Below are 72,089 nucleotides of genomic sequence, written 5' to 3' on the forward strand. Positions count from 1 at the left end.
TGGAGGTTGCAGGTAGTGGAAGCAGGTAGGGAGACTGACAAAAACCTCCGGGAATCGCACAGAAACCTTGGGTGGGGCGCAAAGTCTCCAGAGGTTTCCGTTCAGGTTTCCTAAGTGGGACAGGGGCATAAGGCTCTGATTTGGAAAATCGTAGGTTGAATTCCCTTTCAAGAGAATTAAGTCATTGATGTTATCTGACGTTTCGAATGCATCCCCGAAGGAATGTTGCACAACCGGAAATGTCAGCCTTTGTTTAAGTTGCATAGTTCTACCTGGCACCTTGTCTGATGTTCACCAGGCAGTCAACCCTGAAAACCTGCTGGACATGTACCTGGAATCAGTTCTCCAGCTGGGAACCAGTGCTTTTCAGAGATGGAGGAAATACTGGCAGGGATAGAAGCAATATTACTTCACTTCGAAGAGGTATAGAAAAGAACAAGTTTAATTTAAGTCACAACTACATATGAATCACAAGAGAAATTAAACATAAATAAAAGTATAAACCACATGTAAACTTAGGTCTGTAAAAAAAGTCTCTTTGTACAAAAAAAAACACCTCTGCTGATACACAAAATATACAAAGTTGTCCAGAAAAACAAAAGCAAGTATTCAGTAACTTTGGTGCACATATGTAGATCAGTCTCAACGTAGCATTTCTCAATTGCTGGTTAAGTAAAAAAAAAAAAATAGGACATGCGTAACTGAAAAAAAGACACAGCTGAGTTTCGCCTGATTTCAACCAACGAGATCGGTAGAAATCAACCCCAGAAACTTATCCAACAACATTTGGTTTTCATCGAGGGGAAGGGACAGAGGTGCTGTGACTGCCTAATTTTCGTGCAAACTGCCTCATTTTCAATAGACACAGGTTATTATTTGAGTGCATTGGTCGGTAAATGTTATTTTATGTCACCACGGTGTCAACTAATTCTTTCAATGGGGAAATAACCTTTGATCTTCTGTGCTGGTAGAGTGAAAATGCTACTCATGTTTCTGATTGTGACTCGCCTCTTGTTTCCTGACAAGTGCAAAAATGTTTTTCGGGGCGGGAACTTCAAAAGCGCAAGTTTCAAAGGGCACCAGCAGCTTGCAAATTGTCAGCTTGCCGTTCTAGATTTTAACCGTTTACCCAGCATCGCTGAAATTTAATTCCTAGTCTTTTCCAATTTGTATGAGAGACATTGGTTTGGCCACCCTTCCAATTACGTGGCCTTCAGGGGTTAAGATTTGATATAATTGTGGTGTACACCGTTGATTGCTACCCTGATCCTCTGCTTCCCCTTCCCCTAGTTAACAATGATCTATCTAGTCTATGATCTAGTCTGTGATCCCCCCTTCCCTCCAAGTCTACGACCACATCCTTACCCAGACTGATCGATTTTCCAGCATCTGCAGTTCCTTCTTAAACATCCAGTCTACATTTTTCCATGATCCTCGGTCTCTTTGATCTCTTGTTTTCAGACAACACCGTTCCATATCTCCCTCTCCCCTGACTCTCGGTCTCAACCCGAACGGTCTCGACCCGAAACATCACCCATTCCATCTATCCAGAGGTGCTGCCTGTCCCACTGAGTAACTCCAGCATTTTACACCTGCTTTCTGCAGATATACAACCCACACAGACGTAAGCTTTGCCGTCTACACATGGTCCTGCCACTTGCTGCTCTGGCTACCATGACTTTTTTTTTGGTCGCTTGTTCTCATCCATTGAGTCCCATCGTGCATTTAAAGGATAAGGAATTCAAACTTTTTGAACTGTGGCTAAATTTAGCAATGAAAACTTTCATGATAAATACTGCTTTCAGTGCAAGAGTAAGCTGGACCATGCATGTATTTCTGTGATTGAGATGTGAATGTGAGGGTAAACCTTCTTGTGCATGTATGTATTTGGATGTGTTAAAACACACAGCCAATGAACCTCATTCCACGTGTGGACATTTTTCAGCTTCTCCCCTTGGTACGAATGACTCCATCCTATGAACATGTACATTGTCTTCCAAAGCCCGAAGACTGAGATCATTCAAGATTTGACCCTGATTTTGGTGCTGATATGTACGTGTTCAGTTCAGCATAAACTTGTGATGTGTTACATTTTTCAGGCTGATGGAATGCAGGTCAAATGTTGAATATTTAAATGAAGTCACTGCACCTCGAATGAAGAAATACAACGGAAGAGTTACTCAAGGGAGCCAAGTTGAAAGAAACTACCAACATTTTGCATTGCATGGAGGCAGGGCTTTCATTTTAACATAGAAACAGAAACCATGGGTTTTTCATTAAAGCCATGGAATTCAATAAAGCTTTGGGAAACACCCATGGATACCTCTGAAAATAGGGAAATTGGAGTGAAAAATATAATAGCCATCACAACCACACAAGCAACAGACACCTTAGAATGTTTTCAAAGAAAGTCGGAGTGCATATTTCTCTTTGCCTGTTGATACCAAAGGCAAATTTAGCCGTAAATGGCTATTCCGTTTGATTAGACCAACCTTGGTGCACAGTGGCAATGCTGGTGGTTTCCACTGGCTTAATTAACTGGGCTCTTTAAACAACATACAAAATATTCAAATCCAAATCCAGTGTAGACGACAAAAGATAAGTTATGTTTGCAAAGCGACAGATTAAAGTGGGAAATCGAATTTCTTCAGCATTTCTATCTCAGTGTGTGACTATCTCATGTTGTGAGAACATTTCTACACTTCAGTGCATTTTTCATTCACTAATACCAAGCCTTTTTGTTTTCTTTTTGTTTTTTTTTAATTTTCAGAAATAAATTTGCCCTGGGCAGCCTTTTACTAGTTATCTACTCACAACTGACAACTCACATGTATACATACTTCCTAAGAAAACATTCTAAAACTTGCTTAAATCACATCCTTGCCAAGTCTAACCCTCAAGGGTTTTTTTTTTTGGTATTCTTATGACTCGTCTAAATGATCCTCCTGCACAGATGCAGCCACCCACCTCCAGTTTGGCAAGCATCAAGAGATACAACTGCACGCACACTCGATAGATTTCTTGTTTCTCTTTCCTATCAACTTCAATGTGATATGTCAACATCATTCAATCAGCTACAAGGTCCTTCAGATTTGTGGAGGTCCTTACTCAGCTCCTCGATGGCGACAGCATTAGAAGCGGGATACCTCCTCTGCCCTGCCCTCAGTTAGATAGTAACTGGCATTAGAAACTGACAACTCCAGTACCAATGCTTTTTCAAGTACAACCACTGTAAGAATGCATGGTTGCAATCCTTCACTAACCAATGTTAACATTGGTATTAGGTATCAAAGAGGCAAGATTGGTTTTATTTAGTTGCTATGAATGAGGAAATTTCCCAACCAGGGGTGATGGAGGAGGATACAATAGTGGTGTTGAAAAGGCTTTTAGAAAGCCACATGGACATGTAGGAAATACACAGGAGGGTTATGGATCATGTACAGGCAGATGAGATAGGTTTATCTTGGCATCATGTTGAGCTTGGTCATTGTGGGCCAAAAGACATGTTCTGATGCAGTACTGTTCTATGCTCTATGTTCTAACTACAGCCAACTGAAGGAGTATCAATATTATGGAGGAGCAGGATTGTGGACCATCACTACGATTACCATCATAAAGCTTTAAAGATGAGGGAGGATTGTGAAAATCCCTGAACTGCTAATCACATGCAGTCAAAATAGTGGAAGATTGATGAGGAGTATTTTGAGGAAAATACCAAAAGGAAAATAGAACCATTTCACAAGGACAGGCTGCTGAAGGCTTGTTGCCTTACCTCTCCCTTAAAAAACAACTCCTCAATTCCATTCCATTCCATTGCACCACATTCTGATCAAATATCATCAACATTAAGCTCCCAGTTAAAGAGATTCGTGGAGGAAGTGCCATCCTTCACATTCCCAAATTTTCGGCAGAGGTCACCTTTCCAGCCACACTTCAGGAGTTTGACTTTTGTGATTATATGAGTGCGATTAGCTGGTTGGATTCATTTGCCTGTCTTTATACAAGATTTGATCTTCTCAGCCCCTGCAGGTCTAGCTCTCTAATACCAAAGATCCTATAGCGGAGCAAGGTAGACCACTCCTGCTAAATGCAATGGGCTGACGTGTAGTACGCAACGGAGTGGAACGTGGGCCTTTGTTCATCCATTTCAGTAACCCGACCCGACTCGCAGTGCAATCAACGTTGCGGGGGAACAGTTTGTGTTAATGTGTTAAATTATATTTATATTTAAATTATATTTCTGAAAATGAGGAGAAGATTTTTACCAAGGAACTTTTATTTTTACGAGGATGTTTCCGTAACCGGCTTCCGTCTCCACACTAGTATCTTTGCTCCGTTACGGGATCTTTGGTGCGGAGACGGAAGCCGGTTACGGAAATGGGGCCGAAAATTACCCGTGAATCTGCCCATGACCGTACTACGTCTTTTTCGTCGAGTGATCTATCTTGCTCGCTGTAGGTTCTTTGTCTAATACCGTATCACACCTGATTGCCTTCTTGAGCCAGCAACAATGCCATGAGCAGCACGCAATAGATTCAAAGACACCAACACGGATGCCAAGGCTTACGAATGACATATCATCATCATGTCCATTTGCAAGAAGACTTTTCAATAGTTACATTATTTTCTCATTGAACGTACTATAGACATCAGTGAATCCCCATATTTCTTTGCAATTGTGAACTTTATTTTAAAAAAAAGAAAATGTTCTGTTTCTTAATAAATAAGATATAGGCATAGAAGAATAAACTTGTATCTGATTGTCTCTTAACTGATAAAAAATATATACCATTTTCTGTTGCATAAATACATCTGACACACCCTGAGAAAGCACTGAAAGCACAACTGGTTATCACAGCAAAGATTGGGTCTAACACCTGACCCAACAATGGCCATGTGTTAGGAAGCTTCCTTTTTGGTCTGACTGAACGCATAAAAACTCATAAGAAATGCAAGCATCAATTAACAATTTGTCAGATCGCATAAAACAGACTACTCCTTCAAGAAGTTTAAACAAAGCACTCAAGAAAGAGTCTTGAAACACTTTTCTTTCTAGGATCAACATGACAATGTTATGAATCTCCCTTCCAGTTTATCCAACATCTTTCTGTCAATATGTACCAATTTTGGAGAAGAGTTCATTGAATTAGTCCCAACACATGGCTGTTACACAATTATAGGCTGGCTTCTTGTTTGAACCTGACGGGATGCAGAGTTGCTGGACCCTGGTGAAATTGCAGTAGATTGGTCTTGGTCCTTTCATGGAGGTTAGAGGGTGGATGGCTGTCTCCATTGTTCTTGTGACCTGCTGCTCTGAATTGGTCCTCTTTGCGCCCTGCATCCAGACCATGGACTATAAGCTGCTCAGTTATCACCTCCATCTCTGTTACCGTGGCAACATTGTCCAATCTCTCGGCATTTTCACTCATGTCGAACCTATTGATTTCATCATCGATCTTGAGGAGCTCCTCCTTGGACCATTTGGTCTCTGACGCCATGCAGCTGCTGCTTTTGAGGTGGATCTTCAGGCTGCACTGGTGGATGTAGCTCCTGGAACAGAGGTGACACTTGTGCGGCCGCTCCTTACTGTGCAAGCGCCTGTGCAGCTTGAGGTGGACAAACTGGGTGAATTTAGCCGAGCAGTGCTTGCAGTGATAGGGCCTCTCTCCAGAGTGCAGGCGGAGGTGAGTCTTCAGGTTGCTGGTGCTGCTGAAACGTTTGTGGCAAACCTGTCAGAGGAAAGATGGAAAAATAAGTCTGGTCACTCATAAGGAGCAAAACACAGCCAAGTGAAACTGACTTTCAATCTACTCCCACCAGGTATACGAGTTGAAATCGGGGCTGATTTCTATGTTAGGTACTTCCTAGTTTGGATGTTATCTGTGAAGGCCTGATTGTCACCTACGTGTTTTTCTTTCTTTTCCTTTCCCCACAACCACCCACCGATGACATGGAACCAGGGGACTGCCAGACTCGGCCATGATATGAGGCCACATTCAAGTAAACCAACTTCTGGGAGGTAGGGTGGCTCCACAGTGTGGGATAGCAACCAATATAGATTTGCACACAAGAAGCATGTTATGTTAATCATTTGGCAGTACGCCAGGGAACTCTCTGATGCAGAGTTGTCAGTAACTTATCAATGTTTCTGGGTCTCTGGGACATTAGTGTGAACTCAGGTAAACTCCAGCTTGTTGTGCTTGAGTCTGTCCCCCCTGCATCCAACTTCAAGCTTCAGGTTCCAATTGGGGATGAACCATGACATTGGCCTTTGCCAGTTACAACCTGTGCTATAAAGTCTCAAGTTCAGTCCCAATACTATGAACAGTGCAGCCAACCTTGGCTCAACATGTGTTTCCATTCAGGCTGCTACCAAGAAGGAACCCAACCCAAAACATCGCCTATCCATGTCCTCCAGAGATGCTGCCTAACCCGTTGAGTTATTGCACTGCTTTGTGCTCTACACAAGATTTCAGCATCTTGTCTTCCGTGGATTTACATTAGGCAGCTACTAATTCTGTCCGATTCATTTTCAGGACTTCAAGCTAGTCTATTAAAACAAATGGATCAAGTTCCACTCCCTACCATCCCATACCAGATAGTATCCGACCAGTGTATGTCACAACTGTACGAAACTTTACATCGAGAGCTTGCAGTCTCGGGAGAGGCCGAGTCGGGAGCTCCAATGATGCAAAGGTTCGACAAGCCCCGATCTGGGGTCCGATCGCCAGCGTGGGGGAGCTGACATCCCCCCGATGCGGGAGCTGATCTCCCCGACGGGGAGGACCCAAATACCACCGGCTACGGGGGTCAAGATCATCCCGTCAACAGAGGGCTCGAGGCCCCCTGACCACGGGAGAACAAAGAAAGGAAGAGATTGAACTTTTTTTCGCCTTCCATCGCAGTGAGGAATGTGGAGGAGTCACTGTACTGTGGTGGATGTTTATGTTAAAATGTATTTTGTGCGTTCCGTTGCTTTTTATTTGCATGACTGACATGGCAAATGAAATTCCTCATATGTTGCAAACAATAAGTTGCTAATAGAGTATTATGTTGTAAAAGTGTTTAGCAATCTGTGTTTAGGCCAGGGCTTCTTTTAATTAGTAGGAAGGAACTGCATATACTGGTTTAAACTGAAGATAGACACAAAATGCTGGATTAACTGCAACAGTTTAAGAAGACAGCTCTCAGTCTGAAGAAGGGTCTCGACCCCAAACACCACCTATTCCTTCTCTCCAGAGATGCTGCCTGTCCCGCTGAGTTATTTGAGCTTTTTGTGACTATCTTTCGTTTAATCACCTCTGCCCGATTCCCAATCTGTCTTGCAAAAGCTCTCTTACCTGACACTGGTGAGGCTTTTCTCCGGTATGTACAAGGTAATGCTTTTGGAGGTGGGCCAACTGTGTGAAGGTTTTACTGCAAGTGTTGCAGGAGAACGGTCTTTCTCCACTGTGGACCCGCAAATGCACCTGGAAGAAAAGGAGCGGAGTTACATCACAGGCTGCTGGAGACTGGAGTCTCAAGTTCCATCAAAATAGTTTCAGTAATAGTTACACCAGATATTAATTTCTTTACGAGGGTGACTCATTCTTCTAAGATTTCCTTTACGTCAGAGGGTGAAGAGACTGCATGCTAACAACTCATTACCAAAGGGTACATGGCATATGCCACATAAAGGAAAGAGAAAGATGGATGATAACAACACTGTTCACCATTCAGGATGTCCTAAAATAGTCTACACCTAATTAATCATTCTTCAAATGTAGTCTCTGTTGCAAAGTAGGAATGCATCAGCCAACTCATGCACAGCAAGTTTGCAACGTGAAACTAACTCCAAAGACGTACAGGTTTGTAGGTTAACTGGCCTGGTAAAAATTGTGCGTTGTCCCTAGTGTGTGTAGGCTAGTGATAGCTAGAGATACAACGCAGAGGCAGTTCATTCGGCCCACCAAGTCCGTGCCCGACCAGCGATCCCCGTGCGGGGATCGCTGGTCGGGCACGGACTTGGTGGGCCGAATGAACTGCTTCCTCGTTGTATCTCTAAACTAACCTAAACTAAACCAGCTTATCTTAATTTAGTGATTCTGGTTGAGGGATATTGGCCTGGACAACCATGGACAACACTTTGCTCTTCCTTGAAATAGCTGTGTGACAACCTTTACATCCACCAGAGATGGCAGGTGGAACATCTCTCATGTGAAAGACATCGTAGACAGTGCAGCACTTAGGCCCAAAACCTTTTGCCTCTAAGGTGAGGATACCATTGCCAAGACCAGTTTCTAATGCCCATCTCCAGCTGAAAACATGGCGATGGGTTGGCCTCTTGTACCATTGGTCTTTGTAATGCTTAGCCTGTTCAAGGGATAGTTCGGAATCAACCACAATAATGGGACACTGGAATCAATTGAAGCATTTCCTCATTTATTTTTTTTCTGGTAAGGATTCCACTGTAGCTATTATTTCCTTTTTATACTATGAGATGCACCAGCATCCTGGTCACAACAATTTATGGAGGCCATAAGAAAAATAGCAGAAGTAGGCCATTCAGCCCCTCACGCCTGGTGCCCCCTTCATAAATGTATGGCTAATCTTTCATCTCAGCCCTGCTTTCTGCACTAATCCCACTTCACTTGACTCCCTAATATCTAAAAACAAATTAATAAATTGCTTTCTTGAATATACTCTGTGATTGAGACCCCATGTGACTGGAGTTCCCAAAAAAAAAAATTGGGAACTCCATTGCTAATGAGGGTAAATAAATGTATCCCCATATCCACCTGAATAGCCAACCTCTTGTGTTGTAAGTGACTAGTTTCAATTAACCCAGACAGGGGAATCATCAACTCCCCATCTATGCTCTCAAGACCCATAAAAAACATTGTGTATCTCCACAAGGAAGCAGTTTATCTTTCTTAAATATCATTTGGAAATCCCCAGAGTTTTTGTGGGCACCTGTACTTTTTCCACAAATAATTCCTTTCTTGGAAGAGGGGGATTAGAAAACAACATCCTTTGCAGGAGGAGTTATGGGCTTTTGTATATCATGTCCGTGTTAGCAGTGGGGAAGCACGCAGGAGCTTTAACGCTCAGAGTAGTCTGAGCTCTGGTGCAAGCCTGAGCAAGTTACTGCAAGCCTTGCATGTGGAAAGATTGTAAACAAATACGTACTTTTAGGTTGGAGAGTTGACCAAATGTTTTGGAGCACACGTTGCACTCGTACTTGATCTTCCCATTCTGTTTCTTTAGTGGATAGGGAAGTGACTTGTAACCCGGGAAATCTGCAGGAGAAGTCTTTGGTTTGCTCAAATTCATTGCTTCTTCACTCGCTGGAACCCATGAGGTAGCTTTCAGTTCAGAGTTCATTGAGGTACCTGAAGGGGTTGGTCGGGTGAGAGGCATTTCCTTCAAGCCCACTCCTGGAGCCAAGGGCGAGAAGGCGCTTGTGGGAGCGGGGATAAGAACCCCTCGTGGCTGCTCAGAGAGGTGACACTTTCGGCCTTCTTCGGTAGGCACCATGACAGGCAACGCAGTCCGATTCATCATGGGATGGAAGAGGCAGTCCCCTGCCGCAAACCCCCCGCACACTGGGGGCATCCTGCCAAACAGGCCGAGATTGCTCATGTTGTTCAAAGTGGCTGGACTGTTCAGTGGGTGAAGGCCGTTGAATCCAGGTGAATAGTTGGGCAATATAAATCTTGCATAGTGCGGAGGCAGAGCACTGTATGGATACATGGGCTGATACGGGAGGTGGCTGGGAGGCGAGTACATTGGGTAGGAGACCAAGCCCTCAGCATGGTTATGATATCCATTCACGGGTACGGGGAATTTATTGGGAGGCGAGGTAGTCGAGTGAGGAGACGGAATACGAGGTGTTTGCTGAATAACAGAACATTCAGATCTTTGGTTTCTACTGTTTCTGTCCACTCGTCTCTCATCGTCTTTAACGTCATTGAACGTCGAACTGTGTTTGTCTGGCACAGGGCTTCGCACAACATCAGGGCAAAGCTTTTTACTGAAGTCCATTATTTGGTCGTCTGGCGTGGTGGGTGGGGTATCTCTTTCGATCATCTCTACATCCACGTTTTCTTCCTCGTTCTTTGTGTTGTTAGCATTGTGTTTTTGGCCTTCGTGAATGTCGTCTTGGCTCTGAGGTAGCTGGCCAGTGTATTCAGGCACCAGATCCTTGTATCCCTTAAGGTTTTGTTCTGGGAAAGACAAATCAGATAGTTAATAAAAGGGAAGGATGAACAGAAGCATGGCTCACCAAGGGAGGCTGATGTAAGATTAAGCCATGGCACATGGTGAAAGATATCAAGACTGAAACAGTGTTTTACAGAGAAGAACTAACAAACATGTCACAATTTCGTGAAGAAGGGTCTCGAGCTGCAACATCACCCATTCCTTCTCTCCAGAGATGCAAGCAATTCACCCCCAAATTCAGACAAAACTAATCTCTGAATCAAAAACGCCAGGAACAGATTGATATTAACTCATTGCATTTGTGGGGACCCACTTTGCACAAAAAATGCTTATTGTGTTTCCAATAAGAAAATAGTGACCTTCCTTGACAACGAGATAACGCCCCATGAATTGTGTTGCTACACCATGGATAGAAGAAAGTGCAATGGCAAAAGAAAGAGGTCCATACATTTTTGCGTTGAGAGTTAAAGCAAATAGGAAGCATTTGAGGTTGAGTTGACTCTTGCTGGCTTCCTGCACTTTTGGTCAACTCTCACTTGTGTTTCCAAATGACTGATGGGATTGACACAAGACCGAGAACGCAGTAACAGCAATAGCACAAGAACAAAGACAAAATGGAAGATAAAAATCATACATGCTGAATCATTAAAGTGTTTCCCTACTTTTAGATGATCAAGGGGTAACGTTGCTGTTGACTTTAACATATTTAGGCAACCCTGGTTCACTCGGAATGTTAATTCCACCCTATGTTGCTCACCAGACCAACTGAGCAGTGCAAGGATGGTGGTAGATTATTGAGCCAAGCTTGATGCATGACTGAGAGATGAGGTGGGAAGACTGGAATGTGCACAGAGCTGTTAGTCCAGATGGGATTGTGGAAGGGTGGGATGTCGGTGGCTTTGGTGATGATTAGGCACACGTAGAATAACTGTCATTGAACACGGAGTTCACCAGATCTACCGGAGTAAAAGTGTTTGTGCTAAAAGATTAACCGGGCTTTGATCTGTGAGCAAAACTGAGACTCCTGAAAGGAGATGAGATGCAACGAGCATGAGCTTCCTCTTTCACAATTTCTGAAGAAACTCGGGTGGGCGGGGTCTGTGCAAGGGGCTGACTAACTGTGGGGTGATCACAGTCATTCTGAATTGTGTTGAATCATAGAATGACACTGCCTGGAAATAAGTATCTGAAGCGAGCAAAAACCGTGTGCCTAAGAAAGCACCAACATCGTTTTAATATAGAAATAAGGAAGGCAAGAAAGAAACCATTAACAGTCTGAAGACCCAAAATGTCGCCCAGTCCTTCTCTCCAGAGATGCTGCCTTTCCCTCTGAGTTACTCCAGCATTTTGTGTCTACCTTCGGTGTAAATCAGCATCTGCAGTTCCTTCCTACACAACTGAATTATTGACTTTTATTCCCCTAATAACCCCACTGACAGGAGCACAATGGGTACAGTTTTTATTTCATGGATTTTGCATACATGGGAAAGGGACATGATTTTAGTAACATGGCCAAATTTACAGCAGGGGCTATACTCCAAAGGGCTATTATTTGGCTGTAGAATGTTGTGATGCATTCCCATCGCATCTTTCACATTCATTGCATGCAGGTCTTCCTTTTTGTTTGCCACTTTAACATGCATACAAGCTGCTTTTACCATCATCAGCATTAGTGGGAAGTCATCCAAAGTCTGTATCTGCCCTTCAAGTCTAACACATGGATTTAAACAGTGATTTTTTTAATACCGCCACTTTCATAGAATATTTTGGACTGGGGGGCCCGTTCCTGTGCTGTACTATTCTACATTCTACGAAAGAGGCTGAACTTGATGCCAAGTTAAACTAATCGCCTGTCCACACATGATCTATAATCCCTCCATCCTTGCATATCCATGGGCCTATTCAAAAGCCCTTTAGATGGCATATTCAAAGCCATCTTCCAAAACCCTTGCCTGCACTTTGATTGAACTATCCCTTGAATGTTGCAGATGAGAGCCAAAGTCCGTATCAGCTTTTAACTCCTCTTTCCCCGCCACCCAAATTTCCCACGGATTGCATGGTGGCTCAATCACTACCTGCCATGTAGCACCATCGAGTCAAGTGCGGGATTCATTGCCAACTTGCTATCGGCGTTTAGCACCCTTCCTAATAGCTGCGTTGTATCTCCAATATTGCAAAGCTCAATATCTTACATGATACTGGGCCAACTTTATACCACATTCTGAAGGGCACAGATTCCCCTGTGGAGTGATTTTCAGGTAATGTACTGCATTGCGATCATAAGAACGATGCCTCTGATTTTATTTACCCTTACTTTTAAATCTGTTGTAATACTCCTGCCAGCCCAAACCATTTCACTTTTTCAGGAAACCAGCACGCTTGCCTGACTAACACTCCGATACTGTGTTACACCCACAGATTCTCAAAGCAGCCTAATACCAAGGATACTAAACAATAACAAATAATAGATGGTTTTGACATCAGCTCCATTCATTACACATGAGCCCCGCCACAAGGTTCAATAGTTTATAAATTTGTCAGACTTGAATTAACGTGAGCTAATCACACATTGTAAGGTAAACAATCTATGGAGCGAAGGAAATAGGCGACGTTTCGGGCCGAAACCCTTCTTCAGACTTCAGGTAAACAATACCCAGCTAAATAGCAAGGGTTTCAAGATCGGAATACTGCAGGGCCAATGTTGCAGTTGCAAGTGCTGCCTGCAGCATCAGCAAGACTGAAGTGAGCGTGATGTGTAATGCCTGTACCAGGTTACACCTTAATGCCAGTGTGTTTACTAATTTGTATTGAGTAACTCTTATCCATCAGGCGTGTGCGTGTTGATCTAACCCGAAGCCCATGTTAGTGTCAGAGAGACTCATACAGTGATGCTGCATAGAAGCAGTCCTACCAAGTCTCTGCAGCCAATTAAGCACTAATTCTACACTAATTACAAAGTCATACTGCATGGAAAATGGCCCTTCAGCCCAACTTATCCCCGCCGACCAAGATGCCCCATCTACCCTACTCCCACCTACCCGCATTTCACCCATATCCCTCTAAACCTTTCCTATTCTGATCAAATGCCATTTTATATTTACCACATTCCTATCAATGCCCCCCAGATTCTACCACTCACCTATGCACCGTAGGCAACTTACGTAGGTTGATAAATTAATTGTGAGCCAATTAACCTGCATGACGTTGGGATACGGGAGGAAACCGGAGCCACTGGCAGGATGCCATGCAGTCAAGGGAGACCTGTAAACCTCTCTGTGTCACAGTGTTAACACCCTGATCCCAGTATTAATCCTTCCCTTCAACCAATGCCTGTAAACTTCCCCAGGTATTCAGACCTCCTGATTCCAGAGTGCTTCCCATTTTTACTACTTGGAGATCGCCACTTAACTTCACCATTCTTGACTCGGTGAATAGATTTTAAGATCCAGAATTCTCCACCTCAACCATCTCAACTCTCCTTCCACCTTGAACACGAGCGTAACACCGGTCGGTTTCACCAAACCGTGGGCCACCTTTCAAATATGGTCTTAATACACACTTGACATTATGCGTTCAAATAATTATAGAAATGCAAATGATGCGGTATCGAATATGTGAGATTACTTTTGACAAGTCATGTTCACTTCTGAGTATGAGTCACTGTTCTTTCACAATGTCCCTCACTCTTGGACTCTGCTGGCTGTGAACTTTCGATAGTTTGCCATTTATCAACAGGCTCATTAGTATTTTGTTACACAACCTTAGCCATCATAGAAACATAGAAAATAGGTGCAGGAGTAGGTCATTCGGCCCTTCGAGCCTGCACCGCCATTCAATATGATCATGGCTGATCATCCAACTCAGTATCATGTACCTGCCTTCTCTCCATACCCCCTGGTCCCTTTAGCCACATGGGCCACATCTAACTCCCTCTTAAATATAGCCTATGAACTGGCCTCAACTACCTTCTGTGGCAGAGAATTCCAGAGATTCACCACTCTCTGTGTGAAAAATGTTTTCCTCATCTCGGTCCTAAAAGATTTCCCCCTTATCCTTAAACTGTGACCCCTTGTTCTGGACTTCCCCAACATCGGGAACAATCTTCCTGCATCTAGCCTGTCCAACCCCTTAGGAATTTTGTAAGTTTCTATAAGATCCCCCCTCAATCTTCTAAATTCTAGCGAGTACAAGCCGAGTCTATCCAGTCTTTAATCTGGATCATCTGAAAACTAAGTGCAGAAGGTAAACTGGATAATGTTATCTTTAATTCTAGCACTTTGTCGCAGATAGCTAGCTGAGTGGATTCTGATGAGCTATAAAACTGAGGCCCTCTCTGCCTAATTTAAAAGGTGCCGACCAGCATTAAAAAAGCAGAAAAATATTCTCCACTACTTATCGTTATCTATATCTCAACTAACATCATAAAAGTCAGAATATCTCATTGCTGTTGACAGCAGTTTGTTGTATTCAAATTAACTTGTGTATTTTCTGTATCAGAGGTTATGAGGAGAAGGCAGGAGAATGGGGTTAGGAGGGATAGATCAGCCATGATTGAATGGCGGAGTAGACTTGATGGGCCGAATGGCCTAATTCAACCTATCACATGAACTTATGATTATAACAGCGATCCCACCAAAAACCATCCACTGGTTGTGATGTATTTTGAGATATTTTGAGGTGGTGAAAGACACCCTAGAACTCCAAACCATTTATAATATTAAGGTTATGTCGGGGTAGTGTTTAGCGGAAGACAATAGCAAGCTATAGTCAAATAAGAATCGTTCAACAACACATGATAAACCATTAAATTACAGGATCTTAGGTAGACAAAAATGCTGGAGAAACTCAGCGGGTGCAGTAGCATCTATGGAGCGAAGGAAATAGGCAACGTTTCGGGCCGAAACCCTTGGGTTTCGGCCCGAAACTTTGCCTATTTCCTTCGCTCCATAGATGCTACTGCACCCGCTGAGTTTCTCCAGCATTTTTGTCTACCTTCGATTTTCCAGCATCTGCAGTTCTTTCTTAAACAAATGAAAGGATCTTGATAGCTAGCGTGAAAATGGTATGTACGGGGACAGTTTTGCTGAGCTGTATGCAAAATATTATTTAACCGTACCTGGTAGACATTACAATAGAGAAACCATCGAACCACTGAACCATTGAAAGGGGGAGAAATTTGCTTGGTGTGGTTGGAGCATGGTCTGATGGTGCAGGGCAAGGTGGAAGAATAGCGAGAATCGATTCTTATATAAAAAAAACACGTTTACATTCTCACACCCTCGCATTAATATCTGTAGAGCTATAATCAACTGTCACTAACTACAAGAAACGTGTATGAACAGAGGTCGCCCAGGTCAAGCTAACCTCTGCATTGATTTTCCCCTCTGCATTACGCTGCCATAGAATAAACATTTGAGTCAATCAAAACCTCAAGTTGTTTTTGGATTCTGTAATGAAGTGGATCCAACTGACTGATATTTAACCCGTCTTTCTGTTTCAGTTTGAATGGAGTGAAACTGGGCAGAACGGCAGGAGAGAGAGTGGAAATGGCTAAATGTGCAAATATTGTGCTCTATTTTCAAAGGGCACCACATTGCCACCTATTTGTCTGCAGTTCAACATTTCCAACTGTGAAATGAGCACCCTTTTCTCTTGAACTCAAGTTGGCTGTTTATCTACTTTCGCACACCCACTAACTCAACCCTCAAAGGAAATGAATTCTATTGAAGTGCCAACATTTGTGTGTGGAGGGACTAAATAGTTGATAAAAAAAATGGCAATCAATTGCCTTCTTTCTGATTGATATTGGACGATAACATCTTTTCCACATAGAGACCTTTTGCTGCTAAAACAATCACAACATATTTGAAGAAGGCTCCCGACCCCAAACAACACCAATCCATGTCCTCCAAATACCCTGCCTGTCCCACTGAGTTACTCCAGCACTTTGATTCTTTTCTTTGTAAACCAGCATTTGCGGTTCATTGTGTCTACAACGTTTCTATGCTTGTAACAGCATAAGGTAGATGTCAAAATATTAAAACCTCCCAAATCATTTCATTATTATTATCAAGAATAATTTTATATTACCATATCTCTCAGAAGATCGACTAAAGGAGCCAAAATGTTGGTTTTGATGAGTGTATCAAATGGAGAGAGATGCATAGTCAAACAGGTTTAGAAGTAACTAGTCAGTAATGGGTACAACTGCAATAAAGGAGTAAAGGAGTTAGCAATTTGCAAGAGGCCAAATTCGGAAGAATGTTGAGTTATCAGATATCTGCCGTGTGCAAGATATTGTGGAAAGATAAAGGAGGCAAGGGTCATGGGCAGCTTTGAAAAAAGTCTGCGTTTTTAAAATTGTTTTGTTCGTGGGACGAGGGTAAGGAGAGGGAAGTACCAGGACAAATTATATGTTTCAATCTGTGGCTGCTACACTTAATACAAACCTGTTTAGCAGGGCTAACACTTGTCAAACCACAGCATAAGACATCAGAGAATTACTGCTCATTACTCAACCAGCATCAACAATGCACCAGCTACAAACCGATGTTATACAAGAGGACACTGAGCCATGATGAAGTCACTGATCTTTGATTAAGTTTTACTAAAGAAATCCAAGCAGTATGTAATAGAGGGAAGGTTTCAGAAGTGCTCGAGTAGATTGCGCTAACAAGCAGATGTGCCTACACCAATGTATACATCATGTACAAATGTAGGTACGCAAGTATGCATTACAACACGTACATACTAAAGCACATTGTAGTCATATATTGATGTGCATACAAACACAGGCAAGCATGAACACACTATCACACTCTTAGCACACCACATCACGTTTACTTGTTTCCCAACTTTTCCCTGTCTGGCTTTGAATGTTCAGTATAAAAATCTCTATTCACAAGTTTCTGATTGTGTTATTTCTACCAATAAATTCCCCAAACCTTTAAAAAGACATTAGGTACACAAAAATGCTGGAGAAACTCAGCGGGTGAGGCAGCATCTATGGAGCGAAGAAAATAGGCAACGTTTCGGGTCGAGACCCTTCTTCAGACAAAGATGTTGGTCAGTGTGAGGCAAGATCAACCTGTATTTAACGGGTTCCATTTAAAAGTTACCTAAGTGTTTGTGGATCATTTCTGCTTCAATCCCACTTTTCAGCAAACCAGATAGGGAATGATATGGGACCACAATTGCAAATTCATCAATCCTATTTAAAATACCACAGTCTCATCAACTAAAGATGGGGGGGGGGTCAAGAAATTTTCAAATTGTGTAGCAAGAGGGTGCAATTAAATGAAATGGGTGTGAGAAAGCAACATAGTTCCATAAAGATCATAAATCTCCTCTTTTCCCAAATACACCTTCTAATCTCGTCTCTTTAAAAAAAAAACAACCAACCCCCTCACTCCACAAGTCTTTGAAGTGGTTAAAAGGCGCAGCCCTGCATCCAGCTGCAGAACAAAATACAAGAGGAGAACTATTTGAAACTGTGCATTATTTTTTGTTAAAGATTTATCTCACTAACCACATCTCAAGTTGAAATAAAAGGAATTACCGCGCATTCAGACCTCCCTTTTGCGTCAAAGTTTCACCGAATACTCGCTTTGAAATCTGAAACATCTTGCAATCTCCCCGTGTGATCTACATGTTCGGTTTCAGTTCCAACACTTTTGAAGAAGGATCTCAACCCGAAACGTTACCCATCCATGTTCTCCACAGATGCTGCCTGACCCGCTGAATTACTCCAGCACTTGGTGTCCTTCAGAGTTCAATGAAGAGTGCGGATCAAGAGTGCTGCTTTCTGATATCACCTTGTCGCCATTCTCCTGGTACCACCTCACTGAGATATGGGATGATGTGTTTAAGAAATAACTGCAGATGTTGGAAAAATCGAAGGTAGACAAAAATGCTGGAGAAACTCAGCGGGCGAGGCAGCATCCCCCGCTTTACACAAACGCTCCCGATTCACTGACCTCATCCCATATCTCAGGTAGACAAAAATGCTGGAGAAACTCAGCGGGCGAGGCAGATGCCTGCCTACACATATGCGTTGATCTGTCGCTTTCACACCTTGCGCTTCTATATCTCTATACTTCCTCTCCCCTGACTCTCAGTCTGAAGAAGGGGTCTCGACCCGAGATGCCACCCATTCATTCCTTCTCTCCAGAGAGGGTGCCCGTCCCGCTGAGTGACTCCAGTCTGGTGTGTGGCCAACACATGCCGGACTTATAGCGGAGCAACAACGGCCAGCTAGGTGCGGCGTTGGTCATTTGGCGTGATACATCCAGTGGCCCCACGTCTGCGCTCCATAACTGACCAGTTACCGCCACTCGCGTCCTCTCACCACCTCCCGCTGTCAACAAGTTTTTAAAAAAAAATCTGACTTGGGTTATATTTTGTACGTGGCAGCGAAAACGGCTGATATGAAGACGAGCGTGGAATTGGGCAGATCGGGGCTGCGCAGATCGCGGCTGAAAAACTTGGGACAAAGTGACAGATAAGTCACGGCGAGGATCTCTCGGAGAGTTGGTGAAACTGCAGGACAGACAGACAGACAGAGAGAGAATCTTGCCACTCGCTTCTGGGGGGAGAGGGCAGCGTCAGCCTGAGGAGAGGAGTGGGGATCAGGTTGAAGACATACAAACCAGCATCTGCTTTGGAGCTGCCGTTTTCACACCTTGCCCTTCCATATCTCTAGACTCCCTCTCCCCCGACTCTCAGTCTGAAGAAGGGGTCTCGACCCGAAACGCCACCCATTCCTTCCTTCTCTCCAGAGATGGTGCCCGTCCCGCTGACACACAAACTTTTCTAATTCACTTGAATAATCTTGGTCCCTCTAACCCTCGACGGCAATCAATGCCAAACTGCGCGTTGAAACCATTCAGCAGTAACAACAAGAAACCGCAGATGCGGGTTTGCTAAAAAAAAAAAAGACCCAAAGTGCTGGAGTAACTAGTTGACACAAAAGGACACAAAGTTCTGGGGTAACTCAGCAGGTCAGGCAGCGTCTCTGGAGAACATGAACCTTCTTCATACTGTTTAAGAAGGAACTGCAGATGCTGGAAAATCAAAGGTAGACAAAAGTGCTGGAGAAACTCAGCGGGTGCAGCAGCATCTATGGAGCGAAGGAAATAGGCAACGTTTCGTCCCGAAACGTTGCCTATTTCCTTCGCTCCATAGATGCTGCTGCACCCGCTGAGTTTCTCCAGCACTTTTGTCAACCTTCTTCAGACTGATTGGAGGGCAGAGAGCTCTAACTTTATAGGGGGAAGAAAGTCATAAATCATCTATGGTCCGCTGTTTTGAAAGACCAAGAGTAAAAGGAGGGTATTCATCAGATAAGCGCAGCACCAAACCTCCCACCACACCCGACGGGAATATAACACAGAAAGGAGCACTCACTGAGTTTAAGCATCACCATGTCGCCGGTCGGAGGGTAGTTCAACCTCTCGGCAAACTCGCGGCTGTACCACACCAGCAGCTCGTCGCTGGACGGGATGGGTTTGACGGTGTAGAAGTAAATATCGGTGCCATTCTGACAGGCGGCCAGGTTCTGTTCGGCCGCCGAGTGTGCAGGGTTCACGTATCGCATCCAGTTGCTCTTGCACTCGCTGTAGCCGTCCAGAAAATGATGCAGCCTCCCGGAGGAATAAACCTGCGGCGAGAATGTGACATTAGCGTAAACAAAACAAAAACAAAACAAAACAAAAAAGTTTGGGGCACGAATTATTGTTGCTTTTTAATCGATCGGTAGAATGCAATCAAAGTCAAAATATGTAATCAACCTGCTCCATGTAATCCGAGGAGCACTCCTCGCTGTTATTTTTTTCTATGAGTCCGTACGTGTGTGTTTTATTTACGATAGCGCACTCTCTCACACACACACCCTCGACTCGGGCACAAGCAGTTTACAGAATCTAATGAGACTAACATTGTCATGAAAAGTCAGCTATATATAAGAGGCGTCACATGATGACAATTCGGTCACATCATGTTCCTGAGGGTTGGATCTTTCTGTGCGTGTGTTTTTTTTTTACTTACACGCCCTTAGATTTGCTTTTCCACAATCTCTCGCCCCACCCCGTGTATCGGGCAGATCGCCGACCACGCTCTGCCGGGCAAGAGGGAACGCCTCTCAGGAGCAGGAAGTGAAGTCGGCAGCTGATTTCACGTGTTTGTATCTTTTACTGAATGAGGGAATGACAAAGCGAGCCTGGGGGAATTTTGGACAAGGTGCAATCATCGAAATACAAAAGTGACGCAACCGCAGAGTCAGTTTATGCTTTGTGTCGGTTTCTTTCGGGGTGGTCTCTACTGCGGCAGGGAAGGTGTGGACCAGGCCAGCTGAGCCGGCGACTATGTCCCCGTGTACCGCTGGTGCCGTGCGGGCCAGGACTCCGCTCCTTCGGCCCCTCTCCTGCCTTGTGTGTCGGCGTAGAATAAGTGACTCCTACTGTAGTTCAGCACTAACGAAGACCCCCAGTACTATCCTCTCTCCACATTCCGACTATCCCGTGGCCGAGATTACTTGTGATAAGGAAAGACACAACAGGCTGGAGTGACTCAGCGGGTCAGGCAGCAATCCTGAAGTTACTCCAGCATTTTGTGTCTCTTCTCATGTAGACCAGTCTCTGCAGTTCCTTGTTTCTTTAGTATTTTTGACAAGATTTTCACTTTTTGTTTAGTCCCCAGCCCAGGTCACCCACTGTCATCTGTTACCCACTCTTGGCTGGGTCCAACCGTCACCTACTCCCACTGGGGTGCAGGTCAGAATGAGGCCATTGGGCCCATCATCTACTCTGCCATTCAATCGTGTCTGATCTAACTTTCCCTCTCAACCCCATTCTCCTGCCTTCACCCCTGACACCAATACTAAACAAGAATCTGTCAATCTCTGCCTTAGAAATATTCATTGGTTTGGACTCCACAGCCGTCTGTGGCTATCAATTTCACAGAGGTCCCACATACATGTACCATCTCAGGAATAGGCGCTAAGGGCACTCTCTCCACTGTGGTGTAGGTCTTTCAGATATCTATAGCCATGGGTACTAACCTTCACATAAACCTAAACCAGGTGCCGCTCCTATGTCATCTACTCTGACCAAAGCACAGGTCCCACAGAGACTGACTCCACCATGGAAGAGGTATCTAAAACTCACCAGGGCTGAACTCCATTCAGATCCCACAACCACCAACTTTCACCAAGGCTGGTCCACAGGCACCAACTCTCAAACAGCACTGATTTCCACTGGAGCAACTACAGCATCTTTAAGGAGATTTCACAGTGGAGCAGCCAAACAGTGTAGCATTTTAAGAGCATCTTCAAGGTAGCAAAGCACACTCGGGCGTTTCACTTTCGGCATAGTTTCACGCAAAGCCGTACAAAGGAATATTAGGCAGAAGATCCAAAAGCTACATCATACTTTGAAGCATGTTAAGGAATGTCATACATGAGGAGAGACAGGAATAAAAAGTGGTTGGGAGTTCATGGAGGATATTTCAGAGTTTCCTAACTCAAGGTGCGGCTGCCAGTTGGGGCTCTATCAAAATGGCAATTATTAAACAATCAAAATTGGAGGTAAAGGTTTCTCAAGAAAAATAGATAAGATTTGGATCTGATGCTTGGATGACGTTAATTGATACATTGCGGACTGGTAGCCATTTGAGCACTCTGTCATAGAACCAGTATCACCAAGAAACTGCCCAGTTATCCCAAGATGACAATGGGTCATTGCCATCCCGGTCACCTGTTTGACTCACCCTGGTGCTCCACAAAGCCTCTGTGCCTTTCCTTATTGGAATATGTGTGCATAAGTGCCGCCTCATTTGTATTCACATACAATCAACTTCCAAGGTGGACAGAGGATGGTTCAGCAGCAGAGAAATATTTCCAGATGAGGATTGTGCACAATTTGATTGGCAAACTTGTGGCCCATGCATCTGCTGCTTTTGTTCTTGGTGCAGTCAGAGTCACTCGGACAAGTAGCACCGGTGATTTTTGGAAATAGTGCAACAGTCGGAGCTGCTGGTGGTGGGGGTGAATGCTCAGGGTGCTGGATGCGAGTAGTCAGTCGAATACCTCTTGCTCGACCACATTGGACACATCAGCCACCTCAGACCGCACAGAAGTGGAGTGGAAGCAGGCTATCCTTGTTCCTGAGGGCGGCCTCAGAAGATGAGAACTTTGTAGTGACTGACCTACCTCCTGATGCCCCATAGGCACCCCACCAACCATAAGGTACAAGTCAGGTGTGTGACAGAATGTTCGCACTTAATTGATGAGAATGCATCTCCAACTCTCAAGAAATTAGGTTGCATACAGAGCTGGTGGTGGAGTGGGTGAATGTTCAGGGTGGTGCTTGGTAGTTATTAAGCTTCTCGAGCGCTGGGTGCGGCAAAGTTTAAAGGAGATGTGTCAGGCAAGTATGCAGAGAGGTGTGTGACTGGAACGCTCTGCCAGGGGTGGTGGTAGAGGTAGGAATGTCAATGGCTTTTCCATTGGCACGTGGATATGCAGGGTGTGGACCAAGTGCTGGCATGTGAGTCAGTTATCTTGGCATCTTGTTCAGCATAGACATTGTGGCCCAAAAGGCCTGTTCCTGTGCTGTACATTTCTATGTTCTATATTCTAACTACAATGGTCAAACATGGAATATCCTACTCAATATACTCCTCTTACCCAAAGAAGGGTATACTGGCTCTCTTATAAAGGTAATGATTCATTAAACTGGTCCTTGGATTGAGAACGCTGTCAGTAGGCCGGCCCGTTATTATGTGGAGTCTCAAAGAACAGGGACCTATTTGAAACACACCAAGTACCCAGAGTTAGACAAAAGTGCTGGAGAAACTCAGCAGGTGTGGCAGTATCTATGGAGCAAAGGAAATAGGCAAAGTTTTGGGCCGAAACCCTACCGCTGGGATAGAACATGAGGAGTTTTCCCATGGATTGAGGAGCCCAGATCACAATCACAATCATAATGTAAGTAGCCATTCAGGACTGAAGTGAGAAGGAATTTCTTGCTTCAGCAGGGTGAGGAATTCATGGCATTCACTACCCTGAGGGGGCTTTAGAGACATTGAGTGGCATTAGAATCTCAGAGGAGCTCTGAATATCAGACGAAATGAGAAACATGGAGATAGAATGCAGAAAGAGTGGGTGATGAATAAGAGTCTCCACTTAAAACTTAATCTATCCACACCGACTGAATAAGTCCAGCACTTTGTGTAGAAAGGAACTGCAGATGCTGGTTTAAACCGATGACAGACACAAAAAGCTGGAGTAACTCACCGGCGGGACAGGCAGCATCTCTGGAGAAAAGGAATGGGTGATGTTTCAGTTCGAGACCCTTCTTCAGACTTCTCCAGAGATGCTGCCTGTCCTGTTGAGTTACTCCAGCTTTTTGTGTCTAACTCCAGCACTTCGAGTCCCTTTGGTAGGTTGGCAACATTCTCGTTTTACGGCAGTCTGGTTTGTTTAGTTTAGGTTTAGTTTAGTCCAGTTTATTGGCATGATATACACGAGGTACATGATAAATAGAATTACGTTTAGTGCAAGATAAGTCTAGTAATGTCTGATCAAAGATAGTTCAACATTCTCCAATGAGGTAGATAGCAGCTCTCAACTTGTTAATAGGATGTGTTTAAGAAGGAACTGCAGATGCTGGAAAATCGAAGGTACACAAAAATGCTGGAGAAACTTAGCGGGTGCAGCAGCATCTATGGAGCGAAGGAGATAGGCAACGTTTCACGTTGCCTATCTCCTTCGCTCCATAGATGCTGCTGCACCCGCTGAGTTTCTCCAGCACTTTTGTCTATCTAACGTGATCACTCATTCCTTCTCTCCAGAGAAGCTGCCAGTTCCGCTGAGTTACTCCAGCATTATTGTACCTCTCTTCGGTGTAAACCAACACCTGCAGTTCCCTCCTGCACGAGATGACAAACATGGTCGTCAGATTCCCAGCCCCTGACTGATCTTGGGAGTCTGCTCATTGTCCTAGTCACCTCAAACGTTGTTTAACCATTACATCAGTTTCGGTTCGTCAAAACTAAAATTTAAAAAAACTAAAAATCAGTTCCCTTGATTTTCTCCAAAGTCATAGATATTCCTGGCACAGACGTGGTGGCTACAGGTTTCACGGGTGTTCGTATCCCAGAGTTGCCTCGCACATAAAGCAAGAGGTTTTCGTGCAGGCGGACACATCGCTGCAATAACCTCGGATATTCCCCCCCCCCCCAGCTGGGATGAATTGTAACGATTACTCACTCGGCGCGGGATGTTGCGGAGATTTGGAAGTCAGTGAGAGGTATTGTTATTCGAAAGAGTTGGAGTCCGAATTACATATTCTGCCAGGGGTAGGATTGATGCCAATATAGACTCACAACCTCCTAACTGCCCCCCCCTTTGTAAAAGGCCGGGGGAACCAGAGGTGACCCCAACTAATGGACATGCACACCACTCTCCCTTAACTTAAAAAAAATAATTTTAATGAACAATCAAAATCCAGGCAGTTTTAGTGGGAATTAAACCCGGGGGTACGGAGAGGGCGACAAACTCTGAAAGCGATTTTCCCGTCGATCTAGTCTGACATTTGCATCGTATTAAATTGCCACTGTGAGTTAGTATTAAACCATCAAATGAGTCAACGTCCCGTAAAGGCGAGGACTTCGACACGTTTGGACAATCAGCAGACCTGGGTCATGACTGGGTCAGACTTTCAAACGCGGGGGAGTGATTGTTTGAAAGATACGAGCATGGAAACTGGCCCTTATGCCCCCACGCAGTCTGCAGCCGACCATCGGTCGCCCTTGTTGTTTGACATCCGGAGGTGGGTTCATGGGAGGTGGTCTCGGAGGGGATGATGCTCCTCAAACTGCGGAGCATCCTGGACAATACAGCTCACCCCCCTGCATGGTCAACCTGAGGAGCACCTTCAGCTAAAGACTGGTTCCACCTAGATGCAGTACAGGAGATATGTTTTCCCTGTGGCTATCAAACTGTACAACTCCTCCCCTTCGGTCGTGGGGTAGACTGACTCCCCTCCCCTCCATCCCTCCCCAATCTTTGCACATCCCCAATCCTTTCCACTAGTCACTTTAATTTCATGTTTCCTGTATCTTGTTCCATGTTCCTGATGTTGGGGGAGTCCAGAACCAGGGGCCACAGTTTAAGAATAAGGAGTAAGCCATTTAGAACGGAGACGAGGAAACACTTTTTCTCACAGAGAGTTGTGAGTCTGTGGAATTCTCTGCCTCAGAGGGCGGTGGAGGCCGGTTCTCTGGATACTTTCAAGAGAGAGCTAGATAGGGCTCTTAAAGATAGCGGAGTCAGGGGATATGGGGAGAAGGCAGGAACGGGGTACTGATTGGGGATGATCAGCCATGATCACATTGAATGGCGGTGCTGGCTCGAAGGGCCGAATGGCCTACTCCTGCACCTATTGTCTATTGTCTATGTTGTGTGTTACGACTGTTGGTAGATCAATCTCCCTCCTGGGATAAAGGTCTATCGTATCGTATGGTACCCCACGTTCCTACTCCCTCCCTCCACACCAGAGGGCAATTTACAGAGGCCAAACTAACCAGGTATTACAGAGGATGTTAAATTAGATGGAACCAACAAGTGAACGGGTAAAAATAGAAAATAATTCTTGAAGTGGTAGTTAGGGAAAAAATGTGAATGGCAAAAGGAAATACATTTCCTAGTGTGTCATTGAAATGGAGATAAATACTGTAGGCCCAGAGGAGATGGTAAACTGGCAGGGTGGATATTGGAGTTCAGATCAATCAATTCCAGGATTAGCATTTAATTTGCCCCCCCACCTCCATCTTCCCCACCCCCATTGTCCGCATCGCTGTGGAGAAGAAAAGTGAAGCAGGCAGCTTTCTTGGCCACAACCTGCCACTAGAGGGCGAGATCGGCAAGTGATGAAACACATTGTGAAAACAATGAATTGCAGATGGAGTAACTCAGCAGGTCAGGCAGCATGTGTGGGAAGGAACTGCAGATGCTGGTTTACACCGAAGCTAGACACAAAACGCTGGAGTAACTCAGCGGGACGAGCAGCATCTCTGGATAGAAGAAATGGGTGACGTTTCGGGTCCAGACCCTTCTTCAGAAGCGTCTCGTCACCCATACTGTCAGGCGGCATTCCTGAAGAACATGGATGGGTGATGTTTCAGGTCGAGACCCTTCTGCAAATCCTTTTAATGAACCATGTTGTCTGGAAACCTTTTATCATGCACCAAACGTGTGCTATATATAGAGTAAATGTTCAATTCTGAGTCTTGCAAAACAAATCGTGAAAATAGCCAAATAGAGTAAATGAGAAACAACCTTATGGTGGTTCACACCTAGGCAGAGCTACCCAGTGTGAAGTTCGGAATGAAACATTATGTACTTCAACACATTCCTATGACCGATTCCTTTACTTCAGAGATGCTGCCTGACACGCTGAGAAACTCCAGCATTTTGTGTTGATCCTCTTCAACATAGTTGCTTGCACTTTCCTGTACGGTACATGGATCTGAGGAGTGTCTCAGCCTTCAGAAGTATACACCCCAGCTGACCAGCTGAACAGTAGCAATGGGCACACCCTGGTTGCCATGGAGGAGTCTGTCCGTATCAGTATTTTATGAGGATATTGCCGGGACTAGAGGGTCTGAGCTATAGGGAGAGGTTGAGTAAGCCGAGTCTCTATTCCCTGGAGCATGGGAGGATGAGGGGTGACCTTATAGAGGAGTATTAAATCATAAGAGGAATAGATCGGGTAGAGTCTCTTGCCCAGAGTAGGTGAATCGAGGACCAGAGGACATAGGTTTAAGATGAAGGGCAAAAGACTTAATAGGAATCTGAGGGGTAACATTTGGGTGAACAAGAGGAGGAGGGCTGGACTTTGTGCCTTCCCCCACAGTGGGAACCATTGTGGGGGGATGTTTTTATGTTTAATGTTAATTTCTTCTTTAATGTTGTGTTGTATTCTTATTAGTGTACTGCAATGGCAACTCGAATTTCACTACACCAACTGGTGTATGTGACAATAAATGAACCTTTGAACATTTTCACACAAAGGGTGGTGGGTGTACGAAACAAGCTGCCAGAGGAGATAGTTGTGGCTGGGACTATCCCCATGTTTAAGAAACAGTTAGACAGGTACATGGATAGGACAGGTTTAGTGGGATATGAAGCAAACGCAGGCAGGTGGGACTAGTGGAGCTGGGACATGTTGGCCGGTGTGGGAAAGTTGGGCCGAAGGGCCTGTGTCCAGACTGTATCAATCTATGACTCTGACTCTATGAGTCACGGGATGCAGGAGACAGGGAGCAAGTCCATCTGAAAGACCTGCAATTCTCATCAGTCGTATATTCCTCAAGGGAGGTGTTGGCCGCTCGGTTGAGTATTTCCAGCAATTTTGTTTTTAATTTTAAGATTTGCTTAATCTGCAGTCTTTTTTTATTTTTCAATTATTAGATGTCACCTGGGCTTTCTCAGCTACTTATTACTAAACCATGTTGGTGTCAACAAATGTACAATGGAGATTTTAAAAAAAGACACTGCCTGCTGGAGTAATTCAGCGGGTCAGGCAGCATTCCTGGAGAACACGGATAGGGGACATTTAAGGTTGGGACCCTTCTTCAGATGAAGATGGCCATTTGTCTGGATTTGAGACTGCCAATCAGCAGGTTTCTTGTGAACAATTTCACTATGGAACCAATTTTGGTGAACCTTTGCTGCATTCTCTCAATGCCAACTATATCCCTCAATCAATCTGTCAATCAACCCCCTCCCCCCCCCCCCCCCCCCCCCCACTCACCTCTATCCACATGTCTGAAGAAGAGTCTTGACTCAAAACGTCAACCATTCCTTCTCTCCAGAGATGCTGCCTGTCCCGCTGAGTTACTCCAGTTCATGACTGATTTCAAGAGAGAGTTAGATTTAGCTCTTCGGGCCAAGGGAAACAAGGGATATGGGGGGAAAAGCCAGAACGGGGTACTGATTTTGGATGATCAGCCATGATCATATTGAATGGCGGAGCTGGCTCAAAGGGGCGAATGGTCTACTCCTGCATTTATGTTTCTATGTTTCTATGAAATGGAAATTAAACTATTATTGAATCAAACACAACGGACAGACTGTGATTTCTTTATAAATGTCTGCTTATCTTCCTACCCTACAGGATGATGGAGGTGTAGTAAGAACGAGTTACAGTTCATATTCTTTGAAGGCTAACGTAATGATGCTTTAAAAAATCCCTTCCCCGCCCTGGTTTCTATTCATCAAGCCATCGCAATGCAAATCCAACATATTTCCCAATTGAGAGGTTGGGCCGATTACATCTTCATGCCAGCCCACTCATCCCGGAAAACAGTTACACTTTTTCCCAAATATTGGAGACTGCAAACCATTCAAATTAACCCATCAGTTAATCATCTTTCTCCAACATATCTCCTCCTAAATCCCTCAGTCTCACACTCCATTATAGCGCCCAACCCCATTTCTCCCAGGGGCCTTAATTGTAACTTTCCACTTTTACCCATAGCATTTTAAGCCCCATCTCCTCTCAAATACATCTTTCAACCTTCCCCCAACCCTTCAACCCACCGCCTTCTGATATGGTCCTCATTTGCACCTCTTTACCTCTAAGTTAGCCCTCACTTCGCCTCCACTTTTACCCCTTAATGCCAGTTCTTCATAATCTCCAACATGTTCTTCCCATATCATTCAACATTACGTTTACCAAAACCATCAAACACACCTTTTAGCAGTACTTAAACCCACCTCAACCCTTCTCCCTGTAGACCACAGTCCCATCCACGATGATGACTGGCTGTGTTGGCCAGCCTTTGCTTTTTTTAAGTTTTAGTTTTTGAGATACAGCAAGGAAACCGGCCCACCGAGTCCACGCCGACCAACAATCACCCATACTCTAGTTCTATCTCATCCCACTTTCGCATCCTACACACTAGGGGCAATTTACAGAAGCCAATTAACCTACAAACTTGAAGATCTTTGAACAACGTACAAACTCCGTACAGACAGCACCCATAATCAGGATCGAACCCAGGACTCTGAGGCAGCAGTTTTACCATTGTGCCACCGTGCTACCCTGACTCATTAGTACATTTAGCAAAGGGGTCATAGAGTGCCAGAGATTCTCCATCTCGAGATTCTCTCCATCTCCTTCAGCCCTTCTTCTCTTCACGAAGGAACGCGCACGTTCTGAACCCAGTAACACAGGAAGAATGTCTACGGCAACCAACTCCACATCTCAGTGCATAGGAAAGCTCCTTTTACTTTCCCTCTCTAAACTTCCTCATTATTTAACCCATGATTTGTAAACTTTCACCCACAGCACAATACGTCTCCAGATCAGCCTTGCCAAACTCCTCCAATACCACAAAAACCTCAAAATGCATCATTGGACCGTCGCCTCCTTTCCAAAGAGACTACGCACAATTCCAATTGAAATTAAAATTGCTGATCCCAGGAGGTCTCTCAAGCCCAATAGTACTTGATTAGACTCCTGGCTCCATTATACTCCAGATTACTTTCGAATAACATCATAAACACCAGTTCCCCGCTCCCCGCTCCACTCATTCAACTTTCAGTAGATTATTTGTTTAAAAAACACACACAGGTGTCTTCATGGTTTTATCAAATGACAGTGTCGTTCACTCTTCAGTAGGACTCAATCTGAACCCCTGAGGGTTTAACTTCAAGTCCCGCAAGATCTGGGAGACATGTTTGTCCAACTTCAAAAAAAAACACCTAAAAAATGTGTAAGATGTGGTCTGGGTGCCTAAAACATTAAGAGTATGGAGGCTCCAAAAGTCAGATGCAAGCTGCTACACACCACCACTCCGTCTTTATAACACAAACAGCTTCGGCATTCAGGGCTGCACTCCAGTGGAGTCAGAAATTCAAAGGCCCTTCCTGTCCTCAGATTGATAAGAAAAGATGTGTCAGCACCATTTTGGCAAAGTGCAAGAGAACACACCAGGTATCCTGACTAATACTTTCTCCTTAACAATGGCAATAAAAAGGAATGATCTACATCATTGCTATTTATAGGAAAGAGCTTGGCAGAAACTCCCACCCATGTCCCACATTAGAATACAAGTCAGAAAATCATTAGGCAGCTTTTGGGACTCGCCAGGCTGCAGTCTGAAGAAAGGTCTTGACCCGAAACATCGTCTACACCTTCCCTCCAGAGACGTTGCCTGTCCCGCTGGGTTACTCCAGCATTTTGTGTCTACCAGCGTCTGCAGTTCCTTCCTACATATTCCGTGCAACCCCATCTGGTTGCCCCAATATGGGAAGGACGTGGAGTGCAGAGGTAGTTTACCAGTTCATTGCCTGGATTAGGGGGGAATTAGCTCCAGGGAGAAGTCGGACAGACTTGGATTGTTTTCTTTAGAATGCCAGAGTTTGAGGGGAGAATTGATAGAAGTATATAAAATAATGAGAGTTATCGATAGGGGGAACTGTCAGAACCTTTCTCCCGGGGTGGAAATATTCAATTACTAGAGGGCGTAGCATTAAGGTGAGAGGAGGAAATGTGCGGGGCAGGTTTTGTTATTTTCTACAGAGTGATGAGTACCTGGAACTTGCTGCTGGTGGTGGTGGTGAAGACAGATGCGATAGTAACGTTTAATGCCCCTGTCCCACTTAGGAAACCTGAACGGAAACCTCTGGAGACTTTGTGCCCCCCCCCCCCCCCCCCAAGGTTTCCGAGCAGTTACCGGAGGTTTTTGTCAGTCTCCCAACCTGCTTCCACTGCCTGCAACCTCCGGCAACCACCTGCAACCTCTGGGAACCTCATGGAAACCTTGGGTGGGGCACAAAGTCTCCAGAGGTTTCCATTCAGGTTTCCTAAGTGGGACAGGGGCATTAAGAGACTTTTGGATAGGCACATGGAAATGCAGGGCATGGAGCGATATGGATTACTAGACCAAGTGCAGACCCGTTGGGTCTGTTCCCCCAACGTGCGGTTGTGGGGGGGGGGGAGGCGGCATGCAGTGTCACACACACTAATTATCCCTCCCCCCCGCACTCACGCTAATTACCCCCCTGGATATTATATTAATATTATTAATGTGCTCCTTTTACCCCATAACCACCCTATCTACTGACGCATAGCCCCCAACTTGCAGTCACATCTAGAGAGAGGGAGGGGGGGACGGAGTTAGAGAGTGAGGGCAGAGAGAGAGAAGGGGCAGAGACAGAGAGAGAGACAGAGACACAGAGAGGGGCAAGAGGGATAGGGGGGTGGAGAGGAGGAGAAGAGGGAGGGTGGGTGATGGGGGAAAGGTGGGAGAGGAGGGGAGGAGAGAGAGAGGGTGAGAGTGAGGGGCAGAGAGAGGGGGTGCTGAGAGGGGGGTGAGGGGGAGAGGTTGGGAGTGGGGAGGGAGGGGGAGGGTGGAGGAAGAGGGTAGGGGGTGTGGAGGGGAGGAGGTTTAGGGGAGGGAGGGAGGGTGGGGGAGGGGGTGGAGGGGAGGAGAGGGGAGAGAGAGGGGGGGAGGGGGAGGAGAGAGGGGGAGGAGAGAGGGGGAGGAGAGAGGGGGAGGAGAGAGGGGGAGGAGAGAGGGGAGGAGAGAGGGGGAGGAGAGAGGGGGAGGATGAGAGGGGGAGGAGAGGGGGGGGGAGAAAGGGGGGGGGGGGGGGGGGGGAGGGGGGGGGGGGGGGGGGGGGAGAGGGGGGGAGAGGAGAGGGGGGAGAGGAGAGGGGGAGAGGGGATGGGGGGAGAGGAGAGGAGGAGAGGGGGCAGAGGAGAGGAGGAGAGGAGAGGAGAGGTGTGAGAAGAGGGTGGGGAGAGGAGAGGGGGGGGGAGAGGAGAGGGGGGGGGGAGAGGAGAGGGGGGGGGGGAGAGGAGAGGGGGGGGAGAGGAGAGGGGGGGAGAGGAGAGGGGGGGGAGAGGAGAGAGGGGGGGGGGGAGAGGAGAGGGGGGGGAGAGGAGAGGGTGCCTTTTTACTTCAACCCAAACAACCATTTGCAGGCAGTGCTTTTTTCCTCAAACTAACCATATTTTCATTTTCAAACCACATTATGGGTACTCACAGCTGTGGAAACGTTTGTTCAGTGTTATTCAGAGCTCTGATTGAGGCACACCACTTGCAGAGACTGATTGAGGCACACCACTTCCTGGTTTTATAGTCCCTCCTCCTCCCTCCAGCAGGGGCAGCAGAGAGAATGGGGAATTTTGTCAAAACATTAATATCTCTGTCATTTTTCATCGACGGGAAAAATCCTCGGCACACACGTGGCGGAGGGAGGCTCTGAGCGAGGTGGCCAAAAATGACGGCCGTAGGTGGCGGCGTTCTCTCGGAAATCGCAGCACAGAAGGCCAAAAGCAGTCAAGAACAGAGATTTAGTAATATAGATGTGCAGGCAGATAAGAGCTGGTCTTGACCATGTTCAGGACAACTATTGTGAGTTGTAGGGCCTGTTCCTGTGCTGTATTATTCTATAGATAGACACAAAAAGCTGGAGTAACTCAGCGGGTCAGGCAGCATCTTTGGAGAAAAGGAATAGGTGACATTTCTTCAGACCCTCGTCTCAACACGAAGTGTCACCTACTCATTTTCTCCAGAGATATTGCCTGATCCGCTGAGTTATTCCATCTGTTTTAGGTCTATCTTCGGTTTACACCATTATCTGCAGTTCCTTCCTACACATACTGTATTATTCCATGTGTAGGAAGGCGCTGCGGATGCTGGTTTAAACCGAGGATAGACACAATATGCTGAAGTAACTCAGCGGGACAGGCGGCATCTCTGGAGAGAAGGAAAGGGTGACGTTTCGGGTTGAGACCCTTCTTCAGACCCATTCCTTCTCTCCAGAGATGCTGCCTGTCCCGTTGAGTTACTCCAACTTTTTATTCTATATGTTCAAGAATAGTGACTAGAAAAGCAATGAACATCTGTATCATGCTTGGGCATCTCCTGATGCGGCCGTCCCACTTAGGAAACCTGAACGGAAACCTCTGGAGACTTTGCGCCCCACCCAAGGTTTCCGTGCAGTTCCCGGTGGTTTTTGTCAGTCTCCCTACCTGCAACCTCCGGCAACCACCTGCAACCTCCAGGAACCGCACGGAAACCTTGGGTGGGGCGCAAAGTCTCCAGAGGTTTCCGTTCAGGTTTCCTAAGTGGGACAGGCGCATTAGTATGTGAGAGGCATGAAATAAATACAAATTTTTCTTTTTCATGGCGGTACAGAGATAAGATTTGACTCCAGTTATCCAGTTGCTTTTGGCTGGTGGCCATGGATTACTCACCCTCCAGAAGTACTTTCTGCTTATGTTCTTTGGGACATTGTCTTTGGTGTAGATATCCCCAACCAATGGCCCGAAGCGTGTTCCTTGGGGGATGTATTCTTTACTGAGCACTCCAATCACCTGCTGGTCAGGAAAGAAAGGTTTGGTCAGAGATCACTCATTCCTCCCGGACTTCCACAAAGGTGATCAAAAGGAGTTTAAATGAAAGTACTTTGCATGCCATTTAACATGTAGAACGCGGGCCAGGTTTGGTGTGACAAGTCCTCAGGGTGGAGGCTGTGGGCCTGGAGTTGAACGTGGAACCCAGGCGGGTCGACGGCTCCAACCTGCTGGTGGATGGCTCAGCCCAAAGAAGGACCCCGATCCGAAATGTCACCCATCCTTTTTCTCCAGAGACGCTGCCTGGACCCGCTGAGTTACTCCAGCGCTTTGAGTCTATCTTTAGTACAACAAGTGTACAGTCGACAGCAGAGTCAAACGAAGGTACACAAAAAAGCTGGAGAAACTCAACGGATGCAGCAGCATCTATGGAGCGAAGGAAATTCGCTCCATAGGTTCAGGGGTTCGGCCCGAAACGTTGCCTATTTCCTTCGCTCCATAGATGCTGCTGCACCCGCTGAGTTTCTCCAGCTTTTTTGTGTACCTTCGATTTTCCAGCATCTGCAGTTCCTTCTTAAACGCAGAGTCAAACGTATGGGTGCAGAGCCCTCTACAGATGGAGAGCCACATTGTAACATAATACTCCAGTGCACTACTGAGGTAGCACCACATTAAGGAGGTGCTGAATTCAGGATGAGCTACTCGAGCTACAAGTTGTGCATTGGCACAGTCAACGGGCATTTGGAGTAGTTTGTTGCGTGCAAAGCCCTTTGATGCGCATTGAAAGTTTTGAAAGATTCAATAAGAATGAAGGGGTTTGTGGCCTTGTATGTCTTTAAACTGGAGGGTGGAGTCACAGATACACAAATCTTTTCTGCAAGATTTGTATGCATTGGATCTTTGGATGAGTGGCCCCCACAGCCTTGTGTGGCAAAGAACTCCACAGATTCACCACCCTCTGACTAAATAAATGTATCCTCATCTTCTTCCCAAAGGATGGATTAGAGAGGCTGGCATAGAGAAGGCTGTGAGGAGAGCTGATGAGTTGCCCAGGCGGAGTGGTCACTACAATGTTCTTCCCATTACCAATGTCAAAGAGAGAAACAGCACGGAACCAGGCCCTTTGGCCCATCACGTTCACACTGACCACCATGAACTATTTACACCAATCCTACATTTAACCCATGTTTTTTAATTCTCCCTAAATTACAGTCAACACACACACACACACACACACACACACACACACATACACACACACACACACACACACACACACACACACACACGCGCGATCAATTAACCTACCAACCCGCACATTATTTGGATGTGGGAAGAAACCGAAACCCTCAAGGTAAACCCACATGGTCACAGAGAGAATGAGGAAACTCCACACAGACAGCATCCGAGTCCAGGACCAAACCCAAGTCCCGAGCATCATGAGGCAGCGACTCTGCCAGCCATACCATTGCGTGAGGAGTTAAGGTTGTGGGCTCAGAGGTATGAAATAAAAAGGATAAGAGAATTAAGATTGGCATGAGGAAACTTCTTGTTTGGTCTTCCACAGCCTAGGAATGGAATTTGCAACACCATATGTGGTGGAAGCAGGTTCCATCGTGACCTTCAAGAGGGAATTGGCTAAATATGTGGCAAGGGAAAGTTTGCAAGACTTCCGAGAATTGGCCAGGGGGGTGGAACGATAATATCTCTGGTAGAGAGTAAGTGGGTTGAACGAAGGTCTGAAGGTCACAATGGAATCTGCTTCCACCACATCTGCAGACAGGTGTTCCAAATTCTACTCTTATGCTGTGTGGAACGAAAAACGAGAAGTTTCCTCACGCCACTCTTAATTCTCTTCCCCTTTTATGTTATAACTCCGAGCTCTCATCCTTGACTGCGTTGTAACCATTCCATGATTTTATTTTGCTCCATCAACTCACCAGACCAAGAGCTATGCAAACATCCACTTGCTATTTGTGGGAGCTTACTGCGTACAATCCTGTTGCAGAATATGTTTCATAATTATGCACTGCTGAAGCAATTCATCGACGATGAGGTGCATTAGAAAATTCAACTGATGTGCCTTTATGTAACATAGTGCAAGTTCTTATTTACTTACTTGACATTTCTCCAAATAATCCATTCCCTCCATATATGTCTTCAAAAAGCAGTTGAATTTTTGCATCTCCCCTCTCTCTGTCCCTCCCCCATCCTAGTCATCGTACTAGTTTCACTGTTGTCCTGCTGAGTTTCACTGTTTGCATCACTCGTTATCACCCTCCCCATAGTCAACAATGGACCATTGTGGGTTCCACCTCTCCTTGATCATCATTGCTTCTTGCATATCGTTCATTCATTTGTTCTATGTACCTATATCTCTTGTTTCCCTCTCCCCCCGACACTTAGTCTGAAGAAGGGTCTCAACCCGAAATGTCACCTAATCCTTTTCTCCAGAGATGCTGCCTGACCCCCTGAGTTACTCCAGCTCTATGTGTCTATTTTTGAGATACATTTCAATGCTCTAATTATCTCTCCGGCACCAGATTTTGACCAGTTTCTTTTGCTCTAACCCTTTGACTTTCACGATGACCTTATATGGTAACTATCAATGTGGGAAACTGACTTAACAACATTTCTAATCATAGGAGATTAGCAGTATGAAATTAGCCAGTTCGATTGTCAGCAGTACCAATGAATGCTTATGTTGCAACTTCCTGCTTTAAAGAGAGAACATTTTCATTTCCCTCTTATTTGACTAATGGTTTTCAAGAACTGAAGGGGAACCACTGAATTCTCATAGGTGGCTGATTTCTGTACCAGTTTGTCTGAAGAAGGGTCTCAACCCAAAACGTCACCCATGCTTTCTCTACCGAGATGCAGCCTGTCCCACTGAATTAACCTCCAATGGGTGCTTTGACATCCTTTGACTGTAGTAGTGCTTTCACTCAAGAGGACAACACTCATCATCGTCTGAAGAAGGGTTTCGGCCCGAAACGTTGCCCATCTCCCTCGCTCCATAGATGCTGCTGCATCCACTGAGTTTCTCCAGCATTTTTGTGTACCTTCGATTTTCCAGTTCCTTCTTAAACACTCGTCATGAGATGTTAGGAGTATGAGTCCATTCATCCCTTCAGGTCTGCTTTGTCACTCAATTATGTCTTGGCTGTTCCACAACTCATCAATTCACCATTTACCAATTTTGTTCCTTGTGACCCTTGTCTAAAACAAACCTCTCACTCTCCAGGAAGCTTCAGCTGATGACTCGCACTAGCATACCGTTGTGGGAGAGGGAGAGAGAGTTCCAAATTTCTTCCCCAAACAGACCGGCGCCAAGTTTAATATTCTGTTCCTTTGTTCTCAATTCCCCGCCGTGGATAGGTTTATCATATCTGCTCTGCGCCTCCTTTTAACGTTTCATGTTCCTAAAATACTACCACTCGTCATCTTCCTACATTCGAGAGCTTCCAAGCCCAGTTAATGGAAGTGGTGTCACCAGCTCCGCCTCATTCTCCAAGAAGTCAGCAACCCTTGGTTGTTCCATGAAAAGATGACATAAGGAGGTTCCTCCCCCCTGCTCCTCCCTTCCTCTAGGCGTTTCACCACGGGTGGGACAAAATGGAAAAACCATCAATTCACAGGCACGCACATACATTGGAGGCATCTCACTTTGACTATGACGAGGTCTTGGCTAACACAGAAGTCCTGCCATCCGAGCGAATTGGAAGGAACAAAAAGGGAATAACCCTCTCAAAATACAGGCATTAAATACTATTCACGTGCTCCACTCACTTTCCACAGATCCTCTGAGCCCACAAAACATCAATCGGCCGTGCTAGAGGCTGGAAATCAACCGATTAGATTATGCCTTTATAAAATTGACGCAATTTTAAGAAACAATTACAGATTTACTGCCAGGCAAGTGAGACATCCTTATCTTATCAGCACGACTTCTAGAAGTTGCTGCCAAATGGAATTTGGGTGTTATAATGTACAAGGGATTCTTGGCTTTATACAAAAAGGCAGAGAGCACAAAAAGTAAATACATTTTGGCAAACCTTTATAAATCACTGTTTAGACCTCGGATGAATTATGCCATTCAGTCCCAGACACATATTTTGGGAAGGGTGACAAAGACTAAAGAAAGGATATAATAGAGGTTCCTCATCAAATATTCAGGAAGAAGAGTCCAGTTTATATGGTGATATTGCAACTGCTCTATTTGGAAAATTACAATAGGTCAAAATGATGCAGGGTTCTGATAAAGTGAACAAGGAGAAGTTTAAAATGGTGGAAGGCCCAGTTACCACGAGTATTGAAGATAACTAGCAAGATATTTATTTGAAACAGTAAATATCTGCAATGCACAAGCTGATATAATGGTGGAAGCAGATTCAATAATAGGGTGGCACGGTGGCACAGCAGTAGAATTGCTGCCTTACAGCGCTGGAGACGCAGGTTTGATCCTGACTACGGGTGCTGTCTGCACGGAGTTTGTACGTTCTCCCCGTGAGCTGCGTGGGTTTTCTCCAAGAACTTCGGTTTACTCCCACACACCAAAGACCCACAGGTTTGGAGGTTAATTGGCTTGGTAAAATGTAAAAATTGTCCCTAGTGGGTGTAGGATAGTGTTAATGTGTGGGGATCGCTGGTCGGCGCGGACCCGATGGGCCGAAGGGCCTGTTTCCCCGCTGTGACTCTAAACAAAACTAAACTAAACTAAATGGCTAGTCACACCCTGGCCACTCGCCTTTTCTCCCCATCAGGCAAAAGGCATGGAAGTGTGAATACGCACCTTCAGAATCGGAGACATTTTCTTCCGAACTGTTATCAGGCAACTGAACCATTTAACCAACAGCTAAGGAGCAGCTCTGTGTTACTATCTACCTCATTGGAGACCCTCAGACTATCTTTGATCGGACTTTACTGGACTTTATCTTGCACTAAACTTCATTCGGGTTATTCCCTCTGTCATGTGTCTGTACACTATGGGTGGCTTGATTGTAATCATGTATTGTCTTTCCACTGGCTGGTTAGCATGCAACAATAGCCTTTCACTGTACCTTGGTACACGTGACAATAAACTAAAGGAAGTTAAATTATAAACTAAACTATAAACTAAACCAAACAAGGAACTGCAGATGCTGGTTAATACACAAAAGAACACAAACTGCTGGAGAAGGTAGACAAAAATGCTGGAGAAACTCAGCGGGTGCAGCAGCATCTATGGAGCGAAGGAAATAGGCAACGTTTCGTCCCGAAACGTTGCCTATTTCCTTCGCTCCATAGATGCTGCTGCACCCGCTGAGTTTCTCCAGCATTTTTGTGTACCTTCGATTTTCCAGCATCTGCAGTTCCTTCTTAAACAAACTGCTGGATAAACTCAGCAGGTCAGGCAGCATCTCTGGAGAACATGGATAGGTGATGCTTTGGGCAGAGATGCTGCTTGACCGGCTGAGTTACTCCAGCACCTTGAGCCCTTCAATGATTGCTTCCTGAAGAACACAGGATAAACTACTGAAAGTGTTGGAAAACCAGGACTATTATGCAAGAGCAACAGATTGGGACGGATTAAACAAAGGCCCAGCACAATGGAGAAATGGCATGTATAACTGCATCTCTAATTTATCAAGGAATTAACTTATGTAATTAAAAACAGTTAAAGTACAAAATGCATTGCATCCAAACCAAAAAACATGTAAATCTAGTTTATTTATTTTGACTCATTGATCATGGATTCTCCTAGTCCTCTCACCTGCACTCAGTATTCAATCCTCTTGTCCAGAAGATTGAGATTTAAAAGCCACACCTGCTCCATAGAAACTAAATGGGTGCTGAATCCTGCAGTGTGACAGGTGGCAAGCTCAGAGATTCGATGCTGTTGGAATGGCCATTATATTTGTAAAAGGCTGAAGAATGAACCAGTCCCCAAACAGCTATTGGCTTCATTACACAAGCAAGTGTAATGTCCAGAAGTCCAGAACAAGGGGTCACAGTTTAAGGATAAAGGGGAAATCTTTTAGGACCGAGATGAGGAAAACATTTTTCACACAGAGAGTGGTGAATCTCTGGAATTCTCTGCCACAGAAGGTAGTTGAGGCCAGTTCATTGGCTATATTTAAGAGGGAGTTAGATGTGGCCCTTGTGGCTAAAGGGATCAGGGGGTATGGAGAGAAGGCAGGTACGGGATACTGAGTTGGATGATCAGCCATGATCATATTGAATGGTGGTGCAGGCTCGAAGGGCCGAATGGCCTACTCCTGCACCTATTTTCTACGTTTCTATGTCTAAGTGGAACCAGCAATCATACCCGGTTCTTAAGATTCAGATTCAGATTCAATTTTAATTGTCATTGTCAGTGTACAGTACAGAGACAACGAAATGCATTTAGCATCTCCCTGGAAGAGCGACATAGCAAATGATTTGAATAAATAATAATAAGTGTCCGGGGGGGGGGGGGGGGGGGGGGGGGGGTGATTGGCAGTCACCGAGGTACTCAAGAGACTCAAGAGATTCTGGAAATTAAATGCACTGTCAGTGCTCACAACTACACCCAAGATCTTCTGCATGACTTAAATGTCACCTTGCGGCTTATTAACCCTTCAGAATTATCCTGGTCACCACAAGTGGAAGATTATTCTGGCCAAAGTATCATTGGGGGGAAACAAAAAAACTTTCTAGACAACTTAAAAAAAAAATTTTAATCACTATGTACATTGAAAAATGAAGGTTAATTGACAGGCCGAAATGACTCAGTTAACAGAGAGAGTGTTCACTCTCCAATTAGCTTGTGGGAGGCTGGCTGGCAACTATTGGTGGGGAGAAACCAAATGCTGGAGAAACTCAGTGGGTGAGGCAGCATCTATGGAGAGAAGGAATTGCCGACGTTTGCCGACCCTGAAGCAGGGTCTCAACCCAAAACGTCACCAATTCCTTCTCTCCATAGATGCTGCCTCACCTGCTGAGTTTCTCCAGCATTTTGTGTCGACCTTCGATTTTACCAGCATCTGCAGTTCTTTCTTAAACTATTGGTGGGGGTTGTGGAGGAGGAGGGAGAGTTGGCAAGGGGAGATCACAGGGTGAAACACCACAAATTCACCCAGCCCAAGCTGCCACCTGTGGCCACATCGGTGAGGAAGGATTCCTTACTTAAGTGGAAAACAATTAACAACCAAAAGGAAGAATGAGGAAACAAGGAACTGCAGATGCTGGTTAACAAATGGACTTGGGATCTGACCCGAAGCATCACCTATCCATGTTTTGCATCCTGGCCCATTGAGTTCACCAGAACTCTGCCTCTTTTTTTGAGACTTAAAGGAAGAAGCAGACAAGCAACGTGATGGAAACAAAGGAATTGGTGCTGAGTCACAGACTTGGCATTGTTGAACCACAGACAGCCTATGTATCAGCAAATCATTTCCCTTAAACATCCTGCATTAAAATCGGGAATACGGAATGGAATGTTGCAAAGATTTAATTTTTAACTGTAGCACTGAGGTGCAAGATTTTCTTCGAGCAGCAGAACCCGGCACGGACTTAAGGATAAGGAAGGGAAGGAAGAAAGGAAGTAAGGTGGCTGGAGAGGATTGAAGGAATGAAGGAAAGGTGGAGGAGAGGGAAGGAGAGGGAGGGAGAGAGAGGGAGAGAGAGGGGCAGAGAGGGGCAGAGAGGGAGAGAGAGGGAGAGAGAGGGAGGGAGGGAGGGAGAGGGAGGGAGGGAGGGAGGGAGGGAGGGAGGGAGGGAGGGAGGGAGGGAGGGAGGGAGGGAGGGAGGGAGGGAGGGAGGGAGGGAGGGAGGGAGGGAGGAAGGAGGGAGGGAGGAAGGAAGGTAGGAAGGAAGGAAGGAAGGAAGGAAGGAAGGAAGGAAGGAAGGAAGGGAGGAAGGAGGAAAGGGAGGCAGAAAGGGAGGCAGGGCGGGAGGGGGGAAGGAAGGATGGAAGGAAGGAAGGAAGGAAGGAAGGAAGGAAGGGAGGGAGGGAGGGAAGGAAGGAAGGATGGAAGGAAGGAAGGAAGGAAGGAAGGAAGGAAGGAAGGAAGGAAGGAAGGAAGGAAGGAAGGAAGGAAGGAAGGAAGGAAGGAAGGAAGGAAGGAAGGAAGGAAGGAAGGAAGTCAGCACCTCATTTCGTAATCTTGGGACAATATTGCAGGTAGAAGATACACATGTAAATTTGAACATAGAATATAGTACTGTACAATATGGGAACGGGCCCTTCAGCTCACAATGTTTGTGCCAAACTTAATTCTTAATTAAACTGACCTCATCGAACCATATCTCTCTATTCCCTGCAGTTCCATGTGCCTATCTAAAAGCCTCTTAACCAATGCGTTCCAGGTCTCCACTACTCTGTAAAAAAAAACATGCCCCGCACATCTCCATTAAACTTTCCCCCTCTCACCTTATAGCTCTACTCACTAGTGTTGGACATTTCCACAATGGGAAAATGGTTCAGACTGTCGACCCTATCTACAGTGGCTTGCAAAAGTATTCATACCCCTTGACCTTTTCCACATTTTGACACGTTACAACCACAAACGTAAATGTATTTTATTGGGATTTTATGTGATAGACCAACACAAAGTGGCGCATAATTGTGAAGCGGAAGGAAAATGATACATGGTTTTCAAATTTTTTTACAAATAAAAAACTGAAAAGTGTGGCGTGCAAAAGTATTCATCCCTCTTTACTCTGATACCCCTAAATAAAATCCAGTGCAACCAATTGCCTTCAGAAGTCACCTAATTAGTAAATAGAGTCCACTTGTGTGTAATCTAATCTCAGTATAAATACAGCTGTTCTGTGAAGGCCTCAGAGGTTTGTTAGAGAACATTAGTGAACAAACAGCATCATGAAGCCCAAGGAACACACCAGACAGGCCAGGGATAAAGTTGTGGAGAAGTTTAAAGCAGGGTTAGGTTATAAAAAAATATCCCAAGCTTTGAACATCTCACGGAGCACTGTTCAATCCATCATCTGAAAATGGAAAGAGTATGGCACAACTGCAAACCTACCAAGACATGGCCGTCCACCTAAACTGACAGGCCGGGCAAGGAGAGCATTGATCAGAGAAGCAGCCAAGAGGCCCATGGTAACTCTGGAGTAGCTGCAGAGATCCACAGCTCAGGTGGGAGAATCTGTCCACAGGACAACTATTAGTCGTGCACTCCACAAATCGGGCCTTTATGGAAGAGTGGCAAGAAGAAAGCCATTGTTGAAAAAAAGCCATAAGAAGTCCCGTTTGCAGTTTGCCACAAGCCATGTGGGGGACACAGCAAACATGTGGAGGAAGGTGCTCTGGTCAGATGAGACCAAAATTGAAGTTTTTGGCCTAAATGCAAAACGCTATGTGTGGCGGAAAACTAACACTGCACATCACCCTGAACACACCATCCCCACTGTGAAACATGGTGGTGGCAGCATCATGCTGTGGGGATGCTTTTCTTCAGCAGGGACAGGGAAGCTGGTCAGAGTTGATGGGAAGATGGATGGAGCCAAATACAGGGCAATCTTGGAAGAAAACGTGTTAGAGTCTGCAAAAGACTTGAGACTGGGGCGGAGGTTTACCTTCCAGCAGGACAACGACCCTAAACATACAGCCAGAGCTACAATGGAATGGTTTAGATCAAAGCATATTCATGTGTTAGAATGGCCCAGTCAAAGTCCAGACCTAAATCCAATTGAGAATCTCTGGCAAGACTTGAAAATTGCTGTTCACAGACGCTCTCCATCCAATCTGACTGAGCTTGAGCTATTTTGCAAAGAAGAATGGGCAAAAATTTCAGTCTCTAGATGTGCAAAGCTGGTAGAGACATACCCCAAAAGACTTGCAGCTGTAATTGCAGCGAAAGGTGGTTCTACAAAGTATTGACTCAGGGGGGCTGAATACTTTTGCACGCCACACTTTTCAGTTTTTTATTTGTAAAAAAAAATGAAAACCATGTATCATTTTCCTTCCACTTCACAATTATGCACCACTTTGTGTTGGTCTATCACATAAAATCCCAATAAAATACATTTACGTTTGTGGTTGTAACATGACAAAATGTGGAAAGGTTCAAGGGGTATGAATACTTTTGCAAGCCACTGTATGCCATTCAATCTCTCCCTGCAGCATTCTGGCAAACCTATCCAAAGCCTCCACATCTTTCCTGAAATGGGATGACCAGAACTGCACGCAATACTCCAAAACTCTATAAAGTTGCCAACAGGTGCCAGCCAACACATTGTTAGCAGCAGGAAGAGAGAAATCTCAAACTTAAAGCAGTCAGCCAAAGTCCTGAAACGTCTGATGGTTGTGCTGAGTAACTCGCTGATCCTCCATAATCTTCAGTTCACCCAAAATGGGGTGGCACAGTGGCTGCCTTATAGTGCCAGAGGCCCAGGTTCGATGCTGACTATAGGGGCTGTCTGTATGGAGTTTTCTTGTGTACGTTCTCCTTGTGACCACGTGGGTTATCTCCGGGTGCCCCGGTTTCCTCCCACACACCAATGACGTGCTGGTTTGTAGGTTAATTGGCTTCGGTAAAATTGTAAATTGTCTCGAGTGTGTAGGATGGTGCTAATTACAGTGTGATCGCTGGTCGATGCCGACTCGGTGGGCCAAAGGGCATGTTTCTGAGCTGTATCTAAAACACAACAGACACTGGATCACATTCAGCCATTCCAACTGAGCTATCTGATCTATATTGGTTTCTGCTGCAGCTATCATTTTCAAAATCTTTCAATGGCCCTCGATCCTCTTCCAGCCTTAGAGCCCTTTAAGATTTCTTCACTCTACAACTTCAGAAATCCCTAAATTCCTTTGCAAAAAACAAACCGTTGGAGGGATTCAGCAGGTCAGGCACATCTGTGGGCAGAAGTGGACAGGCAGACATTTTGAGACAGGACCCTTCTCCAACCACAACACAAGGTCCAGACTGATCATCAACATTCAGAGCAAAACCTTCTCTACGCACATCCATCAAAAATTCCACAAGATGAATATCCTAACGTCCCAGACAAAAATGAATTGGGAAAAATATGCAATGCTTTGTCATAAAGAGGGGATAGTAAATGGGGTCAGCGTAGGATTTAAAGATCATTTTTAAAAAAGGTATATAGAGACGTGAACCCCACAATGAAAGTGAATAGAACTCACTTTTCCATGTTTTGGCAAGTGTTGAATATCAGTCTTCAACTGGAGACTCCAGGTTCACCCCAGAGAACACAGAGCCCAAGTCTGAGACTACACGTGCATTAATACTGATCTACATTCTCACAGCCAAAACCATTGGCACCTGAACAAAACCTTCAGCTCTCACTTGCTGCAGGCTGTGATTCCATCAGCTGGACTAACACCCCTATGATAGAAAATGGTGTCTGCTCCTGGAACATGGACACAAGATCCAGGTGATTACTTTCAGCACAGTACCTAGAGAACACTGCACCGTCAGTGCCACTGTCTTTCAGCCAAGGGATTTAACTGCAGCTGTGGCCCAGCTTCAATGCAGAAGAGCGAAGTTCTCCCCATTGTTCAGGCTAAACAGTTGCCTCTCAGCAAACACCACTGAACAGATCAGCTCCAGGTTCAGTATGGACCCCACCATAAAAATTGGTTGTTACATTTTTTCTTACTATGCCTTCAATAGTACTTTATTGACCGAGAAGTATTTTGGGGTGGCATTTGATAATAAATGGCACTCTGTAAATGAGTCTTTCCCCCCTGTCTCCACTTTGCAAATGCAGAATGACACCCTTGAGAAAGTGAAACACATGCTTGGCCTATGTGAAGAGGTAACGAGGAAACACTGTGGGACTGTTAGCCCTTCAGTGCCAGGAACCCAGGTCCACCTCATCGTGCAGTGAAGGAAATCCCCACCAACAGCAGCAAACAGAAAATCTGACGGGCCACAGTTACTGGATTAGTCGTGTGAATTCAGAGGAAAGAGCTGTTTCCTGTTTACTCTCCAACCGATCAGAGGACTGACTCTTCGTGAAGCAATTGCACTGACAGAACCGCAGACTCATCGCAGTCTCTGAACAATGGCCACGACCTTTACTAAGGCTCTAATAGCAAAATATGGTCAAATTTCTCGTGGACATACAGGTTTTATGTCTTTTATATATTCTGCATGGAACACAGAATTATTAAATAGCGTAGCGTCGAAGGCTAATACAGTTGGTCTGCATTAGCTGCTGAAAGACAATTAGGCTACATTTCACTTGCTTCTATTGATTTATTGCTTCAAGCACTCCAAATCTTAACCAGTTAATGTGGAAACAAGTTTTCTATTATGCTACCTCCAATTCTTTTGCCATTTAACTTAATTCTGCTTCCTCTGGTTATTAGCCCTTCTGTAACTGAAAACGCTTTTTACATTGAAAACCTTCACTTTTAACAATTATACAAGTCTACTCGTTGTGTCCTTGGGCAAGACACTTCACCCACCTTTGCCTGTGTGTGAATGTGTGTGAATGTGTGTGAGTGATTGGTGTTGGTCGGAGGGGCCGTAGGCGCAGAATGGCAGCCACGCTTCCGTCAGTCTGCCCCAGGGCAGCTGTGGCTACAGAAGTAGCTTACCACCACCGAGTGTGACTGAGGAGTGAATGAATAATGCGATGTAAAGCGCCTTGAGTATTAGAAAGGCGCTATATAAATCCCATCCATTATTATTATTATTACTCTCGTGTTTCTCTGTGGAGAACAATCCAGAGTATCTCACGTCTTGTCCAGGCCGTTGCGATCATAGATGCCCGCAACAAAATACACGTTGGTTTGTAGGTTAATTAGCCAGTGTAAATTTGCTCTTAGTGCGTAAGGAGTGGATACGAAAGTGGGATCACTTAGAACTAGTGTGAACAGGCAATCGATGGTCGGCATGTACCCGGTAGGCCGAAGGGCCTGTTTACATGCTCTATCTTTCAATCAATCAATCAGTCACTTCTGTACCCTCCCCAAACCCCTCACGTTCCTGAGGAAGTAATGTGTCCACAATGTGACAAAAACTGTGGTCCGACTAACGTTAATACAGATATAAATAATAGAAAGTGCACGGGCGCTGCCTGTGTGTTTCAGTATTTCTGCTCGAAATTCAGGTTTCTAGCATCTGCATTTATTTAATGTCCATTGATTAGATTTATACTGGCTTTGCCCAACTTCCTGACATTTAAAATCATTTACTTCAAATAACGTCCACTCAACTGGGCTTTTCTGGAGATTGGGGAAGAGGGGATGTGAGCGCAGGTCATGAAAGGTCCACGTTTACACCTCTCAAGCAATGTATGCCTCCACCCCCACCTCAAATACATTGCCCCTGTAACATTCATCCCATATCTCCACGCATACGCATTCCAATGCTCACTTGGTCATCTATCTCTATAAGATCACCCAAGACAATATTATCACATCCCATCACCGCTGTAAACTCCCCCCACACCCCACGCACTACCACCAAGCCCTCTGTGGATAACACCGATTCCAAATCTGATCATAACTACAAAGGTTTCATTACTGTTTCTAAATCATTCATGTCTGTGTCCGTCATGTCTCTGCCTTACAAACCGTCATCCCTCAAATTACTCAAGAAGGAACTGCAGATGCTGGAATATCGAAGGTACACAAAAAAGCTGGAGAAACTCAGCGGGTGCAGCAGCATCTATGGAGCGAAGGATCGTCAGTCTGAAGAAGGGTTTCGGCCCGAAACGTTGCCTATTTCCTTCGCTCCATAGATGCTGCTGCACCCGCTGAGTTTCTCCAGCTTTTTTGTGTACCATCCCTCAAATTACATCCCCTTACCCCACCATTGCTGCCCGTACCATCAAACAACAAGGGGGCTCTGTGGCGCAGGGGTAGAGTTGCCACCTTACCCGGGTTCGATCCTGACCACGGGTGCTGTGGGAATTTTTATCTTCTCCCTGTGACCGCGTGGGTTTTCTCCGGGTGCTCCGGTTTCCTCACATATACCAAAGACGTGCAGGTTTGTAGATTAATTGGCTTCTATAAATTGTCCCTAGTGTCTCTGATAGAAATAGTGTGTGGGTGATCATGGTCGGCGCGGGCTCAGCGGGCCGAAGGGCCTGTTTCCACGCAACATCTCTAAACTAAAACTAAACTAAATCAGGCCTAAACTCTGAGGCCCTTTCCCTGAGCCTGCCCCCTCCTTCATATCATCCTCAAAATCCACCTCTCTTTTAAAAAATTAGATCAAGCACTCAAATATTCTCTAACAAGGCTTCCTGCTAAATTTTGGCCGATAACATCGTTAAAGATGAATCGGAGTTTTAAAGCCAATGTGTGGCTATAAGCATTTCTTTCAGCATAATTTTGTTCTAGGTGCTCTGGAAGCATTTGATGTACAATGAAGAGATGTTTTCCCTCTATTTAATCTTTACAGCGCCTACCCTTTGTTTGATGTCAATATCAACTCAATTGTTTTTTAAATGATTTATTCCCGGCACTCCCTCAGCCTGCCTAATTATGTGGTTGGAGAAACTTTAAGTGTCCATTGTCTGAAACGCAATGAAGGATCTTTCATCACGTCTGTTCCACCCACACTCTGGGCAAGTAGGTGGAAGTTAGCTTGGCATGTCTCACAAACTATTCAGAGGTGAAGTAAATCCCAAAACACACTACTGACTTCACTGAAGGTGTACTGTTGCCAAGACAGACACAAAATGCCGGAGTAACTCATCGGGTCAGGCAGCATGTTTAAGAAGGAACTGCAGCTGCTGGAAAATCGAAGGTACACAAAAATGCTGGAGAAACTCAGCGGGTGCAGCAGCATCTATGCAGTGAAGGAAATAGGCAACGTTTCGGGCCGAAACCCTTCTTCAGACAGCATCTCTGGAGAAAAGGAATAGGTGACGTTTTGGGTGGGAAACCTTGTTTGGTTGCCCTCCATCTCATGAAGATTGTCACTCACTAATTTCCATTGGGAGCCTGGGGGAAATTAGGTTTCTTTAATTTATAAATCTTCCTTCATTGTCAACTCAGTTTTAATTTGGGGCTGTTGCACAATTCTCAACACAGTCATGATTAAGACTCGCTTGAGGATACTGTTACAGTAAATGAGGCGTCCTCAAAAAACAAAACATTGGAGAGGCAACACCTCTTCCACGATAATTCTCACTAGCAGTGCCCCGCAAGGCTACATATTCAGCCCCTTACTATATACCCTATGCACGCACGACCCTGCAGACAAATTCCGTCCAACTCATTTTACAAGTTTGCAGTTAACACCAACGCAGTGGACAAGATCTCAATCAACAACAACCCAGAGTACAGGAAGGAGTTAGAGAGCTTAATATCCTGAGATCAAGACCACAACCCCCTACCTCCACATCAGCAAATTGAAAGAGCTGGTCACCTACTTTAGGAAGTGGGATGACTTACACACGCCTGTTTATCAATGGTGCTCAAGTGGAGATATCTCCAACAATTTGACTTGGTTTAACCACATGAACACTGTGGCCAAGAGCACACACCACGCCTCCACTTTCTCAGAAGGCTAAGGGAATTAGCATGACTGCAGCGACTCGTACCACTTTCTACAGATGCACCACAGCAAGCTCACTATCTGACGCATCACATGTAGGCGGAACAACTGCTCTGCTCAAGATTGCAAGAAATTGCAGAGAGTGGTGAATGCAGCCTCGTCCATTGTGCAAACCAGCCTCCCTCCCATCAACTCAATCTACATCACCCTGCCTCAGGAAAGCAGCAAACAAATCAAGGACCACTCACACTTCAATCATTCTCTCTTCGCCTCTCTCCTGAAGGCAGAAGATTTTTTTTTAAAAGCTTGAAAACACACACCACCTATTTCAACCTTGCTTGTTTCCAACTGTTAGCCAACTCTTGGATGGATCTCTCAAATGCTAAGGATGAATTTCTGACACCCCAATCAACCTCGTTGCAGCCCTTGCACTTTTTTATCTGCACTTCTCCTATATTCTGCATTGTTTTTTTCTCTCTCTTGCACCACCTTAATGTAATTATGTATGGTACGATTTGCCTGGACAGGATGCAAATTACAGTTTTCACTGTATCTCAGGACACATGACAATAATAAATCACTAGTAATACCTTCAAAACAATCCAGAGGAAATCCCCAATACTCGCCCTCCCAACTACTGCTTTAGCAAGGTTCTATATAAATGTGAGGTTGTACATTAATGCAAGTGAAAGGCTCTATATAAATTTAGATTTTCTTTCTGCTGCCATAACCCTGCATATTCTGATCAATTGTAACAAATATTAGGCAGGTGATATAGCAACATTTAAAAGACATTTGGACAGGTCCTGTACAGTACATGTTTAGAGGGATATGGGCCAAAAGTGGGCAGGTGGGACTAGTATAGAGGGCACTTTGGTCAGCATGGGCAAGTTGGGCCTGTTTTTGTGCTGTATGACTCTATGACTATTCAGCGAAACCAACAAAGCCTTTATTTCCATTGATGTTGAGCGATCAAACGTCATCATAAACCCACAAAGATATATGGTGCTTCTGGCCCACTGCTTGCCCAACCACTGCCCTTTCTATAACCCCTCCTTCTCCACTTTCACCCACTTCACCTTTATCTCCGCCCATATTCCCAGTGGATATTCTGCCATTGGGCAGTCATACTCCAGCAATCCATAAAATTCAATGAAATTATCAAACCATACCGATGAGGCCATTCAGCTCACTGCGACTGTCCCAGCTTTATGAATATGTTATCCTTCTGCTTTTTCCCCACATACCCACCTCCAGTTTAAATTCCATTTGGAATATTTTGGAGGACCAAGAAACCAAGAACCAAGAACAGGCCTTCTTTCCAGAACTTTATTGCTATCAAATTTGCCTCTACCTACTTTTTGGAAGAATCCAAGTTTTAATGGTGTGCTATGTTAAGATATTGTATACATTTGTATTTGTATATTTTCATTGTATATTTTTATTTTTGCTATCATCTTTCCGCACATTATCAATACATCATAGTTTGAATCACACTTGTATTACGGTTATCGTTTTATTGAACTTTACTATGTGTTTACAGACCTGTTAAGGCACTGCAAGAATTACATTGTGTAGGAAGGAACTGCAGAAGCTGGTTTAAACTGAAGATGGACACAAAATGCTGGAGTAACTCAGCGGGACAGGCAGCATCTCTGGAGAGAAGGAATGGGCGACGTTTCGGGTCGAAGAAGGGTCTCGACCTGAAACGTCACCCATTCCTTCTCTCCAGAGATGCTGCCTGTCCCGCTGAGTTACTCCAGCATTTTGTGCCTATCTTCGCAAGAATGACATTGTTATGTTGACAGTATATATGACAACTAAACACATTCACATTTTCAATATTGACTCCACACAGGGCTGAATTTCCATCAGGGAACACTCAATTATCTGCTGTATATTCAATCCATTGGGCAACCAGTGATAGTCAAAAGAAAGATGTACTTACGCATGACCCATGCCAAGAACAGGAACTACAAACAGTACAAGCTCATCCAAGGTTGCATGTATTATTATGCTATTATAATTGGGTAGGTTTTACCTCAGTTTCAGAAATGTAACTATGATCCATTGGGGGCATTATAATTAGATTACCAGAATAGGTATCAAAGGTTTCAAAGGACTTTTATTGTCACATGTACCAATTAAGGTACAGTGATATGCAAATTACCATACAGCCATACGAAAAAGAAAAAAAATAGGAGTCTGGACAGAAGAGCTCAACCCACCGCCACCCTCCCCCAACCCTCTCTCATTCCCCTCTTTCCCTCCCACCCTCAACCCTCTCCCATCCCCATCTTCTCTCCCACCATTTAATTGCTGGGGGCTGAGGGAATGTTACAGGGCTTTAAGTCGGGCGATGATAAGATCAATGGGGTTGCTTCAAGAGCTGGCAGAAACTTGATGGGCTGAATGGTCTCCTTCTCTATTGCAAGGAAATGCAAGTTGAAAATAAAAACAGGAAATTACAGCAAATTTTTGAAGTAGAATACGACGCACACGACCTATGTTAATCATGTACCTCAGGGCATGCAACCAAAACAATTCTGGGCAAGTTCAAATGTGTATTGCATAACACATTTCATCTAAATTTGCAGTTGGACAGGTCCTGTATAGTACATGTTTAGAGGGATATGGGCCAAAAGTGGACAGGTGGGACTAGTATAGAGGGCACTTTGGTCAGCATGGGCAAGTTGGGCCTGTTTTCGTGCTGTATGACTCTATGACTATTCAGCGAAACCAACAAAGCCTTTATTTCCATTGATGTTGAACGATCAAACGTCATCATAAACCCACAAAGATATATGGTGCTTCTGGCCCACTGCTTGCCCAACCACTGCCCTTTCTATAACCCCTCCTTCTCCACTTTCACCCACTTCACCTTTATCTCCGCCCATATTCCCAGTGGATATTCTGCCATTGGGCAGTCATACTCCAGCAATCCATAAAATTCAATGAAATTATCAAACCATACCGATGAGGCCATTCAGCTCACTGCGACTGTCCCAGCTTTATGAATATGTTATCCTTCTGCTTTTTCCCCACATACCCACCTCCAGTTTAAATTCCATTTGGAATATTTTGGAGGACCAAGAAACCAAGAACCAAGAACAGGCCTTCTTTCCAGAACTTTATTGCTATCAAATTTGCCTCTACCTACTTTTTGGGAGAATCCAAGTTTTAATGGTGTGCTATGTTAAGATATTGTATACATTTGTATTTGTATATTTTCATTGTATATTTTTATTTTTGCTATCATCTTTCCGCACATTATCAATACATCATAGTTTGAATCACACTTGTAGTAAGGTTCTCGTTTTATTGAACTTTACTATGTGTTTACAGACCTGTTAAGGCACTGCAAGAATTACATTGTGTAGGAAGGAACTGCAGATGCTGGTTTAAACTGAAGATGGACACAAAATGCTGGAGTAACACAGCGGGACAGGCAGCACTCTAGAGAGACGGAGTGGCTGGCGTTTCGGGTCACACTGAAGAGGGGTCTCGACCCGTAACGTCGCCCATTCCTTCTCTCCAGAGATGCTGCCTGTCCCGCTGAGTTACTCCAGCATTTTGTGCCTATCTTCGCAAGAATGACATTGTTATGTTGACAGTATATATGACAATTAAACACATCCACATTTTCAATATTGACTCCACACAGGGCTGAATTTCCATCAGGGAACACTCAATTATCTGCTGTATATTCAATCCATTGGGCAACCAGTGATATTCAAAAGAAAGATGTACTTACGCATGACCCATGCCAAGAATAGGAACTACAAACAGTACAAGCTCATCCAAGGTTGCATGTATTATTATGCTATTATAATTGGGTAGGTTTTTCCTCAGTTTCAGAAATGTAACTATGATCCATTGGGGGCATTATAATTAGATTACCAGAATAGGTATCAAAGGTTTCAAAGGACTTTTATTGTCACATGTACCAATTAAGGTACAGTGATATGCAAATTACCATACAGCCATACGAAAAAGAAAAAAAATAGGAGTCTGGACAGAAGAGCTCAACCCACCGCCACCCTCCCCCAACCCTCTCTCAATCCCCTCTTTCCCTCCCACCCTCAACCCTCTCCCATCCCCATCTTCTCTCCCACCATTTAATTGCTGGGGGCTGAGGGAATGTTACAGGGCTTTAAGTCGGGCGATGCTAAGATCAATGGGGTTGCTCCAAGAGCTGGCAGAAACTTGATGGGCTGAATGGTCTCCTTCTCTATTGCAAGGAAATGCAAGTTGAAAATAAAAACAGGAAATTACAGCAAATTTTTGAAGTAGAATACGACGCACACGACCTATGTTAATCATGTACCTCAGGGCATGCAACCAAAACAATTCTGGGCAAGTTCAAATGTGTATTGCATAACACATTTCATCTAAATTTGCATTTAATTTTACAAAAATAACTTGCGATTGCCATACGATACTCAAAGATATTAGACCAGTTAGGCAATTAGCCTACCTCATTGGCGTTTGCATATTTGAAGGTAAGGTTTCGGGGTATGGAAGCTCTGGCCCAAGGGATTTCAGTAGATTTGGAAAGGTCCCTTGCTTGGTCATGTACAACATAGGTGCACTTCTCCTCCAAATCCACCTCTCTCCACTGGCTCATGTCCGACACCTCGGCTTTCATCCTCATGCCCCCTCAGTGCCCCAGTCGCTTCGACATGACAGGACCAGTCACAACATCGGAGAATCTGCGAGTCAAGCAAAGAGGACGGGGAGAAACAATAAAAATAAAGAGTTACGCAGGAAATGAAAAAAACTTTTTGAAGCACAGTCATTGTTTTAATTCAGGGAATGGGGAAGTAAACTTCAGTACAGCAAGTCACTCGAAGAATAATGAGATAAATGACCAGATCATCTGCTTCCATTCTGTTAGTTGATGGTAGGACTTTTCTACGAACCTTCAACGCATTGGAAGAGGATCTTACATCCATCTCTGAGGCCGGGTAATCCCTTGGTTTAGGATCTCATGTGAAATATGGTACCTCTGACTTGATCTCTAGTGCAGATGCAAGGCAGTCCCACCCAGATCCACAATTAACATCTGATTATTATAATTCTTTGGTAGACAGAAATGCTGGGGTAACTCAGCGGGTGAGGCAGCATGAATGGAGAGAAGGAATTGGCGACGTTTCTGCGAAGAAGGGTCTCGACCCGAAACGTCGCCAATTCCTTCTCTCCGTTGATGCTGCCTCACCCGCTGAGTTTCTCCAGCATTTTTGTCGACCTTCGATTTTTACAGCATCTGCAGTTCTTTCTTAAACATTATAATTTTTTGCACAGCTACATCAAATCAGTTGGCAGCTGTGCAAAATGGTGCACTTCCCATGTTTCAAAGCAGGAGAGAAGCATCAAAAGACTTCAGGGGAAAAGTTTTTTCAGAGAGAGAAGGTTTTTCCATTACACAGCACATTCACCAGGGCATCTTCAGTCAAATCGCAACTCATCTTTCCACAGCCTGCTGCATCTCCGTTAATTAATAAAGGAGGCGAGTGGAGATGAGGGTGTGTCTAATTTTGGGGATTGGGAATGTAAATTGAAAGAAGCAATAGCAAACTTCACCTACAACACGGAACACAGAACAGTGCAGCACAGGAACAGGCCCCTGACCCACAATGACCACATTGGACATGATGCCAAGTTAAACTCATCTCCTCAGCCTGCACGTGATCTGTATCCCTCTGCAAATTTCTCTGCAAATCTACGTGCCAATTGAAAAGCCTCTTAAATGCCACAATCATATCTGCCTTCATCACTATCCCTGACAGCGCATTGTAGGCACCCTTCGCACTCTATGTAAAAAACTTGACCTGCACATCTCCTTTACACTTTTCCCCCCTCACTTTCAAGTACAGTTGCCAACTGTCCCGTATTGGCCAGAACATCCCGTATATTGGGCTAAATTGGTTAGTCCCATCCGGGACCACCCTTGTCCCGTATTAGACTGCTACCACTCGGGTCGAGGGGACTGTCCGGTCGGAGCGCCGCGTCCGGCCCCGCCTCACCCGTCCCGACGTAGTGCAGCCAATGGCGTGCAGCTGCAGCGCCTCGCCCGTGGCCCCGTCGGTCGGCAGCCCGGCCAGTTATTTGATCTTCGGATCTTCGCTTACCAGCAAAACCACCACTCCTCCTTCTCATGGCCGATCATCGGTTCATGAGTTGGATGGGGTGATGGACTTTGAGTGCAACGTCGAGCGCAAAGTCCGGCTCCTCAGCTAGCCCGCCGGCTGGGCTTTGTGTGCAGTCCAGCACCCGGGCCAACTCATCATTCACCCAGCCACGGCCCAGTCAATGGTCAACGAATTGCCGTTGGGAATTTGTCCCTTATTTTGACCTTTTGTCCCTTATTTGGGAGTGAGAAAGTTGGCAACCCTACTTTCAAGCCAGTCTTTCACATTTGCACGCTGGGATAAAGTTTCCACATCTAACAAGCGAATTGTGTTGTCTTTTAATGAAGTAAAACATATGTAAAAGCAACTAATTTAATCACTAACAAAAAGGCATAAAGTGCTGGAGTAACTCAGCAGGTCAGGCAGCATCTCTGGAGAATGTAGATAGCTAATGTTTTGAATCAGGACCCTTCTTCAAACTCTGAGGAAATACAGCACTTAGTGTCAGTTTTAGAATTCAGAGGTGCTGCCTGAACCACTGAGTTACTCCAGCACTTGTTTGTGTGTTATTTGTAAACCAGCACCTGCAGTTCCTTCTTTCTACCATATTTTATCACTGTTGGATAATAACTCTCCATGCAAATATAAATATTATTCATTTAAATATCACCTTCAATGACGTCATGTATTCTGAAGCATTTCCCAGGAACATTATCTTAGGGAAAAATCTAAGAAATTAGGATAGATGGCCAAAGGTTTAGCTGAGGAGGTAGGTTTTACAGAGAACCTGTCAATGTACAATCCATAAATGCAGGAGTACGGGGGTGTCATTGTTTTAAAGAATGTTATAGACGTTACAGAGTTGGTTGTGTGCAAGATCATAAAGCGAGTCGAACACAAGGATGAGGATTAACGAAACATTACCACTGGTGGGCTAAGATTCTAGGTAGGGCTGCGAGCCCAGTGTTGGGCAAATGGCTTTTCATAAGCCGGAGATCGTTGAAGATTATATATTGGTTGGAGAAGCAATATTGATTGATATTCTCATGAAGGGTCCCAACCCAAAATATTCCTGTGCCAATTATCTCCTACGAGATAGCCCCGACCTACATAGTGCTAACAAATGGGGGAAATATTCCTCTCATATGAGTAGTACAAGATGAGATCTTCTGTAATATGCTTTAGTGCTCTATCCTGGAAGTAAGTGCAATGACTGAGCTGGAATTAGCAAGGATTGGACACTTGATCCACCATCAGCCGTCCACTAACTCCTTAAGCGATCTCTCAATTGGGATCAGTCATATTTTTAAAACTTTTTAAAAGGATCTAAGCACAATGATGCAGACCAGCTTCACCAGGGCATCCCGATGAGACGAGGTTCAAATGCCATTTTAGAATCTATTCCATTAATGACAACTTGTATTTGTACAGACCCCTTTAACACCCAAACAACTACACAGGAACAATTCTCAGGAGATACTTGATGCAAAGGCACACACGTTGTTGTACCTTAATCAAGGCGATAGGTTTAAAGAAGAGCACTAAGAAAAGAGAGATGAGAGGATGGGTCTAGAAGGTCAATTTCAGAATTTACAGCCCAAACAGCTGAAGACACGGCACACAAGATGGAGAAATGGAAGTCAGGTGCGCAAAAACACCAGTCTAATTTCGTTTGTGGGTGCCTCTCCCACCTCAGCCTTCCTAATATTGAATACATTTAAAACAATGTAAAGGAAACATGGTATATGTGTGGGAAGGAACTGCAGAAACCGAAGATAGACACAAAATGCTGGAGCAACTCACCTCTGGAGAGAAGGAATGGCTGACATTTCAGGTTGAGACCCTTCCTCGACCCTGAAGGTCACCCATTCCTTCTCTCCAGAGAAATTGCCTGTCCCGCTGAGTTACTCTAGCATTTTGTGTCTATCTTCAGTATCTACATATTTGGATCTTGAAAGAAAAATCTGTTTTTCTGGGTCTGCACCTCTCAACCCGATTCTCCTGCCTTCTCCCGATAACCCCTGATCCCTACAATAACCCCTAGCCTTCACCATGTGAGATCAACTTGCATTGCTTTGAATAGAATCTGACTCTGGGGACCTTCCTGATGTCTATGGTTCAGCACCATATTTACCTATTGAATCACCTAGATAGTTTTCAATATTATTTTAACGAGTATATGTTTTTATGGTTTATAATGAGATGTTATGGTTCCATCTTCACTTCTTCCGAGGGCGGCATGGTGGCGCAGCAGTAGAGTTACTGTCTTACAGAGTTTACAGCGCCATAGACCCGGGTTCGATCCCGACTACGGGTGCTGTCCGTGCGGAGATTGTACGTTCTCCCCTTTACCGTGGGGGCTTTTCTCCGAGATCGGTTTCCCCCCACACGCCAAAGACACACAGGTTTGTAGGTCGATTGGCTGGGTATAAATGTAAATTGCCCCTTGTGTGTGTAGGATAGTGTTAATGTGCGGGGATCGCTGGTTGTGTAAACCTGGTGGGCTGAAGGGCCTGTTTCTGGACTGTATCTCTAAACTAAACTAAACTAAACTAAATAACATGCTGGAAGAGATCTTTCTATCATAGGATCATCCTAAGAATTACTGACTCGCATTAGATGAGTGAGTAATATAGTTCAAATTATAGTTCAACATTGGGATCTGTTCTGAACTGCGCATCCATATGCACAATGAGGCAACTCTTGATAGACACAAAATGCTGGAGTTACACAGCCTGTCAGACAGCATCTCTGGAGAAAAATAGTAGGTGACATTTCGGGTCGAGAACCTCCTTCAGACCTTTTAAGTTACTCCTGCATTTTGTGCCTATCTTCGGTGTAAGTCAGCATCTGCAGTTCCTTCCTCCACATCTTGATAGGATTGGCTGTTTAGATATTGTGGTTTCGTCACAGGTCTACCCTTCAGAATGCGGGATTTTTTCCCAACTAGGTTCACAGTTCCAGTTAAAGATATTCCTGAAACATAGAAACATACCAACATAGAAAATAGGTGCAGGAGTAGGCCATTCGGCCCTTCGAGCCTGCACCGCCATTCAATATGATCATGGCTGATCATCCAACTCAGTATCCTGTACCTGCCTTCTCTATATACCCCCTGATCCCTTTAGCCACAAGGGCCACATCTAACTCCCTCTTAAATATAGCCAATGAACTGGCCTCAACTACCTTCTGTTACAGCTACAAGCTACAAGACAGGAGCTGGTCAGCAGCCTGAACCCATATTCCACCATGGATAGACACAAAAAGCTGGAGTAACTCAGCGGGACAGGCAGCATTTCTGGAGAGAAGGAATGAGTGACGTTTTGGGTCGAGACCCTTCTTCAGACTGGTTAGGGAAAAGGGAAACGACAGATATAGGCAATGATGTGGAGAGATAAAGAACAATGACTGAAAGATATGCAAAAAAGTACCGATGGTAAAGGAAGCAGGCCATTGTTAGCTGTTTGTTGGGTGAAAACGAGAAGCTGGTGCAAATTGGGTGGAGGAGGGAGAGAGAGAAGGAATGTCGGGGGTATTTGAAGTTAGAGAAATTAATATTCATACCACTGGACCGTAAGCTGCCAAAGCGAAATACCACCTGTCATCTCCTTTCTCAGGATCCCTAAACTTCCTATTCAGACAGCAAACAGTCTCCTTATGATTTGTGGATTGAGTTTTTTTATTTGCCCATTTCCAATTCTGTGACTACATTTAAAAAATCCACATCTAAGGAATTGTTCACTTGATTGGGAAAGTAATTTTAATACATTTCTTTTCAGTTATTTGATCCCAAGCTATGACTCTCAATGAGATCATAGGCATATTATTGGAGACACAGAGAGGCATTGGAACAACCCTTTCCCCAGTCTATACAAAGAGGGGGCTGCGAAAGTCTGACCAACAAGCAACACTTACTGTAAGTCAGGACAGGTCTGGACAATGTTAGTTCTGTTGACAGACCCACCTAATCTTTTCCAATTACTGATTCATCAATTGTGGCTTCACTTCCTATTTTGGAACAACAGGGAATTATTTAATGAATGCTTTATCAAATACAGGTGTTTTATTCAGCAAAAACTCAAATACATAAACAGGTAAGTCAGAGGCAGGGAAATTCCATCAAAGATAATGAAGAAAAAATTCAGGAGCAGCTGAAAGCAGATGGCAGATTTGACATTGCCTATTATAACTTAACATATTTGAAAGATAAATTCTTGCTATTCAGATAACTATTAGACAGACTGCCTTAAAAAATGCTGTACCTATAGAAGAAAAAATGATACCTGTTTTTTTGTTATGTGGACAAACTGATTGTAAACTTTTCTAAAAAGTATTCTTGACATCTGAACCTCTAGTAGAGAGAGCCTTGATATTTTGTCGATTTCAACAGAGCTTCCATACCTTGACACAAGAGATTGCTAATGATAAAATCTGGAGCAAAGAAACAAATAGCTGAAGGAAGTCAGCAGGTCATAGAACTATGCAGCAGAAACAGACTCTTTGGCTAATGCCGACCAAGTTGCCATTCTAGGCTAGTTCAATTTGCCTGCACTTGGACAATATCGCTTTAAACCCTTCCTATCACTATATCTATCCAAAGTATGAGCAGTATGAATGAGGTGAGAGGGAGGGGAGAGGGGAGGGAGAGGGGGGGTGCAGGGGAGGGGAGAGGGGAGGAGGGGGGGGATGGAGGGGGGAGGAGGGGGGAGGGGGGGAGGGGGGGGGAGGGGAGAGGGGAGGGGAGGAGGGAGGAGGGGGGAGGGGGGAGGAGGGTTAGTAATTGTCTACAATTTGGGTCGAGACCTTGCATTAGTCTTGATGCAGGGCCTTGACCCGTAACCCCAACGATTCCTTCCTGTTTTGACCTCTGAGTTCCTCCAGCCGCTTGTTCCATACACTGACACCTTTCAAAGAGGGTAGCTTGAAAATGTAATTGTTATTAAAGAGGGAGTCCTGACAAATGGACTTAAAAGGGGAAATGTTGCCAATTGTATGCAACTCCATTGAGGCAAGACCTCTGGAGACGATAGACGATGTCTCATCATTAATGCCCCTAATTGGTGAATTAACAGAGCAAAGGAGGATACTGGACAATCAAAGAATAACAAGGTTTAACCACAGGAATCAAGTGTAATTATGCAGGACAGGACAACATTCAAATCTATTGCACACACATTAGTGATGGAATTAGGGTCAGAAATGAGGTTTGATAAAGGACAATATTTCCCACACAAAAATCCCTTGATACTTTCCATGTACAGATGACCTTGGCATTATAAACCAGAACCCTGCTGTGATAACTTGCTAGAATAGTTCAAATGTAGTTTCACGAGCAGTTGGCAATGGTGAAAGTACTATCCGTCTCGTGGTTAGCAAGACATAATGCTAAAGGAAAAAAGAGTAGATGTTTTCAGGTCTGGGGATGCTGACTACAGATAGGCAAAAATACCTTGAAAAATTAATACCTTATGAGTGGAGATATTTTAAGTGCACAGAGAACTCCAGTAAATGTAAGATATTTTGAATCTTCTAGGAACAATGCCTTCTCTCTTCCAAACTTTAACGTGACTTTGAAACCCAGCAGAACAGTTACATAGAAACATAGAAACATAGAAACATAGAAACATAGAAACATAGAAAATAGGTGCAGGAGTAGGCCATTCGGCCCTTCGAGCCTGCACCGCCATTCAATATGATCATGGCTGATCATCCAACTCAGTATCCCGTACCTGCCTTCTCTCCATACCCCCTGATCCGTTTAGCCACAAGGGCCACATCTAACTCCCTCTTAAATATAGCCAATTAACTGGCCTCAACTACCTTCTGTGGCAGAGAGTTCCAGAGATTCACCACTCTCTGTGTGAAAAATGTTTTTCTCATCTCGGTCCTAAAGGATTTCCCCTCTATCCTTAAGCTGTGACCCCTTGTCCTGGACTTCCCCAACATTGGGAACAATCTTCCTGCATCTAGCCTGTCCAACCCCTTAAGAATTTTGTAAGTTTCTATAAGATCCCCCCTCAATCTCCTAAATTCTAGCGAGTACAAGCCGAGTCTATCCAGTCTTTCTTCGTATGAAAGTCCTGACACGGGGTGAAAGTTACCTTCACCCCGTGACAGAGCAGCAGATTCAGGCAGCTTCTTCCAGAAAGTAACGAGCAAATATCTTTGGTTGGCAATCCAGGCTGGCACTTCGAGTGTAGTACAAAGGGATCACTGCATTGTCAGAGATGCCTTTTGAATGGGACATTAAACCAAGCCCTTTTCTGTCCTCTCAAGCGGATACAAAAGAAATTCAGAAGGGAAGGGGAGTTGTCCTCTGAGCCCAAGGCAGTATTTAGCACTTAAAACAACATCATTAGATTCAGATCATATGATGATTGCCTTATAGCTGCTTGTGAGAATTTGTGTCTTATTTTCCTACATTACAACTGTGACTTTACCACACAGAGTACTTCAGTTACTGTAAACCACGGAGATATCCCCTAATCATGAGAGGTGTCTGAAGAAAAACAGGACTTTCTTTCGTGATCCAAATATGTAGATACTGAAGATAGACCCAAAATGCTGGAGTAACTTAGCAGGACAGGCAGCTTCTCTGGAGATGACCTTTCGGGTCGAAGAAGGTATTCGGCCCGAAACATTACCTATTTCCTTCGCTCCTTAGATGTTGCTGCACCCGCTGAGTTTCTCCAGCATTTTTGTGTACCTTCGATTTTCCAGCATCTGCAGTTCCTTCTTGAACACCAATTTCCTTCTCCCCAGAGACGCTGCCTGTCCCCGCTGATTGACTCCAGCATTTTTTGTCTATCTTCGGTGTAAACTAGTATCTGCAGTTCCTTCCCACTCAAATGTAGACACCGTTGATATTGATTTCCACAACCACTCTATCACAATGCACCAGCATTTGCCTAGTTAATGAGCCAGACAACTGTAGCAACGCAGAAGAACATTGGGTTTATGACTCAAAGCACCTAGCAGTGATACATCAACCAGGGTGATCCATTCAGTACAGTTTAGGGTTACAGTTAAATTTACCTCATCAAGCTGTAAATGATTGAAAACTGCAGCACAATACCAGAGTTAGAAACAAATAATTAGAAAGGCTTAAAGGGGCAGCGTCCTCTTGAGGATGAACGGTCATAACTGATTCATGTTCCAGTGTAAAGCAACATCATATTGTGCTCACATTGCAAGTTTCATTCCAATTTACGTAATTGCCTCGTATGCTTAATTTTAAAAAATGGGTGAGTGAAACAAAAACAGGGTCAACCAGCTTTTACAAAGCTGGCTTCCCTTTGAGAAAGTTTACCATTAATTCTTGGTACTGCACATCATTGAGGTTAAAATCTGTCTGAGAACTAATTTCACTTCCTGAAGTTCAGGACTCAGCCAATTCTAGAAAAGGAATACAATGATTACCCAATATAAAAACTGACCCGAGCTTCTTCGGTCCCAAGATTCCTCTTATTTTTGGGTTTGGCCGGGTGCATAACTTTTTAACATTCAAAACTCATCTTCACTGCTATCTTGTCATCTATCGCTCAATCCTCAGCCGAGAATCTACAGTAAAACAGACTTTGTGTGCATGCAATGCCCCACCAACTCCAGTCACGGTAATCTCATCTCCGCACACGGATTAATAAACTTTACGGCAGCTAGAGAGAACATTGCCAGCAACGGCCCAGTTGCAGAACAAAGGTACTTACAGGTCCAAATTTGCCACTACAAAGCCGTGATCAACCTCCCTTCCATACCCCTCTCCCTGCTGGAACCGATTAAAGCCACATCCTTGCTTCACTCTTGGGCTCCTCTCCAAGTATCTGTCCCACAATTCTGGGCTTCCAAAACTTTAGGCAGCACAGAGTCACCCTCCTGAGTCACCCAACGGTCTGGAATTATCCAATCAGGTTGGGCCCACCATGACTCTATCTGTATCCAGTCCAGACATAGGCTGCCAGATTGCCCAACAGTCAATGGATTATTTCAGATTACCCAATCGGGAGGCCATTAATGGTTTAGCCTTTGGAAGCTGTCCCTTTCCCCCCCCTCAGACCTCCCCTCCCACACGAAAATAAAGCAGTGGAACAAAGAACAGATGTAAAGATAGCACATGGTCAGTGTTAAATCTGATTGATGCTGTCAGTGACCCGCATCTCGCTTGCTCCGACATTGACCTTAACCCATTAAGTACCAAGCGCTCGGAGCAAGCCAGCAAGCAGGAGCTGACCTACATTCAAAAACAATCAATTCTCATATCTATTAAGACCTAGGTTATTATCCCTCGATAAAGGATGTGCTCACAAAGGCACAGCATGGTGCAGCACAGCTCTGGCTCCACACAGCCATCTGGGGGGCTAACGAGGCACCAGTATGTTTGTTTTTCCTGCTCCCTCATCCGTTGTCGCCAGTCACCGGCCGATTCTCGATTCCTCTCCCTCGCAATCATTCCCCCTCCTCTCCTGCAGTCCTCACTTTCACTGAGGCACGGCGGACAAAAGATCTCGAATGCCTCTCCGCACCTCACCCCAGCAATTAGATAACGAGAGTCGGCTGGTTATTTAACGCCAAAGGCTTCACACTTCAGTCAGATCCTCTCCTCATCTCTTACCTCCATGCAGCTGTCCAAACTTCAGCCGTGGATCACCAGCCCACAACCCAAAGTCCACCCACCAGCAGATCAATCCGGACTTTGATTAGTACGGGTGTCAGGGGTTATGGGGAGAAGGCAGGAGAATGGGGTTAGGAGGGAGAGATAGATCAGCCGTGATTGAATGGCGGAGTAGACTTGATGGGGCGAATGGCCTATTTCTGCTCCTATCATTTATGACCTTCTCCTCTCAGTTCTACTCCATAACATTTTAAAATATACTATGAAGTTGAGACCCTGCATTCAGACTGAGAGTGGAGTCAACCTAGCCAATATCTGGAGGATTCTATAGTAAAGTGAATAGTTCATTCTGGATGGGGGGGGGGGGGGGTTTCCCATAAATAAAGGAGGAGTGTACGTATAATATCGGTTGGTTCCACTCCAGGCAATAGACAATAGACAATAGGTGCAAGAGTAGGCCATTCGGCCCTTCGAGCCAGCACCGCCATTCAATGTGATCATGGCTGATCATCCCCAATCAGTACCCCGTTCCTGCCTTCTCCCCATATCCCCTGACTCCGCTATTTTTAAGAGCCCTATCTAGCTCTCTCTTGAAAGCATCCAGAGAACCTGCCTCCACCGCCCTCTGAGGCTTTGGACCATGTGGCAACGCGATCTGTGTTTATACTGCAACAATGTTTTGGGGAGAAGTTTGAATGTGATTTCTACTTGTTTGGCAGAAGACAAACGCCAGAGAAATCCTCCAAGTCCCCCTGTAGGTGCTTTTACTTAATAAACAGCTTCCTTAATTTAAATTACAGGCTCTCCTCCAGTATCTTTGAGACAGGATGAAACAAGATACTGGGAAGCACTGTACTTTGATGCACGTCAAACTTCCTTGACAAACTACAGTACCCAAAAGAGATGGGCATTGGCATCGAAGGTTTTTCTAAATGATGGCAGTGCTTCATTGTCCGGGATCTTCAGGGAGTTCCCAAGCCTCTGTCAATCTGCCCTCTTACCGAAGCAAGTGGGATGTCTCTTGGGGTGGCATGGTGGCGCAGCGGTAGAGTTGCTGCCGTACAGTGCCAGAGACCCAGGTTCGATTCTGACTGCGGGTGCTGTCTTTACCGAGTTTGTACATTCTCCCTGTGACCGCGTGGGTTTTCTCCGGGTGCTCCGGTTTCCTCCCACATTCCAAAGATGTACTGGTTTGTGGATTAATTGGCTTCGGTAAAAATTGTAAATTATCCCTAATGTGTAGGATAGTGCTAGTGTACGGGGTGATCGCCGGTCGGCATGGAATCGGCGGGCCGAAGGGCCTGTTTCAATGTTGTATCTCTAAATTAAACTAAACTAAGATAGGGTGCGTGTGAGCAACAATTCGTATCTCCGGTCACTCTGCGGCCTAACATCATGGAAACTGACTTTGAGCCCCACCGCGGGGCCGTGGACTTACCATCGGAGCCTGCAATCCCTTGCCTGGGATCAACGCTCCAACCTGCGGATTTCAACATCGAGGAGCCCGCAGTCTCGGGCAGTGACTGATGTCGGGAAGCTCCAAGCCGCAGGAGGTTCGACCAGCCCCGACTCGGGAGTCCGATCGCCCGGCGCGGGAAGCTGAGATCCCTTCGATACGGGAGCTTGATCGCCCCGATCCGGAGGGCTCGACCGCCGCTTGCGGGAGCCAAGATCGCCCCGACAATGGAAGGTTCGAGTGCCCCGACTGCGGGAGAACAGAGCAGGGAAGAAGATTGAACTTTTTTGCCTTCCGTCACAGTGAGGAATGTGGGAGTCGCTGTGGTGGATGTTCATGTTAAAAATGTATTTGGGTGTCTTGGTGCTATTTTTTGGTGTGAATGTACGGCAATCTGAATTCCACTGTACCTTAATCGGCACACGTGACAATAAACAAACCTTGAACCTTGCACCTTGAATTCCATGGGTCGAATTCTAATACTAATTGAGGTTAGTAATGGGTTCAAAGATTTACTATTAAAACCTGTGACTGTGGGTGAATAAAAGATTGCTCAGCATAAAGGCTGTAATACATTTCACGCCGTCAGTGGTACTTTCAGGGATTTCTGACCTGCTATGTTGACCTGATTTGTGAATCCATTCTGTGCGTAGTGCCATGTTATCCTGTTATGATGTAAGCTGACTCCACCATTACCTGGTTTGAAGCTGTTAGCACAGGTTCATTCCATTGTCCTCTTACTGGCCACTATTGCTGAAAGATAACAAACAGTCAGCTACAATGACAAAGAGAGTAATGCTTTCATTTTACGTGGCATCCTTCTTAACCTTGTGTCGCAAAGTGCTTTAAAGACAATTAAAGTTTCAATTTAAATACAAATGGCTGGAGGAACTCAGCGTACCAGGCAACATCCATAACGGGAAAAAATCTAGTCATCAGGTGTGAGGGTGCTGTTGTACTTGGCACAAGTGTGGCCTGTCCCTCCCTCCTACGCCACAGGGATCACCCGGGCCAACTTCCATTTCATCTGGGGGTCGAGGATAGACGGGGTGCGACGGGCCACAATGCAGAAGTCGGCAGGCAACGGGGGTAAAAGCGTGCCCAACGTCGCCCTCACACTGATGGCCACCTTCGTGTGTGGCTGCATCAGGTGGAGCGTAGAGCCAAGGCACGTGGGCACCAAGCGTCACTACCTTCTGAGGTTCTACCTGTCCCCGGTGTTGCAAAGGATGGGCCTGGCGCAGATGCCACGCAATGTGCCAGTCAGCTGGACATTGCCGCACCATCTGTCGCTCATGGAAAGATTCTTCCGGACCAACACCTTTGACCACATGTCTATCGGGACACTGCAGGGAAAGGACTCCATGGATCCGGTGGCGTGGTTCCCAGAGCAGACCGCCCAGCTTGTCTGGCAAAATGCCTCATCGCCAGAACTCACCAACAAGCACCAAGACCTGGCTTGGCTGGCGGTGAGGGAAGCCCTCCCAGTTAGATCCTTCCTGCACCGTCAGAACCTCACTAGCAGCGCACGCTGCCCTCGTGACGGCTGCTATGGAGAGGTGATGGTTGCCCACCTCTTTGCAGAGTGTGGATACGCAAAGAGAGTCTGTAGAGGTCTGCAAGGGTCCCTGTCACGGTTTATTTTGCACAGCTCTGTCACAGAGGAGTCTGTGATTTTTGGACTGTTCCCAGGGACGCATTCAGAGATCGACATCGAGTGCTGCTGGAAGGTCATCAACTCTTTGGTCTGCCCGAGCGTTGTTGACCACCCAGCGGAGCAAGATGTCCATTGGGGAATGTTGCTGACTGGCCCGCTGCATACTGCAGGAGTACGTGCTGAGGGACGAACTGAAGCTCGGTGCAGTCAACACCAAGGCTCGGTGGGGGAGGACCACAGTCTAGGTTCTTTCCGCTGCTGAACATGGGGGGCAGTGTGTGGTGGAGACGGCCCTCAAAATAAGGGAAGGGATTCCACGCCAGTGGGCCACATGAGTGGGGGATAAAATTGTGATTTGGGGAAACTGTATTGAATGTATGTATAGCCTCCGAGGATGTCGGATGGAGTTTTGTACGGATCATGTATTGTATATATTTATTTCTCGAATAAAGTATATTTTGAAATTTAAAAATAAGGAAAAGCGGGACGTGGAAGGACAGGGAATAAAAGGGAAATGGTGGACTGAGGGATGGGAGATGAGTGTATGTAGGAGGGTAAAGGTGCAGGGAGGGGAGATGGGGGGGAGTTGAAGGAATCAGTGTGCTGAAGTCTTCTTGCTCATTGCACAAAAGAACCCTTACTGTGATTAGGTCAGATTGCAAAGCCAGTCTTTTGGCTGTGATAGCCACCATAACCATGGGCTCTGCAGCCTTGTATAGTCTCAGTCAGCGCTCCTGACTGACGTACAGCAAAGAGAAAGGCCATTCTGCCTAAAATTTAATGAACTGCCCATCCCCTTTACAAATACATAAGATAGACACAAAGTGCTGGAGTAACTCAGCAGGTCAAGCAACATCTCAGGCGGAAAAGGACGTTTTGGTTCAGGACCCTTCTTCAGACTGTTCAGAGCCTGAAGAAGGGTCCCAACACAAAAACATCACCCATCCTTTTTCTCCAGAGGTGCTGCCTGACCCGCTGCATTACTCCAGTACTTTGTGTCCACCTTTGGTATAAACCAGCATCTGCAGTTCCTTTCTACACCCTTTACGAATACATCAGTATTCTCAGCTCCAGGTTTTCCATTTTGCAGTGAGTTCTACCACTCTCTCTGTAATTCACTCCTTGATCTGCTGGTGACTGCTGTACGTTGTTGGCCCCCTCGTTGGGCGGACCCCATGTTTCTGGGGGTGATCAGGAGTGGCAAGGTGTGCACTGGAGGTGCTAAAGAGAGAATGAGCACTTTAGTACTCTGATCTGAGGCAGGAGCCAGAGTCCAGAAGCTGTTCCAGATGTGGGGGTAGATAGTCTTACTGTTGGCACAGCTGGAATCACATCTCAAGGCCAATTATGACACCAGAGATTTTCAAGTCCTGTCCACAGTGAAAATAAGGAGGAAGCAAAGAGCCTATTATAATTTAAACCATCTCTATCAAGCTTCATTGTAAACTTTCTTCCAGAGCAAAGCGAAGTGGTTAAGCCGCTCACAACTCATTGCCTCAGTGCGATCAAACTTCACATTCACATAATAGCACGAGCTATTTCAGTCTTTCTCATCGCTGATTTAGAAAGATCTTTAGTGCATTCACTATCAAAACATGGAGGGGACGGGGGACACAATTTTTTGGCGGCCGCGCGCGCATGCGCACACTCACACACGAGCGCGAAGCTTCGGAGGCTCAATCCAGCGCTAAATGCAGCTCAACTGTGCCTGTCTCACCGGGTTAACCAACAGCCCTGTCTGGACTGACGGGATACCAGCGCTGCTTCTCCGCGCTGGCCATATTTCCCGCCAGCCCAGGCAGGTTAACCTGGCGGGGATGTCGCCCACCTCTCAAAACATGGGGGGGACGTGTCCCCTCTGGCCCCCCCGGGTTTTCCGCCCCTGATGCACTGCATTATCTAGGTATGTTGCAAAGCCTACCTGAAGCGTCGTTGAAAATCTGCCGTTGTGGGTGTGCGCGATTTTGGCGCCGTTTAGAGGGGGCGGGTTTAAAACGCGATTTTCTCTAGGCTGTTCCAATCGAAAATGTTCAGCCTAGTTAATTATTAACGAAAAATCGCTGGAAGACCCCGTCGCAAAAGCTATTATTAGGTTTAAAGGCCTTGAATAATAGTTATAGTAGTTTAAAAATCGATCTTTAAACCCGCGACCGCCAGCAACCGCAGGGTCTCATAAAGCAAATAGCAGAAGTTAGGTTGTATATTTCTACATTAAAAAGGGCTTTTAAAGAACCCTTTATACAAAGTTTAATATTGCGAGTAGCTCAATTTGGCCCCATAATATCCCGCAGTATTTTTCTCGGCATTTGAGGCACAAATCTACCGCAATGTGAACGTTCTAAACCAGCGCGTTCCACAGGGACCCACTGGAAAGCTGATTTAAAATGGACTTTAATTTGCAGCAATTGAACACTAAATTCCTTCCATTTGGCCTATAAATTAATGTAAATGAGATTTTAAAATCATGTTTTATTGTGAATTATTTGTGAATATTATTTGGATATTTAGGCTATTTAAAAATGTTAATCATTTATTAAGAAATGGATAGATGTTTAGATCTAGTAATTGAAGTCTGAAATTAGCTACAATTAGGTAACTAACTAATTATATGCTTTAATTTCAGGTCATCCAAGTAAGATTATTTTATATTTGTTTCAGAATGCTTCAATCTATGATAACTGAAAATTTCATTCAGTTCTCTTAATTTTTAAGAAAGTTATGGGCTTTTGACTGTTCACGATCACAGCTTTTTTGTTATGTCCATAGAAAATCAATAGGGAACAAGATGCTCATTTCCCAGTATGAAAATGGCCATAACTTTTTAAATACTTGAGATATGAAAGTGAATTAGGTGTCAAATTAAACTTATTTTTATGCTTTATCTGATGGGATAAATTACAGACTTGATTTTTAAAATCTCAAAATTTTGTAACATTGCTACATTATCAGCCTGTTCTAAACTCCAAGCAGTAAGTTTCATTCCAAGGTGACAATGACAAAAGGCTTTCAGAGTCATTCTGTTCTTTAAAAAGCAATTCACAGGGTCATTCACATTCACATTCCGCTTACATTATATCAACGTACAATTACAGGTAAATTACAAGACCAACTGGGCAGTAGTCATCTAATCCACACAAGCAGCATCCTAATCTCACCGTCCTCACTCTTTACCAGATCCCTCCATCTTTCCATTAACTGCGCGGCTCAATACCTCAAGATATTTATCGGCACCAAAACTCTCAATTTGACAGATCAAGCGATATTGGCTTAACCGCTTGCATTTCCCTCACACCCTCTCTGGAAGAGAGATTCCGATGAGGCCCCGGCAGGAGAATGGGGTTAGGTGGGAGAGATCGATCAGCCATGATTGAATGGCGGAGTAGACTTGATGGGCCGAATGGCCTAATTCTGCTCCTCTCACTTGTGAATTTATGAACTTATCCTTGCTGTTCATGGGACCTTGTTGCACACTAATTAGTTACTCTAGTTCCAATGTTACAATAGTAATTAATTCAACAAATCGCTCATCACTGATAATAAAACACTTTGGACTAATCTTAACATAAAAGTAATGTTTTTTACCTCCCTCCATATCTCTCTCTCTCTCTCATCTACTGTCTACTAAGTCCCATAGAATATAGATCAATCTCTACTGTTCTCCTGTCCACCGAACAATCCTATCAAAGTAAGACCATAAGATGTAGGAGCAGAATGAGACCATGCAGCCATCAAGTCTATGCCACCATTCAATCATGGCTGATCTACTTTTCCCCCTCAACCCCATTCTCCTGCCTTCTCCCCATAATCTTTGACATCCTTCCTAAACAAGAACCTTTCAATCTGTATCCTAAAATTACCCAATGCCTTGGGCTCCACAGCCGCCTGTGGCAATGAATTCCACAGATTCACTATCCTCTAGCGAAATAATGTCCTCCTCATCTCCATTCTGAAGGTACGTCCTTTTATTCTGAGCTTGTTCCCTTTGGTTCTAGGCTGTCCCATTATGGGAAATATCCTTTCTAAGCCGTTTATTATATGACAGGTTTCAATGAAATAGAACTTTATTGCCATGATTCTTTTCCCACCTGTTAGTAACATTCCAACTCTTGAAAAAGTCCCCATTTCAAGAACGGTCCTGTTCCTTCCAACTATGTGTTTTGTAGTTTGTTCAACAGTAAAGGGGCACAGTGCAAATTGTTCGCTAGCCTTGTGTCTAATTCACAGTCATAGAGTCTTACAGCATGGAAACAGGCCCTTCAGCCAAACTTGCCCACACCGGCCAACATGCCCCATCTACTCTAGTCCCACCTGCCTGCATTTTGGCCCATATCCTTCTAAACCTGTCCGATCCATTTACCTGTCTAAATGTTTCTTAAAAGTTGCAATGGCCTGCCTCAGCTCCCTCATACAGCCTGTTTCATACAATGAAGGATCACCAATTGTAGCAACCCTATCCCCTTCAGATAGACAGTAAACCAAAACCATACCAGTAGAGACTACAGGGTGCCCTATTTAATGTTGACTTTTATATTTAGGTCCACTGCACCTTAGGATAAGGTTCAGTTCCTGGGAACCTTTGGTGTCGGGTACTGGAAAAGCAACCATCAGCTGGCCTTGCTGTCTCTGTGCACTAGACTGCTCAGAGCTCCCAGCTCTGCTCAGCTCAGTTGATGCAGATTGGGGGATGGGGGTGGAGGGGGTGGGGTGATGGGGTAGGGAGAGAAGTAATAGGATGGGGAGAGAAGGTGAGAAGGCACTTGGATATATTCACTTCGCGCCCAGCAGAAGATGCCTGCAGCCCCACAGCTGCCAGCAAACCCATCCCATCGGTCTCCCAAACACTTGTTCACATGTACAGGTCTAGTTTAGTTCAGTCTAGTTTAGAGATACAGCATGGAAACAGGCCCTTCGGCCCACAGAGTCCGTGCTGACCAGCGGTCCTCGATTATTACACCTACTAGGGGCACTATTTACATTAACCAGGCCAATTAACCTAGAAACCTGTCCGTCTTTGGAGTGTGGGAGGAAACCGAAGATCTCGGAGAAAACCCACGCAGGTCACGGGGAGAACTCCGTACAGACAGCACCCGTAGTCGGGATCAAACCCGGGTCTCTGGCGCTGTAAGGCAGCAACTCTACCACTGTCGAGCATTCATCACCGAGTGAGAACCTATAATTGATTGTTCGAAATAAATAAT

At 45.0% G+C, this 72,089-nt stretch overlaps 1 protein-coding gene across 2 annotated transcripts; it reads right to left on the bottom strand.

Annotated features, from left to right (window-relative positions):
• Positions 1-4,671: 4,671 nt before the first annotated feature.
• Positions 4,672-53,708, bottom strand: znf683 (zinc finger protein 683). Of its 2 annotated transcripts, XM_033045059.1 has the most exons (6): positions 53,517-53,708; positions 33,474-33,596; positions 19,606-19,858; positions 9,169-10,205; positions 7,341-7,469; positions 4,672-5,729 (listed from the first exon to the last, which is right to left on the bottom strand). In XM_033045059.1, the coding sequence occupies exons 1-6, from the start codon at positions 53,691-53,693 to the stop codon at positions 5,175-5,177; spliced, it is 2,274 nt and encodes a 757-aa protein (XP_032900950.1). In that variant the 5' UTR covers positions 53,694-53,708; the 3' UTR covers positions 4,672-5,174. The 2 variants fall into 2 exon arrangements, with proteins under 2 accessions (XP_032900950.1, XP_032900949.1); XM_033045058.1 differs by lacking the exons at positions 33,474-33,596; positions 53,517-53,708 and adding an exon at positions 19,989-20,124.
• Positions 53,709-72,089: the final 18,381 nt, after the last annotated feature.

The sequence above is a fragment of the Amblyraja radiata genome, chromosome 27, assembly GCF_010909765.2.
Source record: "Amblyraja radiata isolate CabotCenter1 chromosome 27, sAmbRad1.1.pri, whole genome shotgun sequence".
Classification (NCBI taxonomy): domain Eukaryota; kingdom Metazoa; phylum Chordata; class Chondrichthyes; order Rajiformes; family Rajidae; genus Amblyraja; species Amblyraja radiata.

Excerpts from the sequence above, each read along its gene's own strand:
- znf683 (XM_033045059.1), bottom strand. The coding sequence starts at position 53,693 with ATGAGGATGAAAGCCGAGGTGTCGGACATGAGCCAGTGGAGAGAGGTG. Across the intron at positions 10,206-19,605 it reads CATGGTGATGCTTAAACTCA|AACAAAACCTTAAGGGATAC; the intron begins GTGAGTGCTCCT and ends TGTCTTTCCCAG. Across the intron at positions 7,470-9,168 it reads GTCAACTCTCCAACCTAAAA|GTGCATTTGCGGGTCCACAG; the intron begins GTACGTATTTGT and ends CTTTTCTTCCAG.